The 70,803-nt window shown below is 53.0% G+C and overlaps 6 non-coding genes and 4 pseudogenes across 6 annotated transcripts; all 10 read left to right on the plus strand.

Moving 5' to 3' along the window:
• The first annotated feature begins 4,055 nt into the window (after positions 1 to 4,055).
• Positions 4,056 to 4,217, plus strand: LOC138288685 (U1 spliceosomal RNA). Its single transcript, XR_011202538.1, has one exon. It is a non-coding gene; the product is annotated as a U1 spliceosomal RNA (small nuclear RNA).
• An 833-nt stretch (positions 4,218 to 5,050) lies between these two features.
• On the plus strand, positions 5,051 to 5,214 carry LOC138288679 (U1 spliceosomal RNA). The gene has a single exon (XR_011202532.1). It is a non-coding gene; the product is annotated as a U1 spliceosomal RNA (small nuclear RNA).
• An 18,326-nt stretch (positions 5,215 to 23,540) lies between these two features.
• On the plus strand, positions 23,541 to 23,704 carry LOC138288681 (U1 spliceosomal RNA). Its single transcript, XR_011202534.1, has one exon. It is a non-coding gene; the product is annotated as a U1 spliceosomal RNA (small nuclear RNA).
• Positions 23,705 to 30,070: 6,366 nt separating this feature from the next.
• Positions 30,071 to 30,208, plus strand: LOC138288617 (U1 spliceosomal RNA; annotated as a pseudogene).
• An 818-nt stretch (positions 30,209 to 31,026) lies between these two features.
• Positions 31,027 to 31,190, plus strand: LOC138288674 (U1 spliceosomal RNA). Its single transcript, XR_011202528.1, has one exon. It is a non-coding gene; the product is annotated as a U1 spliceosomal RNA (small nuclear RNA).
• A 19,420-nt stretch (positions 31,191 to 50,610) lies between these two features.
• Positions 50,611 to 50,789, plus strand: LOC138288615 (U1 spliceosomal RNA; annotated as a pseudogene).
• Positions 50,790 to 51,310: 521 nt separating this feature from the next.
• LOC138288676 (U1 spliceosomal RNA) lies at positions 51,311 to 51,474 on the plus strand. The gene has a single exon (XR_011202530.1). It is a non-coding gene; the product is annotated as a U1 spliceosomal RNA (small nuclear RNA).
• Positions 51,475 to 56,366: 4,892 nt separating this feature from the next.
• LOC138288691 (U1 spliceosomal RNA) lies at positions 56,367 to 56,524 on the plus strand. Its single transcript, XR_011202541.1, has one exon. It is a non-coding gene; the product is annotated as a U1 spliceosomal RNA (small nuclear RNA).
• Positions 56,525 to 62,901: 6,377 nt separating this feature from the next.
• Positions 62,902 to 63,039, plus strand: LOC138288618 (U1 spliceosomal RNA; annotated as a pseudogene).
• Positions 63,040 to 69,104: 6,065 nt separating this feature from the next.
• LOC138288619 (U1 spliceosomal RNA) lies at positions 69,105 to 69,242 on the plus strand (annotated as a pseudogene).
• The last annotated feature ends 1,561 nt before the right edge of the window (positions 69,243 to 70,803 follow it).

Consider the following 70,803-nt stretch of genomic DNA (forward strand, 5'->3'; position numbering starts at 1 on the left):
AGAAGGACCCTGGACAAAACAGGAGCGCAGGAAAAGGAGGCACAGCCCCCCACAAGTAACAAAGAAGACCAGGAAGAAACACCTGAGCAATCACAACCCCAACTCCGATCCAGAGGAGTCAGAAGAAGAACAAGGGAATGAGGGTCCAGATGACCAACTGGACCAAGTCTCCAGAGTGCTGCAGGAGATGAGGGCGCTAGCCAGCGTCATGGAAGCGTCCCCACCACCATCGCCAGCAATAGCTGAGAAGGAATAGACCTCCAGGGAGGAGGAAGAGCCAGAGACCAGCCACGTGGGCGAGCCAGCCTCAGAGAAGCACCAAGCAACGGTGGCCAAGACAACAGCCCCGCGCCGGAGACCCGCCAGGAGCCTGACCAGCCCTGTAAGTAGCCTTGTCACTGTGTAAAAACAGCTAATTACTCTGACTTGATAGTGAGTATTTAAGCCTAAGTTAAACTCTTAAACACTAATTAAGATGGCTATTTCATTGTTTTCCATAAGTGTGAGAAATATCAGAGACAAGCGCAGATGTGCTAGCACCTTGAACTTTCTTGCCAGCCAGGAATGTGATGTGTACATGATTCAGGAATGCTCCATCCCCTTTTCAGCTTCATACACCCACCTAGAACAGCAGTGGGCATTTGGGCCTTCTTTTTGGTCTGGGGGGAACAGCAGTAGGTCTGTAGGTGTTGCTACCTTAGTCAGAGGGAGGTGCTTCACAGTGGACTCGGTCACCGAGCTGGAAGGTGGCAGGGCTCTTGTCGTTGACGGCTCATGGGCAGGAGAACCGGTTAGACTGATCAATGTGTATGCGCCTTCTGATGTAGGTGAGAGACGGGAGCTGTTCCAGCGCCTCAGACCACAGCTGGTCACCTCCAGAACAATCATGATGGGTGGGGATTTCAACTGTATACTAGAGAGTGGTGGTCGATGTGGGACCAGAGCTAAGGAAGGATGGATGGATGATGGGGCGAAACTCTTAGCGGAGATGGTGGGGGAGGCCTCCCTGACGGACGTCATCGGATCCATGGGGGCGGACGCCAGGAATTTCACCTGGAGCCGCCCGGATAGATCTGTGCGCTCCAGGATAGACTTTGTTTTCACCTCTAGATCAGTGAGGATCAGGCAGCACTCCATGGTGACAGTGCATTTCTCTGACCACAGGGCTATCAGGTTTCAGGGGGAACTAACAGGGAAGTTCCTGACAGGTCCGGGCACCTGGAAACTGAATAGCTCTCTGCTGGGGAGAGAGGATGTACAGGAGGAGCTGAGGAGGACTTACAGTGAGTGGCAAGACATGAAAGACACCTTCCAGTCCATAAGGGAATGGTGGGAATGGGTGAAAGGCAGGATTCAGGATTTCTTTAAGAACGTGGGCAGGAAAGCAGCAAGGGGGAGGAAGAAGGAGTTCAGTAGACTGCAGCAACAGCTGCAGGAACTGCACGACCTCCAACTCCGGGGATGGGACGTCATGAACCCTCTGGAGGAAGTCAAGAAAGAGCTGAGCGAGCACTTTCATGAGGAATCCAGGAGGATCATCTTCCGTTCTAAGGTGGAGAACCTGGAAAAGGAGGAGAAATGCAACTCCTTCTTCTTTAAGAAAGTCCACTCTGCGCACACCCCACTGGTTCAACTGCGCAACAGGGAGGGAATTTTGTGTGACACCAAGGAAGACATTAGGAAGGCTGTGACAGATTTCTATGGGGACCTCTACTCAGAGAAGAGGTCAGATGGGGATCAGGCAGAAAGGTTTTTGGCAGGTATCCCGAGAAAGGTTTCCACATCAGCAAGGGAAGTCCTCAACGCGCCCCTCACTCTGGAGGAGCTGCACATTGCAGTTAAATCCTTCAAGTCAGGAAAGACACCAGGCAGTGATGGTCTACCAATTGAATTCTACACTTCACTGTGGGACCTAGTGGGACCAGACCTTCTGGAGCTGTATGAGGAGATGGAGCAGGAGGGAGTCATGCCCCACACATTAAGGGAAGGAACGATCGCGCTCCTGTATAAACATAAGGGGGAGAGATGTGACCTCAAGAACTGGCGTCCCATCTCTCTCCTGAATGTGGACTACAAGATCCTGGCAAAGACAATGGTGAATAGACTCAAGAGCGCTATGGGAGAGTTAGTTCACCCAGACCAGACCTGTGGGGTTCCAGGACGCAGAGTGGCCGACAGCCTAGCACTGATCAGGGACACGATCCAATACATCACAGACCGGAATATCCACACTGCGCTGGTCTGTCTCGATCAGGAAAAGGCCTTCGACCGCGTCTCCCATGAGTTCATGGAGAGGGTACTGCAGGGTTTTGGGCTGGGGGAGCGCTTCTGCAATTATGTTAGAATAATGTATACAGACATTTTCAGTTCAGTCATGGTAAATGGTTGGAAAACAGACCCCTTTCCTATCAGGTCTGGGGTAAGACAAGGCTGCCCGCTCTCGCCCTCTTTGTTTGTTTTGGTTATAGAGCTACTCGCGGAGTACATCAGGAAGAACCCGAACATCAGAGGGATCCCGACACCAGGAGACGCAAAGAAAGAAGTCAAGTGTTCGCTGTACATGGACGACGTCACCCTCTTCTGCACGGATGGGAAATCGGCCCAGTCACTGCTGGAGGCATGCAAGGACTTTGGCAAAGCATCAGGAGCAAAGATCAACGTGGACAAATCACAGGCAAAGCTTTTTGGCCGCTGTGAACCTATGTAACGAGCCTCTCCCTTTCCCCGTTGAGGCAGGACTGGTAAAGATCCTCGGTATCTGGTTTGGGGGACCAGGAGCGGCGGCGAAAAGCTGGAACGAACGCCTGGCCAAAGTCAAGCAGAAACTGGGCTTTTGGAGCTTGAGACACCTGAGCATTGAAGGAAAGGCTCTGGTGCTCAGGAACGACGCACTGCCCGTGCTGCAGTATGTGACACAGGCCTGGCCACTCCTGGCCAACGTAGCACGGGCTGTGAACAGCATGGTTTTCCACTTTGTTTGGCACTCAAAGATGGACAGGGTGAAAAGGACAGTCATGCACAAGGAGCATCGCAAGGGAGGGAAAGCAGTCCCTGACATCCCGACAATCCTCAGAGCCTTCTTTGTGTGTGGCTGCGTCCGAATAACCCTGACGAACGAGAACAAGGATCACTCAGCTTACAAGGTCTTCCGCTTCTTCCTGCTCCCAGTATGGAGAAGACTGGGATGGGATAAGTGGGAGAATGCAACAATGTTCAACTGGGACCTCCCCTGGTACTACAAGGAGATTGAGAAGTTTGTGGTGGAATTTGGGCTGAACTGTGTCACACCAAGCCTATGGAAGCCCAGGACAATCCACAGACTAATCAAGTCCAGGGACACCACAGAACCAGTGAGCGACCTGCCACCTGCGACAGCAACAAGGGTGTGGGAAAATGTATCCTCCCCATCCCTAACCAACAGACACAAAGACATTGCATGGATGGCCGTGAAAGGGGGACTGCCAGTCCGGTCATTCATGCACAGCAGGGGCCTGTGCCCACACAGAGAATGCCCAAGGGGATGCCCTGCAGAGGAAACTACATACCATCTGTTCTGGGCCTGCCCCTTTGCCCAGAGACTGCGGGGAGCCTTAAAACAAGAAATGGAAGCCCACATCCCATACCCAAACATCACTCACCACTCTGTGCTGTATGGGCTGTTTCCAAAGACACACTCAGTGGAGGCTATCCAAGGATGCTGGAGAATTCTCTGCTGCATAAAGGACATCCTCTTGTATGCCAGGACCCGACTGGTGACCAACGGGGAGGTGGTGAGCAGGGAAGCGTGCCGCCGAATGGTACTCAACCTGCTGAGAGACTACACAGACAAGGACAACAAGGAGGGTGAGAAGGAGGAAGAACTGTAAACCCTAACCCCTCCTTCCCACTGAACTCCCCACACTGCCCCAAGAAACCAAACCCCCTTTACTACTTATTTCATATGTAAACTGACTGTGTTGTTAAAATGTGATTTGAAACAAAGTTGAAGTGGACTGCCCTTCCTAAGGGAAGAGGTACCACTCTTTAAAAACCTATGTATCGCCTACTTAAAGCACTTAATAAAGGTTTTTGAAACTTAAAAAAAAAAAAGGTGATTCTCCCAGGGTGAGGCTCATCCATTGCACTTCGGATGTGCTGACCCCTGCGATGTCCCCAAATGCGGGATACTCGACTGCAGAATTTCTGGTAGTGGGGGACTGCGTTCGCGCTTTCCCCTGATCTTTGGTGTCAAGAAAAGAAAAAGTTGGTCTGCAGCACACTTAGCCATTGTTCCAGCTTCCTTCTGGGGGCTGCAGGAAGCTGGAAATGGGGCTGGGCAAGGGGGAGTGGCATGCAAATTTAGGAGTCTGGGGAGTGCTGGGATAGCTGCCGCCTCCCACACAGGGGGCCTACCCAGAGAGAGGAAAGTAGGCCCGGGATAGGTGACAGGTCTGTCCCTTTCAGCTGCGCCCCGGGGCCTGTGGACTGGCTGCCAGCCTGTAGCCCTCACACTTGCCTTCCCAGGCTCAGCCTCTGGTTGAGGCCCCCAGGCCTGGGCCCGGCGAGGGTTCTGCCGCGTTTGGGAGCGTTCGGGGAAAGCGTGAGGGGCTCAGGGCGAGAAACCCTGGACCCACACAGGCCTTTTCCCTGGCCTTGGCCAACAAAAGCGCTGACTAGCCCAAGAGTAGGGCTTAGCAGCAGTTCTGTAGGCTCAGAAGCCTCCAACTCTGCTTCTGGTCCTGCTTTCCACCTGGTGAGCCCACCTGTCAGCTTGCTTGCTCTACTCTACGCTTGCCCCAATTCTCAGCAATGGACAGGATAGTGAAAGCAAAGCCCTGATTGGCTCTCCCGGAAGGCGTGGTCATGCAGATTTTGCTGGCCGGCCGAGGCTTGTGGGAAGCACCTTTGGCTAGGCAAGCCCATGCCCAAAGGGACTGAGGGGCCTTGGCTGGTCACTTTGCGCCCCCACGCCCATGTTCTGCCCCACCTCAGGCCATGCCTCTGTGGATGCCACCCTCGCTCTGCAGGGAGATGCCAAGCAGGCCCCCCTTGCCCTGTGCCCTTCCAGCTCATACTTACCTGGCAGGGGAGATAGCGTGATCACCTAGGTGATGTTCCCAGGGTGAGGCTCATCCATTGCACTTCGGATGTGCTGACCCCTACGATGTCCCCAAATGCGGGATACTCGACTGCAGAATTTCTGGTAGTGGGGGACTGCGTTCGCGCTTTCCCCTGATCTTTGGGCCCGTATTTATACTTTTTGACGCTAAACTGCGCTAACGCAAATTTTGCGCCGGCTAACGTCATTCTGAAGCGCCATGCGGGCGCCATATTTATTGAATGGCATTAGCCGGCGCAAGCAGACCGGTGCTGCCTGCAGGCAGCGCCGGCGTAGGGAAAAATGGCGAAATTGGGCAAGTCAGGTTGACGCTAAAAAATCGTCTTAACCCGATTTGCGCCATTTTAAACGACGCCCAGACGCCATTTACATGACTCCTGTCTTAGTAAAGACAGGAGTCATGCCCCCTTGCCCAATGGCCATGCCCAGGGGACTTCTGTCCCCTGGGCATGGTCATTGGGCATTGTGGCATGTAGGGGGGCACAAATCAGGCCCCCCTATGCCAAAAAAAAAAATATATATATTTTTTTTTTATACTTACCTGAACGTCCCTGGGGTGGGTCCCTCCATCCTTGGGTGTCCTCCTGGGGTGGGCAAGGGTGGCAGGGGGGGTCCCTGGGGGCATGGGAGGGCAGCTGTGGGCTCATTTTGAGCCCACAGGTCCCTTAACGCCTGCCCTGACCCAGGCGTTAAAAAGTGGCGCAAATGCGGGGTTTTCGGCCCCGCCAACTCCCGGGCGTGATTTTTGCCCGGGAGTATAAATACGACGCATTTGCGTCGCAGTCATTTTTTTGGACGGGAACGCCTACCTTGCATCTCATTAACGCAAGGAAGGCGTTCACGCTAAAAAATGACGCTCTTTACTCATACTTTGGCGCTAGACGCGTCTAGCGCCAAAGTATAAATATGGCGTTAGTTTTGCGCAGAATTTGCGTCGAAAAAAACGACGCTAATTCGGCGCAAACGGAGTATAAATATGCCCCTTGGTGTCAAGAAAAGAAAAAGTTGGGCCCATATTTATACTTTTTGACGCTAAACTGCGCTAACGCAGTTTAGCGTCAAAAAGTTTTGCGCCGGCTAACGCCATTCTGAAGCGCCATGCGGGCGCCGTATTTATTGAATGGCGTTAGCCGGCGCAAGCAGACCGGCGCTGCCTGGTGTGCGCGAGAAAAACCACGTACACCAGGCTGCGCCGGCGTAGGGGGAAAATGGCGCATGGGCGTCTTAAAATGGGGCAAGTCAGGTTACGTCGAAAAAATCATCGTAACCCGACTTGCGCCATTTATTTTCGACGCCCATCCCCCATCAACATGACTCCTATCATTGTAAAGATAGGAGTCATGCCCCCTTGCCCAATGGCCATGCCCAGGGGACTTCTGTCCCCTGGGCATGGTCATTGGGCATAGTGGCATGTAGGGGGGCACAAATCAGGCCCCCCTATGCCACAAAAAAAAAAAAAAAAAAATACTTACCTGAACTTACCTTAATGTCCATGGGATGGGTCCCTCCGTCCTTGGGTGTCCTCCTGGGGTGGGCAAGGGTGGCAGGGGGGGTCCCTGGGGGCAGGGGAGGGCACTCTGGGCTCATTTTGAGCCCACTTGTCCCTTAACGCCATCCCTGACCCAGGCGTTAAAAAGCGGCACAAAAGCGCCGTTTTTGGCCACGCCCACTCCCGGGCGTCATTTTTGCCCGGGAGTATAAATACCACGTAAAGGCCTGGGAGTCATTTTTTAAGACGGGAACGCCTCCCTTGCATATCATTAACGCAAGGAAGGGGTTCACGCTAAAAAATGACGCACACTCCGGGCACTTTGGCGCCCGAAGCGTCTAACGCCAGAGTATAAATATGGCGTTAGTTGGCGTTAGTTCTGCGTCGAATTTGCGTCGAAAAAAACGACGCAAATTCGGCGCAAACGGAGTATAAATACGGCCCTTGGTCTGTGTGGTGAATAGAAGTTTCGGTCCACAATAAAGATATTATAAACAGCTTTAATGGTAATGCGCGACCTAGCGTCCAGCAACTCGGAGAAACAGCAAACTGTCATCTCCCGAATCCACTGAACACAAACATTCTGAAGAGCGCGTACCGAACCCAAACACAACATATCCTCTTGCCTTCACATAGACTGTGTACAAAAGGAAATATCTAACATAAAACATAACATAAACAAAAACAAGTTGTTACTTAATAATACAGTTTTTTTTTTTAAATCAAAAACAAGTATAAAACCAAATCACTTCAAAATATAATCTTTAAGATAACCAGGACATCTTCGAGACCTCGTCAATTGCTCACGAACCACTCTTTCTGTTCGAGACTTCTCAATCTCTTGAGTTACACTTTGTGATTCACTCTCTCCAGCCTCAGAAACATAACCCCTACCAGGAATAGATTCTCTACCTTCATTTCTTACAGCATCAGAATTAGTACTGTGACTTATATCTGACTCACCATCAACACTCCAAAAGAAAGAGCTAGAACATTCATCCTCCACCTGAGTCGAAACACACTCCCCCCCCTTCTGATAAAGAGCCACATTTCTCACATTCCACTTCTCTCCTTCCTCAGTCTCAACTTGAAATCTTCCAACCTTCTTCACACGAAAGGGGCCTCTAAATTTTGAAACACCCGTTCTTACTCTACCTGACTTAACCTTGACCCAGTCACCCACACTCAATCCGTGATCATGCTGACAGGGAACACCCGTCTTGTTACTACCACCAGATGCAACCCACTCTTGAAGCCAAGAAGGAATCAATTTCGTCCCCATCGGTCTCCCCCGCATCACACTGAAAGGAGACACACCCATAGTACTATGAATCGTGGAGCGATATGCTCTTACCACATCAATTATCATCTTCTGCACACTACAGTGATTAGCCAAAGCTAGCTGTATAGTTCCCTTGATTAATCTGTTAACCCTCTCAACTATTCCATTACCCTGTGGGTAGTACAGAGAAGTCCTGGTGTGCCGCACTCCACAATTCTTCAAAAACAAACACATCTCATTCGAAGTTAACTGAGTGCCATTGTCCGTGATAAGAACCCTGGGAATACCTTCCTCCATGAAAATGTCTTCCAAAACTTTTATGGTCGTGGTCGTGGTAACATCATGTACAAATCTAACCACTAACCATCTAGAGTGAACATCCACAATAACAACAGCAAAGCGCATTTGAAAGGGAACTTCCATTAGTGGACCCATGAAATCCAAACAAATCGTGTGCCAAGGTTTTCCCGGATCTTCAATATGGCCTTCCACCCTACCCACTCCCACTTTCAACCTTTTCTCACTCTCTTTGCATAGTGCACACTGCTCCACCCAACACTTAACCTGCCCATCCAAACCAGGCCACCAAAATTTTCTTTCAATCTTCTGCTAGTCATCCCCTGGCCCAAATGACCCTCATGAGCTAAGGAAAATAACTTAAACCTCAGTCCCACAGGCGGAACAAAACGTTCCCCTCGCATCAATACACTGTCCCCACAACACGACAGCTCATCCAACACATCCAAGAAAGGCCTGACAGACAGTGGAAGCGTACTCTCCCTTCGAATTCCCAAGGAAACTAATCTAAAAACACTTTTAAGACAATCATCAACTGCCATCTCATTCTTCCATTCATCCAATGTAAATGTACCTAAACCCCATTCAACAACACTACCAATAGAGGCCACAGCATCATCTGTATCACAAGACTTTACCAACTGGGCATCCACCTTCTCCCAATCCAGAGACAACTTGGACAGACAATCAGCCTGAACATTTCTCCAACCCTGAACATACTCTACACGATACAGATACTCTTGCAATCTTGCAGAAAGTCTAGCTAACCTTGCTGACCCCTTACCAGCACCACCAGCCGATAATATTCTCAATAAGGGTTTGTGATCACTCCTTAAAGTAAACTCCAACCCCCACAAATACGTTCTGAAATGTTCTGTGCCCCAAACAGCCGCTAAAGCTTCCCGCTCAATAACAGAATAGTTCCGTTCCGTTTGTGTCAACGTACGAGACGCAAACGCGACTGTCTTCTCTTGCTTCCCATGAACTTGTGACAACACAGCTCCTAAACCAGTCCCACTGGCATCCACAGTCAGGATAGAACGTAAATTAATATCAAAAGCTGACAAAATACCTGCACTACAAATCTCACCTTTAATACGATTAAAACCATCCACTTGTTCCTCAAGCCAACAAAACTTACTCCCTTTCCTCAACAACTTCCTTAGACACTCAGGCCCGTATTTATACTCTGTTTGCGCCGAATTAGCGTCGTTTTTTTCGACGCAAATTCGGCGCAAAACTAACGCCATATTTATACTTTGGCGTTAGACGCGTCTAGCGCCAAAGTATGGGCAAATAGCGTCATTTTTTTGCGTGAACGCCTTCCTTGCGTTAATGAGATGCAAGGAAGGCGTTCCCGTCTAAAAAAATTACGGTGACGCAAATGCGTCGTATTTATACTCCCGGGCAAAAATCACGCCCGGGAGTTGGCGGGTCAAAAAACCCTGCATTTGCGCCACTATTTAACGCCTGGGTCAGGGTAGGCGTTATGGGGCCTGTGGGCTCAAAATGAGCCCACAGGTGCCCTCCCCTGCCCCCAGGGACCCCCCCTGCCACCCCTGCCCACCCCAGGAGGACACCCAAGGATGGAGGGACCCACCCCAGGGACATTCAGGTAAGTTCAGGTAAGTATAATTTTCTATATTTTTTAATTTTTTTTGGTGGCATAGGGGGGCCTTATTTGTGCCCCCCTACATGCCACTATGCCCAATGGCCATGCCCAGGGGACATAAGTCCCCTCGGCATGGCCATTGGGCAAGGGGGCATGACTCCTGTCTTTACTAAGACAGGAGTCATTTAAATGGCGTCTGGGCGTCGAAAAAAATGGCGCAAATCGGGTTGAGGCGATTTTTTTGCCTCAACCTGACTTGCCCCATTTTAAGACGCCCTAACGCCATTTTCCCCCTACGCCGGCGCTGCCTGGTCTACGTGGGTTTTTTCCACGCACACCAGGCAGCGCCGGTCTGCTAGCGCCGGCTATCGCCATTCCATAAATACGGCGCCCACATGGCGCTTCAGAATGGCGTTAGACGGCGCTAAATTTTTTGACGCTAAACTGCGTTAGCGCAGTTTAGCGTCAAAAAGTATAAATATGGGCCTCAGTCTTGCTCGCAAATTTATGTACAAACTTGGAGTAATACTCCACCAGTCCCAAAAAGGACCTCAACTGGTCTTTGTCAGCTGGTGCAGGTGCAAATTTGATGGCTTCCAACAGGCTTTTCTTCGGTTTAATACTACCTTTAGCAATAGAATACCCAAGATAGTCAATTTCCTCTACCAAGAAAATACACTTCTCCTTATTCAAGCTTAGACCAGAATCTCCAATGATCTTGAGTACTTTCCTCAGTGTGACATTGTGTTCATCAACGGTATCACCCATCACAAGTATATCATCTTGAAAAAATAATACATCCTTGAATTTTCCAAACATCTGACCCATCAATCGCTGAAACACACTCGCAGCGGAAGCCAAACCAAAAGGCATGCGAGTAAATTGGAAGGTACCTTCCGGAGTGACAAATGCTGTGACATGCTTGGAATCAGGATGAAGTCTAATCTGATGATAAGCACTCCTCAAATCTAATTTAGAGAAAAACTTACCATTTTTTACCGCAGATAACAACTCATTTATATTGGGTAAAGGGTAAGTATCTACGACAATGTTCTGATTTACTGACCTCAAGTCCACACATAACCGAACCTTCCCATCCGATTTCCGCGTAATAACAACCGGGGAAATCCATGGAGACACTTCAACCGGTTCAATGATACCCTCAATCAACATGTTGTTAATCACTTTCTTGACTTCCTCTCTTGCCACAAATGGTATCTTGCGGACTTTATGTTGGATAGGATGGGCATCTTCTCTCAATACTATTCTATGCACGTAGCCCTTTAGACATCCTAATTCTTTTTTAAAGACATCCCCAGCACCTTCCAAAATATCTTCCAAAAGTATATTCGCAACCACCAAAACCTGATTGGACGCTCTGGGACTGATGACAATGTTGAGATCATATTGATGCATCCAACCCAATATAGGTGGGCCCTCAACAGACACATAGGGGGTGATTCTAACCCTGGCGGTCGGTGTTAAAGCGGCGGCCAACCCGCCAACAGGCTGGCGGTAAAAAAAATGGGATTCTGAGCCTGGCGGGAACCGCCAACACAGACAGCCACCTTAACACTCCGACCGCCACGGCGGTACAAACAAACAGCGCGGCGGTCACCGCCAACAGACAGGCGGCAGACAATGTACCGCCCACACTATTCCAACTCACCAATACGCCACCTTTTCCGGGGCGGGAGCACCGCCGATAAAAACACGGCGGAAACAGACTACGGACGGGAAAACGCTCACCACTACGCACTCCAGGAGGAAGGAGGACAGCATGGAACCCGAATTAAACATCCTACCTGCTCTCGTCTACCCTCTCATCTACCACGAGTACGAAGTCCGGCGCAGACGACAACGGTGAGTACTGCACCTACGACACACGGGAGGGGGAGGACGAAAGGTTACGGGCACACACATATGCGACCCCCCCCCCAACTATGTACTCACCAATGCAGAGCACCAAGTCACAGTGACACCACCCAAACACCCCTGAAAAATGCTAGAACATAATCAAATTTGGAATAAATATTTATGTACCAAAAAGCTCCAGAAAATTATCGTACAACCATGAAAGATATTCACAACAAAACTACTGACATACACATCAGTGTATAACTGAAGTACCAAGTCCTGCACATCCTACGAATTCAGCATGTCCGTGGGCCAAAGTCTTGAGAAATAAGGGCAAAGCCCACACAGGAGACCTGAGTCCTTTGGAGAGAACACTGCAGGGGCATCAGATGTAAAAACTACAGGCACCTCAGGGGGAAGGGAAGGGGGGGGCACCACAGCCACATGAGTCTACGACGCCAGATCCACGAGGAGCCACCATGCCCACTGGACCATCCTGGGGAGTGCAAAGCCACAGTCTCTCAATGTCTCTACAGTGGGTGGGCTGCCCACTGGACCATCCTGGGGAGTGCAAAGCCACAGTCTCTCAATGTCTCTACAGTGGGTGGGCTGCCCACTGGACCATCCTGGGGAGTGCAAAGCCACAGTCTCTCAATGTCTCTACAGTGGGTGGGCTGCCCACTGGACCATCCTGGGGAGTGCAAAGCCACAGTCCATCAGGTGGATGACAGTCTCCACTGGTCAAGGAGGAGGCATGGTGGGCACAGTGAACCATAAACGGTGCTTGAGACGGCGGTGCCCAGCGGAGCGGTGCTTGAGATGGCGGTGCCCAGCGGAGCGGTGCTTGAGAGGAAGGGCCCAGCGTAGCGGTGCTTGAGAGGAAGGGCCCAGCGGAGCGGTGCTTGAGATGAAGGGCCCAGCGGAGCGGTGCTTGAGATGAAGGGCCCAGCGGAGCGGTGCTTGAGATGAAGGGCCCAGCGGAGCGGTGCTTGAGATGGCGGTGCCCAGCGTAGCGGTGCTTGAGATGAAGGGCCCAGCGGAGGGGTGCTTGAGACGGCGGTGCCCAGCGTAGCGGTGCTTGAGAGGAAGGGTCCAGCGGAGCGGTGCTTGAGATGAAGGACCCAGCGGAGCGGTGCTTGAGAGGAAGGGCCCAGCGGAGCGGTGCTTGAGATGAAGGGCCCAGCGGAGCGGTGCTTGAGAGGAAGGGCCCAGCGTAGCGGTGCTTGAGAGGAAGGGCCCAGCGGAGCGGTGCTTGAGACGGCGGTGCCCAGCGGAGCGGTGCTTGAGAGGAAGGGCCCAGCGGAGCGGTGCTTGAGATGGCGGGGCCCAGCGGAGCGGTGCTTGAGAGGAAGGGCCCAGCGGAGCGGTGTTTGAGATGAAGGGCCCAGCGGAGCGGTGCTTGAGACGGCGGTGCCCAGCGTAGCGGTGCTTGAGAGGAAGGGCCCAGCGGAGCGGTGCTTGAGACGGCGGTGCCCAGCGGAGCGGTGCTTGAGAGGAAGGGCCCAGCGGAGCGGTGCTTGAGATGAAGGGCCCAGCGGAGCGGTGCTTGAGAGGAAGGGCCCAGCGGAGCGGTGCTTGAGATGGCGGGGCCCTGTTCAGCGGGGCTCTTCTCCACGGCGGGGCCCTGTTCAGCGGTGCTCTTCTCCACGGCGGGCCCTGTTCAGCGGTGCTCTTCTGCACCGCGGGCCCTGTTCAGCGGTGCTCTTCTCCACGGCGGGGCCCTGTTCAGCGGTGCTCTTCTCCACGGCGGGGCCCTGTTCAGCGGTGCTCTTCTCCACGGCGGGGCCCTCTTCAGTGGTGCTCTTCTGCACCGCGGGCCCTGTTCAGCGGTGCTCTTCTCCGCGGCGGGCCCTGTTCAGCGGTGCTCTTCTTCACCGCGGGCCCTGTTCAGCGGTGCCTATCTCCACGGCGGGGCCCTGTTCAGCGGTGCTCTTCTGCACCGCGGGCCCAGTTCAGCGGTGCCTATCTCCACGGCGGGGCCCTGTTCAGCGGTGCTCTTCTGCACCGCGGGCCCAGTTCAGCGGTGCCTATCTCCACGGCGGGGCCCTGTTCAGCGGTGCTCTTCTGCACCGCGGGCCCTGTTCAGCGGTGCCTATCTCCACGGCGGGGCCCTGTTCAGCGGTGCTCTTCTCCACAGCGGGGCCCTGTTCAGCGGTGCTCTTCTCCACGGCGGGGCCCTGTTCAGCGGTGCTCTTCTGCACCGCGGGCCCTGTTCAGCGGTGCTCTTCTCCACGACGGGCCCTGTTCAGCGGTGCTCTTCTTCACGGCGGGCCCTGTTCAGCGGTGCTCTACTCCACGGCGGGCCCTGTTCTGCGCTGCTCTTCTGCACCGCGGGCCCTGTTCAGCGGTGCTCATCCAGCAGGTCAAGGGAGCCAGACCTGGCCTGGACTCCCTGCTCAGTCGCCCTCGGACCGTGACGTTTCTGGACCCTTCGGGGACGGACTCCTGGCCTCCTTAGTGTCCTCCTTCCCAGCTGGGATGTGGCATGTGGGGTCCACCTTCTCTGCGCTCCTGCTGCCCTTCCGCTCCTTTGATGGGGCTCTCGGGCCCTTGCCTCCCCTAGATGGTGTGGGTGGTGAAGTGGCCGCACATTGCTCCTTGGGGGCAGCCCTGTCGGTCCTCGCACGGCGGCCCTTGTTTTTGCGGGTCCTCTTGCCGGGGGGGGGCTGGACGTGTCCTTGCTGCTGATCGATGTGTCACTGCTGGCAAAGGGTGGGCTCCAGAACCCAGGCACAACAGTGACACCCGAAGCTGGGCTGGTGGTGGCTGCGGTGCTCTTGGGACTCTTTGAAGATGGATGGGGGAGCTCATTGGGGGGAAAGAGGTTAAGGTTAGCCAGGAAAAGTTTTTTAGGGCCAAGGTAAAGGGTAGGAGAAGTGGAGATGGAAGTGGAGGTAGAGGAGGTGGTTGTAGGAGAGTCAGGTGTGCTGTCATTGGGTGAAGGTGCTGGTACTGTAGGCTGTCGTGAGGTGGATGGCTGTTGGGTGGGTGTCTGCCTGCGTTTGTGTGTCTTGGAAGAGGGGGTGACAGACACAGTGGGAGAGGACACAGGGGACGTGTAAATGGCAGTGGGGGTGGTGACTGCACGAGTGTGGACTGTACTGGAGGGTGAGGTGGTGATGGAAGCACTGGCTGATGTTGGGGTGCATGCAGGTGTGAGTGTAGACGTCACAGGGAGGGAGGAGGGAGACGAGGAGGAGGGGGACACAGGGGTGGCAGTGGCTGTTGGCATGTCTGCATCTGGGTGTTGCTTGGGTGAGTGTTTGTGGGATCTGTGGTGCTTGTGTTTGGATGAGCTGCTCTTGGGTGTTGAGGTGTATGCAGGCTGGTCTGATGGTGTGGATGGGATAGGCTGAGGAACAGGAGACAGAGAAAGGCTGGAGGCAGTAAGACGAGGGAGGCTGGAAACAGGGACAATGGCTGCCGTCAGTGCTGAGGCCAGAGCAGTGAACGCTCGTTGATGGGCAGCCTGACCCGAATGAATGCCCTCCAGGTACGCATTGCTCTGTTGCACCTCCCTTTGCACACCCTGGATGGCATTCAAAAGGGTCGTCTGCCCAACAATGAGCGTCCTTACCAGGTCAATGAGCTCCGCACTGAGGGCAGCAGGGGCAACAGGGGCAGGGGCTGAGGTGCCTGGGGCGAAGGAGACGCGCGCCTTCCTAGGCGAACCGGCACGGAGCGAAGACTGAGGGGCTGCTGGGAGGGCGGGGCTGGTGCGCTGGGTGGCGGCTGTACCTGTAGAGGCGGGGGGCACGGATGTTGCCGCCACCCCTAGGGAGCTCCCATCCGAGGACGTGTCGCTTTCGCTGCTCTCACCAGCGGTCCCCATCGTGGTGCTCCCCTCGTCCTCCGGATCACTGGTGCCCTCGGTGTCTGTTCCTGGGCCCACCGGGGCCTTGTGTCCTGCAGCTCCCTCGTGCTCCGATGCCAAATCTCCTCCGCCTGATGATGCTAATGCACACATGCACAAGAAGATGAAGAGAAAGGGTGGGGGGAGAAAAAAGAAGACCAGGTTGAGTGCATGCAATGTCAACACCGTTGGCGGAGAGGACAGACACAGGTGCCTAATGCACTAAGCCGCGCATTCGGGGTACACTACTCAGTACTACTGACTAAGACAACAGGCCAAGAGACGTCAAACGCGCACATGGGAGATGCTGGACCTTCAATGGCTGTACTTGTCACCCTACCGAGGTGGGGGCTGGGGGCACAGGGCCATGCCTAAGGGAGAGGACTACACTACAGAAAGCGCCCTGGCCTAATGTCACCCACAGCCCTCCTCCCCCACCCAGATGCCTCCACTGCGCAGAAAGATAGGAGAATGTGCTGATACTCACCCCCTTGTGTCTGCTGTGATGTCTTAAAGCGCCCATCCAATTCAGGGTAGGCCACCGCCAAGATCCGGGACATCAGGGGGGTCATGGTGCGACTGGCACCCCTCCTAGGTTGGGAGGCCATCCCCAGCAGTGTTTCTGCGGTCTTCCTTGTTCCGCGGCGGATGTCCTCCCACCTCTTGCGGCAGTGGGTGCCCCGTCTGTTGTGGACCCCCAAGTTCCGGACTTCCTTGGCGATGGCACGCCAAATCTCGATCTTCTGATGGGCGCTGACCTATTTGACATGTACAGGGTGGAAAGGAGGAAATCATGAATGACCTGCATGTTAGATGTGATTGGCCCCCCCCCACCAACTTTGCCATATGGCACATGCTCTCATCTGTCGGGCGTTGCACTCCTCATTCGCCCCCCACCCCACCAACTTACATCCACCCCAATCCACACAGGCATAGCCCATTCCATGTGCACCCGGTGTACTCACTTGTTGGTCTGGAGGACCGTAGAGTAGCGCATACTGGGGGAGGACCCCATCCACGAGCTTCTCCAACTCTTCAGACGTGAAGGCAGGGGCCCTTTCCCCAGTCGCAGCAGCCATTGTATCTTCCAGACCGAGGTCACAGCAGCACTTGCAGTATAGGTCCTCTCCTGTGGATGATCAGGTCTCGAGTGATTAAGCAGATAGAAAATGGCGGTCACGCCCGCGGCTGTGCGTACCGCGGCGGTGCGTACCGCGACCGCCGGCGCACTTCGTCATTGGCTCCTGAAACCCATAGGCTTCAATGTTAACCAATGCGGCTTTGCGCCGCGGTCTTCGACCGCCTACCGCCACGTTGTGCCCCGCCAGCGCATTGACCTCACATCCCATTGTCCCACTTCACAGGTCAGGCAGCCGCCATTTCAAGGGCCTACATGGCTTAATTTTGACTGCGACACACAGGCCTAGGCCTTGCATTGCCACACATACACGCCTTTCAACCCATTGCCATTCTTTAACTGTGCAAGCTGTCTGTACGTACCTGTGGTTTGGCTGACTCTGTGCTCCATGTTTTCCTTCCTAGGCACCGTCCGCTGGGACTTGCGATGAGAAGGAGGAATCCTCGCGTGTACCGACCGCTGGTGGACCTGTCGACAATGGAAGAACGCCATATATTACTTCGATACAGACTTGACCGTGCCACTATCCATGAACTGTGTGCCCAGCTGGAGCCAGCCCTGATGTCCCCCATCCGCCAACCCACAGGGATTCCCCCTCTGGTGCAGGTTTTGTCAGTCCTCCATTTTTTGGCCAGTGGGTCATTCCAGACCACAGTGGCCATGTCATCTGGAATGTCTCAGCCTATGTTTTCTAAGATTTTGAGCAGAGTGTTGTCTGCCCTGATGAAACTCATGCGGAGCTACATCATTTTCCCAGAGGAGGGTGACTTGCCTACAGTGAAGGGTGATTTCTATGCCCTTGGACATATCCCCAACATCATTGGTGCCATTGATGGGACCCATGTGGCTTTGGTATCCCCAAAAGACGATGAGCAGGTGTACCGAAACAGAAAAAGTTATCATTCGATGAATGTCCAGGTGGTCTGTTTGGCTGACCAGTACATCTCCCATGTAAATGCCAAGTTCCCAGGGTCAGTGCATGACGCGTATGTGATGCGAAATAGCAGCATCCCCTATGTGATGGAGCAGCTACAGAGACAACGTGTGTGGCTAATAGGTGACTCTGGTTACCCCAACCTGCCGTGGCTACTGACCCCAGTGAGGAATCCCCGGTCAAGGGCAGAGGAACGGTACAATGAGGCCCATGGGCGTACTAGGAGGGTGATTGAGCGAACCTTTGGCCTCCTGAAGGCCAGGTTTAGGTGCCTGCATATGACAGGTGGATCCCTAATGTACTCACCAAAGAAGGTGTGCCATATCATCGTGGCGTGCTGTATGCTTCACAACCTGGCTTTGCGACGCCAGGTGCCTTTCCTGCAGGAGGATGGTCCAGATGGTGGTGTTGTAGAAGCTGTGGAGCCTGTGGAGAGTGAAGAGGAGGAAGACTCAGAGGACGACACAGACAATAGGGACAGAGTGATACAACAGTATTTCCAGTAACACCCAGGTAAGAATCACCCACGCCATTTCACAATTGCTTCTAGCCTCCTGCATCTGTACTTTCTGTAGTTCCCACCAGATCTTTTTGGGTAATTTTTGTTTTTCCCTTCCCTTCTCAGTGTGTATAACTCAGTGCCTGACTTCTGCTTGGTTTGCCCATGAACTACAGCGTATTGACATTGGTATGTTGTCATCACTAATTGACAGAACAGATATTGAACAGTAATATGTAATACATTTGCTAATAATACAGCATGACTCCAAACTGATTTGTGTGCAATATGTGATTTATTTACAGGGCTAGATATTGGTACATGTGATTATAAGGGTGATGGGTGGGGGTGGAGTAATGTCCATGGCAGAGTCCAGTTCTCAGTCTCACAGGTGCATTGTCCTTTTGCCTGTGGAAGGATGGAGCAGAGGCAGTTCATGGTTGGACAGGGTGGCAATGTGGGACAGTGGGAAGAGTTCAGGGGGTATGTCCTGCTGGCGGGGGTCTTGACATCCTACTCTGTCTTTTTTTTGGATCTCAGGCTCCTCTTACGGGGTGGTTGTTCTTCAGCAGGAGGTGGGGTTCTGGTGGCCTGCCGTGGTGTTGGGGCCTCCTGTCCACTAGCGCCGGCGGAGGTGGTAGGCTGTTCCTGGTCCGGGCTAGTGACAGGGGCCTTGTGTGGTGCCACATGGTCCCGCAACGCGTCTTCTATCCTGTTGAGGGCCAGGACGATGGTCCCCATTGCGGTCCCGATGATTCTCAGCTCCTCCCTGAACCCCATGTAGCGTTCCTCCTGCTGTGCCTGGATCTCCGTGAACCTGGCCAGTACCGTCGCCATCGTCTCTTGGGAGTGGTGGTAGGCCCCCATGATGGTGGTGAGGGCCTCTTGGAGAGTGGGTTCCCTGGGCCTCTCCTCCCCCCCCTGTCGCACAGAAGCCCTCCGAGCTGCCCGGTTTCCCCCGGCCTCTGTCTCCTGGACGGTGTGCCCGCTCCCACTGCCCCCAGGTCCCTGTTGTTGTTGGGGTGTTGGGTTAGCCTGGGTGCCCTGTAGTGGCAGACACACCGCTGATTGACGTGTCCTAGAGACAGAGGCATGGGCCCGCTGGGTGGGAGCTGTGCTGGTGTTGGCAGAGGGGGTCGGGTCTGGTGTGGCCTGTGTCTGGGTGAGGGGAACCGACTGCCCAGAGGTCCCCGATGGTCCGGGCTGGTCATCAGGTTCAGTGTCGACAGAGCTGCTGTCCTCACTGTGGGCCTGTTCCGGGGGTGGGATGGACATTTCTGGACCCTCCTGGCTGGTGTTTTGGCGTTCGGGTCCTGCATGGGGTAAGAGAGTTTGGTTATTGTTTCTGTGTGTGCAATAGCGTGCGTGTTATGGGTGCCCTCGTCCCCCAGTGCAGGCATTCCCTTGAGGGAGGTGTTGTGAGGGTAGTTAGTGGGGGGGGGTAAGTGCAGTGGTCATGCTTGGGTGATGGGTGTCCATGGATTGTGTTGGCATGCAGGAGTTGGTGTTGGGATGGGTGGGTTGTGCTGGTGAGACATTGTCAGGGAGGATGTGTGCTGGGGGGTTGGGGGTGAGGGTGGGGGTGTGGGTTGGCATGCTGGTGGGGTGGGGGGGATCTAGTAGTTGAGATTGGACTTACCAGAGTCCATTCCTCCGGCTACTCCTGCGAGGCCCTGAGGATGCAGGATGTTGAAGACCTCTTGCTCCCATGATGTAAATTCGGGAGGGGTGGGTGGGGGTCTGCCGCCAGTCTTCTGGACCGCGATGTTGTGCCTGGAGACCATCGATTGGACCTTCCCCGTAGGTCGTTCCATCGTTTGCGGATGTCCTCCCTATTCCTGGGATGCTGTCCCACCGCGTTGACCCTGTCCACGATCCGCTGCCATAGCTCCGCCTTCCTAGCTATACTGGTGTGCTGCACCTGTGAGCCGAAGAGCTGGGGTTCCACTCTTAGGATTTCCTCCACCATGACCCGGAGTTCTTGGTCCGAAAAGCCTGGGTGCCTTTGGGGTGCCATGGGTGGTGTGGGTGAGGTGTGGGGTGGTGTATGTGATGATGAGTATGTTGGTGTGTGGTGCTTTGTGCTACTATGTGGTGTGTGTGATGGTGTAGTGTGCCTCAGTGTGTATTGCTATGGATTGTCTGCTGTGTCTCTCTCTCCTTCTCTCAGTAATTGTGGTCGTAGGGGTTTGTGGGTGATGTGGGGGTGTGTTTTATAGTTGATTGATTGTGTGGGAGTGGGTTGTGTATGTGTATCAGGTGTGTGTATTTGTAATTGTCCAATGTGCCTGTGTTTTGGTGCTGTGTGTGTATTTTGACCGCGGCGGTGTGTACCGCCAATGGAATACCGCGTTGGAAAGCCCGCCGCGTTGATTCGTGGGTCGTAATGGCATGGGCGTTTTTCTGTTGGCGTGACGGTGGAGGTTTGGTCATCTCCAGTTTATCGCTGCCCGCTGATGTGGCGGGCTGCAGTGGAGGTCAGATTTTTGGAGGTTTGGCCGTTGTGGGTCAGAATGACCGTGGCGGCTTTCCGCGGCCGCGGCGGTGTTATGGCGGTCTTCTGACCGGCGGTAAGCGCCTTTTACCGCCGAGGTCAGAATGACCCCCATAAACTTTTCCAAGAACTTTCCTACCCCCAAAATGAATTTCCTTCAACATGTAACCCAGCAACCTAATTTCCACCCCTTGATATCCCCCGGGGATATATCCTTAGGTAATAACTCTTCATTACCCCAAAAACGTCTAAAAAGACTCTCAGGAATTATGGTGTACAACGAACCCGAGTCCACCATGAGGTTTAGTTGAACCTCCCCAATTAAAAACAAGGCTGTCGGTCTATAACATCGACGATCACTCACACTCACTTTCACGTTGGAGTCTTGTCCAACCACAAGTACTCTATCCTCACAAGGAGACTCACCACCTTCCTCAACCAAATTTATGCTCGATTTAAACTCCTTAGTACCCCGAGTATTTTCTCTACACACACGGGCATAATGTCCTCTGCGACCACACTTGCGACACTCCTTATTGATGGCAAAACATTTCTTGAAGTCACCCAAGTGCAAAGTACTACCACACCTAAAGCACTCCCTCCCCTTACTTCCACCAAGTATGTTTTTCTTTGCTGCAGTTCCCGTTTCTGGTCTCAAAATTTTAGAATCATTTGTTAAAGCCATAACTTCCACAGTTTTCTCTTTCCTTTCCAGTTCCTTAATACAGCGTTTCGATTCCTCCATCACTTTTGCCAAATCAATTGCTTCTTGTAGCGTGGGATTCTTAGCCGCCCATAGCCTCTCCTGAATTTTTTTATCGCGGCACTGCACAATGAGTTGATCACGTATCAGTTCTTCTGTCATAGTACCAAACTTGCATTTAACAGACAATTCCCTCAACCGCGACACCAAATCATCAATAGACTCATGATGATCTTGAGGTTGTGTGTAAAACTTATACCTAGCTAAAACTAAATTAGTTTCTTTTGAAAACCTGTTCTCCAACCTCTTAATTGCTTCTATATAAATATCGTCCATAGGCTGTCCATTAGGCCCCATACAAGGAGGAAGATATTTAAAAATCCTTTGACCCTCACACCCCAGAGTACTCAAAAGGATGGCTTTTTTCCTTTGAGGAGTATAACCCTGACCATCCAAGGCAACAATGTAATTCTCCAGCATTTCCACCCAATCCTCCCAAGGTAAGACTGGCACCCCTGGAACAGGTAGAAATAAAGGTGGTGGAGAAATATTGGAGTAGTTGGCCATCATAGCAATTGTCAAATACGTATTAACACAAAAGAAACGATACAATGCAGTAAACAGAAAAGCTATGTAGCCATTACTTGAACATCATAAAAGCAGGTAAAAAGTTCTCACAGTAGAGGCACTTAAATGCAGTCAGGAGTTTCACAGAGTCCCTCTAGGAACGAGCAGAACAACCAAAATAATGTTCTCCCACCTCCACCTGTTTTAACACTTAGACGAACCAAGGCAGTAACACTTCCGGGATATAGCCTCAGAATCTACTTCCTACACAAGAGGTTCCGGTTGCACAAGAGGTTCAGGATGTAAAAAAACGAAGACGTCACATCAGCGCCGGCTCCTGCGCATACTGAAAGCCCCAGCCGTTCCGCTCCTCCAGAAAACACTGCTCACACACAGGAACAGCAGTAGTGTAATAAGTAGTGACACTCCTTCCTCAGTGCCGGCTCTCCGCTCACACACCCGACCGAACACTAGGAAAACCGCTCTGGTGCTCCACCCAAAAACTTCAATGTCAATGGCAGTATCAGCGCTGGCTCTCCGCACGACAGTAACGACGTTGGCTCACAGCACGCTAACACAAAGCAGCACACTCAAAGCTGCCTCGCCACTCCAGTGAAAATCGAGGTGTGAACAATGGCGCAGGTGCACCCACTTCTCCCTCGGGAAACAGCAATGTAGATCGTATCCACCTCTCCAATAAAACACCCTGCCGCTGCTGACCTAGGTCGCGCCAAGTCCTCGTCGCCAAACTGTGGTGAATAGAAGTTTCGGTCCACAATAAAGGTATTATAAACATCTTTAATGGTAATGCGCGACCTAGCGTCCAGCAACTCGGAGAAACAGCAAACTGTCATCTCCCGAATCCACTGAACACAAACATTCTGAAGAGCGCGCACCGAACCCAAACACAACAGTCTGCAGCACACTTAGCCATTGTTCCAGCTTCCTTCTGGGGGCTGCAGGAAGCTGGAAATGGGGCTAGGCAAGGGGGAGTGGCATGCAAATTTAGGAGTCTGGGGAGTGCTGGGATAGCTGCCGCCTCCCACACAGGGGGCCTACCCAGGGAGAGGAAAGTAGGCCCGGGATAGGTGACAGGTCTGTCCCTTTCAGCTGCGCCCCGGGGCCTGTGGACTGGCTGCCAGCCTGTAGCCCTCACCCTTGCCTTCCCAGGCTCAGCCTCTGGTTGAGGCCCCCAGGCCTGGGCCCGGCGAGGGTTCTGCCGCGTTTGGGAGCGTTCGGGGAAAGCGTGAGGGGCTCAGGGCGAGAAACCCTGGACCCACACAGGCCTTTTCCCTGGCCTTGGCCAACAAAAGCGCTGACTAGCCCTAGAGTAGGGCTTAGCAGCAGTTCTGTAGGCTCAGAAGCCTCCAACTCTGCTTCTGGTCCTGCTTTCCACCTGGTGAGCCCACCTGTCAGCTTGCTTGCTCTACTCTACGCTTGCCCCAATTCTCAGCAATGGAAAGGATAGTGAAAGCAAAGCCCTGATTGGCTCTGCTGGAAGGCGTGGTCATGCAGATTTTGCTGGCCGGCCGAGGCTTGTGGGAAGCAGCTTTGGCTAGGCAACCCCATGCCCAAAGGGACTGAGGGGCCTTGGCTGGTCACTTTGCGCCCCCACGCCCATGATCTGCCCCACCTCAGGCCATGCCTCTGTGGATGCCACCCTCGCTCTGCAGGGAGATGCCAAGCAGGCCCCCCTTGCCCTGTGCCCTTCCAGCTTATACTTACCTGGCAGGAGAGATATCATGGTCACCTAGGTGATTCTCCCAGGGTGGGGCTCATCCATTGTACTTCGGATGTGCTGACCCCTGCGATGTCCCCAAATGCAGGATACTTGACTGCTGAATTTCTGGTAGTGGGGGACTGCGTTCGCGCTTTCCCCTGATCTTTGGTGTCAAGAAAAGAAAAAGTTGGTCTGCAGCACACTTAGCCATTGTTCCAGCTTCCTTCTGGGGGCTGCAGGAAGCTGGAAATGGGGCTGGGCAAGGGGGAGTGGCATGCAAATTTAGGAGTCTGGGGAGTGCTGGGATAGCTGCCGCCTCCCACACAGGGGGCCTACCCAGAGAGAGGAAAGTAGGCCCGGGATAGGTGACAGGTCTGTCCCTTTCAGCTGCGCCCCGGGGCCTGTGGACTGGCTGCCAGCCTGTAGCCCTCACCCTTGCCTTCCCAGGCTCAGCCTCTGGTTGAGGCCCCCAGGCCTGGGCCCGGCGAGGGTTCTGCCGCGTTTGGGAGCGTTTGGGGAAAGCGTGAGGGGCTCAGGGCGAGAAACCCTGGCCCCACACAGGCCTTTTCCCTGGCCTTGGCCAACAAAAGCGCTGACTAGCCCTAGAGTAGGGCTTAGCAGCAGTTCTGTAGGCTCAGAAGCCTCCAGCTCTGCTTCTGGTCCTGCTTTCCACCTGGTGAGCCCACCTGTCAGCTTGCTTGCTCTACTCTACGCTTGCCCCAATTCTCAGCAATGGACAGGATAGTGAAAGCAAAGCCCTGATTGGCTCTGCTGGAAGGCGTGGTCATGCAGATTTTGCTGGCCGGCCGAGGCTTGTGGGAAGCAGCTTTGGCTAGGCAACCCCATGCCCAAAGGGACTGAGGGGCCTTGGCTGGTCACTTTGCGCCCCCACGCCCATGTTCTGCCCCACCTCAGGCCATGCCTCTGTGGATGCCACCCTCGCTCTGCAGGGAGATGCCAAGCAGGCCCCCCTTGCCCTGTGCCCTTCCAGCTCATACTTATCTGGCAGGGGAGACACCACGATCACCCCGTGCCGCCAGTACCTTTAGTGTCCACTAGAGGTCACTGTTCTGCCAAAAAGCTACCTGGTGCTATATGCACACAAGGGCACTTTTAAGTGCTACTACTGGAGCTGCATCCTGCTGAAGATACCTGCCTGCTGAAACCTGCCTGCCTGCTGTGGATCTTCACCTGCCTGCTGGAACCGCCTGCTGTGGACTCTCACCTGCCTGCTGGAGACCCTTCCTTGCCTGCTGGAGACCCTTCCTTGCCTGCTGGATCTGCCTGGATACTGAGGCCTGCCTGCCTGCCTGCCTGCCTGCTGAGGGGAACCCCTGCCTGCCAAGCTTCCCTGCCTGCCTGAAGGGAACCACTGCCAGCCACCAGGAGCAGGCCTGAGGAGTACCTACCTGCTGCAGCTCCCTGAAGGACCCTTCCCAAGGCACGCCGCAACAGCAAGGACAGGATGAGCAGACCGCTGAACCTCTGGTTCCACAACACGGTGAAGATGCAGAGGAAGGTGGAATCGGATGGCTCCACACCAGAGCTGAGCAGAAAGACTTTCACAGAGTTGCTGGTGACCAAGATGGGGGTCACAGCAGCTGAGATTTGGTGCATAATGTCAGATGCACCCAAAGGCACTTACCTGCTGACGTTCATGTCGGAATCAATCTGCAGGAGATACTGGCAGATGTGCTGGTCAAGACGGGACGAGAAACCCTTCGCCGACTTCCACCTGGAGTGCCAACTCGTGTTGGAGGTGAAGAGGATGACCGTGCACGTCTACAACCCACATGTCAACATCAAGGACCTGACCACCTTCCTACGCCGACACTGCACAGTGACGAGAGAACCCTCCTGCAACCTGGACAGTGATGGCATATGGGATGGTAAATGGACAGTCATGGTGAAGCTGAAAGAGGACCCGGCCGCCCCGGATGGAATCCATCACCCTCCTTCAAGCTTCTCCCTAGGGCGCGACTCGGGCTACCTCTACTACCCCGGGCAGCCCAGACTGTGCAACAAGTGTAGTAAACCGGGCCACACCGCTAAAGATTGCACAGTGCAAGTGTGCAAGAACTGCAAAAGAGAAGGACACACAGCCAGGGCATGCAAAGAGGAAGCCCCCTGCAACCTCTGCGGTGCCGTGGGCCACCGTTTCAAAGACTGCCCGCAAAGAGCCAAGTCCTACGCCCAGGCGGCCAAACCTCCTGGGAGAGAGGCACAGGAGGAGGCTGCCGTGGCCAGCCTTCCAGTCCCAGCACCCAGAAAGACCAAGGAAACTGGGAGGAGGAAAGGCCCCAGGCAGGAGCAAGTCAAACCTGACCAAGGCTCCACCCCAGTCCTGGAGCCACAGAGCACAGAAGAAGGAATGCCTGCCATCCCTGAGAGTATGCCAACAGACAACGCTCCCCAACTCGCCTCTGAGAACCAGGAAGAAGAACCCTGGACAAAACAGGAGCGCAGGAAAAGGAGGCACAGTCCCCCACAAGTAACAAAGAAGACCAGGAAGAAACACCTGAGCAACCACAACCCCAACTCCGATCCAGAGGAGTCAGAAGAAGAAGAACAACCAGGGAATGAGGGTCCAGATGACCAACTGGAGCAAGTCACCAGAGTGCTGCAGGAGATGAGGGCGCTAGCCAGCGTCATGGAAGCGTCCCCACCACCATCGCCAGCAATAGCTGAGAAGGAAGAGGCCTCCATGGAGGAGGAAGAGCCAGAGACCAGCCACGTGGGCAAGCCAGCCTCAGAGAAGCACCAAGCAACGGTGGCCAAGACAACAGCCCCCGCGCCGGAGACCCGCCAGGAGCCTGACCAGCCCTGTAAGTAGACTTGTCACTGTGTGATAACAGCTAATTACTCTGACTTGATAGTTAGTATTTAAGCCTAAGTTAAACTCTTAAACACTAATTAAGATGGCTATTTCATTGTTTTCCATAAATGTGAGAAGTATCAGAGACAAGCGCAGATGTGCTAGCACCTTGAACTTTCTTGCCAGCCAGGAATGTGATGTGTACATGATTCAGGAATGCTCCATCCCTTTTTCAGCTTCATACACCCACCTAGAACAGCAGTGGGCATTTGGGCCTTCTTTTTGGTCTGGGGGGAACAGCAGTAGGTCTGTAGGAGTCGCTACCTTAGTCAGAGGGAGGTGCTTCACAGTGGACTCGGTCACCGAGCTGGAAGGCGGCAGGGCTCTTGTCGTTGACGGCTCATGGGCAGGAGAACCGGTTAGACTGATCAATGTGTATGCGCCTTCTGATATAGGTGAGAGACGGGAGCTGTTCCAGCGCCTCAGACCACAGCTGGTCACCTCCAGAACAATCATGATGGGTGGGGATTTCAACTGTATACTAGAGAGTGGTGGTCGATGTGGGACCAGAGCTAAGGAAGGATGGATGGATGATGGTGCGAAACTCCTAGCGGAGATGGTGGGTGAGGCCTCCCTGACGGACGTCATCGGATCAATGGGGGCGGACGCCAGGAATTTCACCTGGAGCCGCCCGGATGGATCTGTGCGCTCCAGGATAGACTTTGTTTTCACCTCTAGATCAGTGAGGATCAGTCAGCACTCCATGGTGACAGTGCATTTCTCTGACCACAGGGCTATCAGGTTTCAGGGGGAACTAACAGGGAAGTTCCTGACAGGTCCGGGCACCTGGAAACTGAATAGCTCTCTGCTGGGGAGAGAGGATGTACAGGAGGAGCTGAGGAGGACTTACAGTGAGTGGCAAGACATGAAAGACACCTTCCAGTCCATAGGGGAATGGTGGGAATGGGTGAAAGGCAGGATTCAGGATTTCTTTAAGAACGTGGGCAGGAAAGCAGCAAGGGGGAGGAAGAGGGAGTTCAGTAGACTGCAGCAATAGCTGCAGGAACTGCACGACCTCCAACTCCGGGGATGGGACGTCATGAACCCTCTGGAGGCAGTCAAGAAAGAGCTGAGCGAGCACTTTCATGAGGAATCCAGGAGGATCATCTTCCGTTCTAAGGCGGAGAACCTGGAAAAGGGGGAGAAATGCAACTCCTTCTTCTTTAAGAAAGTCCACTCTGCGCACACCCCACTGGTTCAACTGCGCAACAGGGAGGGAATTTTGTGTGACACCAAGGAAGACATTAGGAAGGCTGTGACAGATTTCTATGGGGACCTCTACTCAGAGAAGAGGTCAGATGGGGATCAGGCAGAAAGGTTTTTGGCAGGTATCCCGAGAAAGGTTTCCACACCAGCAAGGGAAGTCCTCAACGCACCCCTCACTCTGGAGGAGCTGCACTTTGCAGTTAAATCCTTCAAGTCAGGAAAGACACCAGGCAGTGATGGTCTACCAATTGAATTCTACACTTCACTGTGGGACCTAGTGGGACCAGACCTTCTGGAGCTGTATGAGGAGATGGAGCAGGAGGGAGTCATGCCCCACACATTAAGGGAAGGAACGATCGCGCTCCTGTATAAACATAAGGGGGAGAGATGTGACCTCAAGAACTGGCGTCCCATCTCTCTCCTGAATGTGGACTACAAGATCCTGGCAAAGACAATGGTGAATAGACTCAAGAGCGCTATGGGAGAGTTAGTTCACCCAGACCAGACCTGTGGGGTTCCAGGACGCAGAGTGGCGGACAGCCTAGCACTGATCAGGGACACGATCCAATACATCACAGACCGGAATATCCACGCTGCGCTGGTCTGTCTCGATCAGGAAAAGACCTTCGACAGCGTCTCCCATGAGTTCATGGAGAGGGTGCTGCAGGGTTTTGGACTGGGGGAGCGCTTCTGCAATTATGTTAGAATAATGTATACAGACATTTTCAGTTCAGTCATGGTAAATGGTTGGAAAACAGACCCCTTTCCTATCAGGTCTGGGGTAAGACAAGGCTGCCCGCTCTCGCCCTCTTTGTTTGTTTTGGTTATAGAGCTACTCGCGGAGTACATCAGGAAGAACCCGAACATCAGAGGGATCCCGACACCAGGAGACGCAAAGAAAGAAGTCAAGTGTTCGCTGTACATGGACGACGTCACCCTCTTCTGCACGGATGGGAAATCGGTCCAGTCCCTGCTGGAGGCATGCAAGGACTTTGGCAAAGCATCAGGAGCAAAGATCAACGTGGACAAATCACAGGCAAAGCTTTTCGGCCACTGGGACCTATGCAACGAGCCTCTCCCTTTCCCCGTTGAGGCAGGACTGGTAAAGATCCTCGGTTTCTGGTTTGGGGGACCAGGAGCGGCGGCGAAAAGCTGGAACGTACGCCTGGCCAAAGTCAAGCAGAAACTGGGTTTTTGGAGCTTGAGACACCTGAGCATTGAAGGAAAGGCTCTGGTGCTCAGGAACGACGCACTGCCCGTGCTGCAGTATGTGACACAGGCCTGGCCACTCCTGGCCAACGTAGCACGGGCTGTGAACAGCATGGTTTTCCACTTTGTTTGGCACTCAAAGATGGACAGGGTGAAAAGGACAGTCATGCACAAGGAGCATCGCAAGGGAGGGAAGGCAGTCCCTGACATCCTGACAATCCTCAGAGCCTTCTTTGTGTGTGGCTGCGTCCGAATAACCCTGACGAACGAGAACAAGGACCACTCAGCTTACACGGTCTTCCGCTTCTTCCTGCTCCCAGTATGGAGAAGACTGGGATGGGATAAGTGGGAGAATGCAACAATGTTCAACTGGGACCTCCCCTGGTACTACAAGGAGATTGAGAAGTTTGTGGTGGAATTTGGGCTGAACTGTGTCACACCAAGCCTATGGAAGCCCAGGACAATCCACAGACTAATCAGGTCCATGGACACCACAGAACCAGTGAGTGACCTGCCACCTGCTACAGCAACAAGGGTGTGGGAAAATGTATCCTCCCCATCCCTAACCAACAGACACAAAGACATTGCATGGATGGCCGTGAAAGGGGGACTGCCAGTCCGGTCATTCATGCACAGCAGGGGCCTGTGCCCACACAGAGAATGCCCAAGGGGATGCCCTGCAGAGGAAACTACATACAATCTGTTCTGGGCCTGCCCTTTTGCCCAGAGACTGCGGGGAGCCTTAAAACAAGAAATGGAAGCCCACATCCCATACCCAAACATCACTCACCACTCTGTGCTGTATGGGCTGTTTCCAAAGACACACTCAGTGGAGGCCATCCAAGGATGCTGGAGAATCCTCTGCTGCGTAAAGGACATCCTCCTGTATGCCAGGACCCGACTGGTGACCAACGGGGAGGTGGTGAGCAGGGAAGCGTGCCGCCGAATGGTACTCAACCTGCTGAGAGACTACACAGACAAGGACAACAAGGAGGGTGAGAAGGAGGAAGAACTGTAAACCCTAACCCCTCCTTCCCACTGAACTCCCCACACTGCCCCAAGAAACCAAACCCCCTTTACTACTTATTTCATATGTAAACTGACTGTGTTGTTAAAATGTGATTTGAAACAAAGTTGAAGTGGACTGCCCTTCCTAAGGGAAGAGGTACCACTCTTTAAAAACCTATGTATCGCCTACTTAAAGCACTTAATAAAGGTTTTTGAAACTTAAAAAAAAAAAAAAAAAAGGTGATTCTCCCAGGGTGAGGCTCATCCATTGCACTTCGGATGTGCTGACCCCTGCGATGTCCCCAAATGCGGGATACTCAACTGCAGAATTTCTGGTAGTGGGGGACTGCGTTCGCGCTTTCCCCTGATCTTTGGTGTCAAGAAAAGAAAAAGTTGGTCTGCAGCACACTTAGCCATTGTTCCAGCTTCCTTCTGGGGGCTGCAGGAAGCTGGAAATGGGGCTGGGCAAGGGGGAGTGGCATGCAAATTTAGGAGTCTGGGGAGTGCTGGGATAGCTGCCGCCTCCCACACAGGGGGCCTACCCAGAGAGAGGAAAGTAGGCCCGGGATAGGTGACAGGTCTGTCCCTTTCAGCTGCGCCCCGGGGCCTGTGGACTGGCTGCCAGCCTGTAGCCCTCACCCTTGCCTTCCCAGGCTCAGCCTCTGGTTCAGGCCCCCAGGCCTGGGCCCGGCGAGGGTTCTGCCGCGTTTGGGAGCGTTCGGGGAAAGCGTGAGGGGCTCAGGGTGAGAAACCCTGGCCCCACACAGGCCTTTTCCCTGGCCTTGGCCAACAAAAGCGCTGACTAGCCCTAGAGTAGGGCTTAGCAGCAGTTCTGTAGGCTCAGAAGCCTCCAACTCTGCTTCTGGTCCTGCTTTCCACCTACTCTTGCTTGCTCTACTCTACGCTTGCCCCAATTCTCAGCAATGGACAGGATAGTGAAAGCAAAGCCCTGATTGGCTCTGCTGGAAGGCGTGGTCATGCAGATTTTGCTGGCCGGCCGAGGCTTGTGGGAAGCAGCTTTGGCTAGGCAACCCCATGCCCAAAGGGACTGAGGGGCCTTGGCTGGTCACTTTGCGCCCCCACACCCATGTTCTGCCCCACCTCAGGCCATGCCTCTGTGGATGCCACCCTCGCTCTGCAGGGAGATGCCAAGCAGGCCCCCCTTGCCCTGTGCCCTTCCAGCTCATACTTACCTGGCAGGGGAGATATCATGATCACCTAGGTGATTCTCCCAGGGTGAGGCTCATCCATTGCACTTCGGATGTGCTGACCCCTGCGATGTCCCCAAATGCGGGATACTCAACTGCAGAATTTCTGGTAGTGGGGGACTGCGTTCGCGCTTTCCCCTGATCTTTGGTGTCAAGAAAAGAAAAAGTTGGTCTGTGTGGTGAATAGAAGTTTCGGTCCACAATAAAGGTATTATAAACAGCTTTAATGGTAATGCGCGACCTAGCGTCCAGCAACTCGGAGAAACAGCAAATTGTCATCTCCCGAATCCACTGAACACAAACATTCTGAAGAGCGCGCACCGAACCCAAACACAACATATCCTCTTGCCTTCACATAGACTGTGTTCAAAAGGAAATATCTAACATAAAACATAACATAAACAAAAACAAGTTGTTACTTAATAATACAGTTTTTTTTTTTAAATCAAAAACAATTATAAAACCAAATCACTTCAAAATATAATCTTTAAGATAACCAGGACATCTGCGAGACCTCGTCAATTGCTCACGAACCACTCCTTCTGTTCGAGACTTCTCAATCTCTTGAGTTACACTTTGTGATTCACTCTCTCCAGCCTCAGAAACATAACCCCTACCAGGAGTAGATTCTCTACCTTCATTTCTTACAGCATCAGAATTAGTACTGTGACTTATATCTGACTCACCATCAACACTCCAAAAGAAAGAGCTAGAACATTCATCCTCCACCTGAGTCGAAACACACTCCCCCCCCTTCTGATAAAGAGCCACATTTCTCACATTCCACTTCTCTCCTTCCTCAGTCTCAACTTGAAATCTTCCAACCTTCTTCACACGAAAGGGGCCTCTAAATTTTGAAACACCCGCTCTTACTCTACCTGACTTAACCTTGACCCAGTCACCCACACTCAATCCGTGATCATGCTGACAGGGAACACCCGTCTTGTTACTACCACCAGATGCAACCCACTCTTGAAGCCAAGAAGGAATCAATTTCGTCCCCATCGGTCTCCCCCGCATCACACTGAAAGGAGACACACCCATAGTACTATGAATCGTGGAGCGATATGCTCTTACCACATCAATTATCATCTTCTGCACACTACAGTGATTAGCCAAAGCTAGCTGTATAGTTCCCTTGATTAATCTGTTAACCCTCTCAACTATTCCATTACCCTGTGGGTAGTACAGAGAAGTCCTGGTGTGCCGCACTCCACAATTCTTCAAAAACAAACACATCTCATTTGAAGTTAACTGAGTGCCATTGTCCGTGATAAGAACCCTGGGAATACCTTCCTCCATGAAAATGTCTTCCAAAACTTTTAGGGTCGTGGTCGTGGTAACATCATGTACAAATCTAACCACTAACCATCTAGAGTGAACATCCACAATAACAACAGCAAAGCGCATTTGAAAGGGAACTTCCATTAGTGGACCCATGAAATCCAAACAAATCGTGTGCCAAGGTTTTCCCGGATCTTCAATATGGCCTTCCACCCTACCCACTCCCACTTTCAACCTTTTCTCACTCTCTTTGCATAGTGCACACTGCTCCACCCAACACTTAACCTGCCCATCCAAACCAGGCCACCAAAAATTTTCTTTCAATCTTCTGCTAGTCATCCCCTGGCCCAAATGACCCTCATGAGCTAAGGAAAATAACTTAAACCTCAGTCCCACAGGCGGAACAAAACGTTCCCCTCGCATCAATACACTGTCCCCACAACACAACAGCTCATCCAACACATCCAAGAAAGGCCTGACAGACAGTGGAAGCGTACTCTCCCTTCGAATTCCCAAGGAAACTAATCTAAAAACACTTTTAAGACAATCATCAACTGCCATCTCATTCTTCCATTCATCCAATGTAAATGTACCTAAACCCCATTCAACAACACTACCAATAGAGGCCACAGCATCATCTGTATCACAAGACTTTACCAACTGGGCATCCACCTTCTCCCAATCCAGAGACAACTTGGACAGACAATCAGCCTGAACATTTCTCCAACCCTGAACATACTCTACACGATACAGATACTCTTGCAATCTTGCAGAAAGTCTAGCTAACCTTGCTGACCCCTTACCAGCACCACCAGCCGATAATATTCTCAATAAGGGTTTGTGATCACTCCTTAAAGTAAACTCCAACCCCCACAAATACGTTCTGAAATGTTCTGTGCCCCAAACAGCCGCTAAAGCTTCCCGCTCAATAACAGAATAGTTCCGTTCCGTTTGTGTCAACGTACGAGACGCAAACGCGACTGTCTTCTCTTGCTTCCCATGAACTTGTGACAACACAGCTCCTAAACCAGTCCCACTGGCATCCACAGTCAGGATAGAACGTAAATTAATATCAAAAGCTGACAAAATACCTGCACTACAAATCTCACCTTTAATACGATTAAAACCATCCACTTGTTCCTCAAGCCAACAAAACTTACTCCCTTTCCTCAACAACTTCCTTAGACACTCAGGTGGTCATTCTGACCCTGGCGGTCTTTGACCGCCAGGGCGGAGGACCGCGGGAGCACCGCCGACAGGCCGGCGGTGCTCCAATGGGGATTCCGACCGCGGCGGTAAAGCCGCGGTCGGACCGGCACCACTGGCGGGGTCCCGCCAGTGTACCGCGGCCCCATTGAATCCTCCGCGGCGGCGCAGCTTGCTGCACCGCCGCGGGGATTCCGACCCCCCCTACCGCCATCCAGATCCCGGCGGTCGGACCGCCGAGATCCGGATGGCGGTAGGGGGGGTCGCGGGGCCCCTGGGGGCCCCTGCAGTGCCCATGCCACTGGCATGGGCATTGCAGGGGCCCCCGTAAGAGGGCCCCTACATGTATTTCACTGTCTGCTGCGCAGACAGTGAAATACGCGACGGGTGCAACTGCACCCGTCGCACAGCTTCCACTCCGCCGGCTCGATTCCGAGCCGGCTTCATCGTGGAAGCCTCTTTCCCGCTGGGCTGGCTGGCGGTCTGAAGGCGACCGCCCGCCAGCCCAGCGGGAAAGTCAGAATTACCGCCGCGGTCTTTCGACCGCGGAACGGTAACCTGACGGTGGGACTTTGGCGGGCGGCCTCCGCCGCCCGCCAAGGTCAGAATGAGGGCCTCAGTCTTGCTCGCAAATTTATGTACAAACTTGGAGTAATACTCCACCAGTCCCAAAAAGGACCTCAACTGGTCTTTGTCAGCTGGTGCAGGTGCAAATTTGATGGCTTCCAACAGGCTTTTCTTCGGTTTAATACTACCTTTAGCAATAGAATACCCAAGATAGTCAATTTCCTCCACCAAGAAAATACACTTCTCCTTATTCAAGCTTAGACCAGAATCTCCAATGATCTTGAGTTCTTTCCTCAGTGTGACATTGTGTTCATCAACGGTATCACCCATCACAAGTATATCATCTTGAAAAAATAATACATCCTTGAATTTTCCAAACATCTGACCCATCAATCGCTGAAACACACTCGCAGCGGAAGCCAAACCAAAAGGCATGCGAGTAAATTGGAAGGTACCTTCCGGAGTGACAAATGCTGTGACATGCTTGGAATCAGGATGAAGTCTAATCTGATGATAAGCACTCCTCAAATCTAATTTAGAGAAAAACTTACAATTTTTTACCGCAGATAACAACTCATTTATATTGGGTAAAGGGTAAGTATCTACGACAATGTTCTGATTTACTGACCTCAAGTCCACACATAACCGAACCTTCCCATCCGATTTCCGCGTAATAACAACCGGGGAAATCCATGGAGACACTTCAACCGGTTCAATGATACCCTCAATCAACATGTTGTTAATCACTTTCTTGACTTCCTCTCTTGCCACAAATGGTATCTTGCGGACTTTATGTTGGATATGATGGGCATCTTCTCTCAATACTATTCTATGCACGTAGCCCTTTAGACATCCTAATTCTTTTTTAAAGACATCCCCAGCACCTTCCAAAATATCTTCCAAAAGTATATTCGCAACCACCAAAACCTGATTGGACGCTCTGGGACTGATGACAATGTTGAGATCATATTGATGCATCCAACCCAATATAGGTGGGCCCTCAACAGACACATAAACTTTTCCAAGAACTTTCCTACCCCCAAAATGAATTTCCTTCAACATGTAACCCAGCAACCTAATTTCCACCCCTTGATATCCCCCGGGGATATATCCTTAGGTAATAACTCTTCATTACCCCAAAAACGTCTAAAAAGACTCTCAGGAATAATGGTGTACAACGAACCCGAGTCCACCATGAGGTTTAGTTGAACCTCCCCAATTAAAAACAAGGCTGTCGGTCTATAACATCGACGATCACTCACACTCACTTTCACGTTGGAGTCTTGTCCAACCACAAGTACTCTATCCTCACAAGGAGACTCACCACCTTCCTCAACCAAATTTATGCTCGATTTAAACTCCTTAGTACCCCGAGTATTTTCTCTACACACACGGGCATAATGTCCTCTGCGACCACACTTGCGACACTCCTTATTGATGGCAAAACATTTCTTGAAGTCACCCAAGTGCAAAGTACTACCACACCTAAAGCACTCCCTCCCCTTACTTCCACCAAGTATGTTTTTCTTTGCTGCAGTTCCCGTTTCTGGTCTCAAAATTTTAGAATCATTTGTTAAAGCCATAACTTCCACAGTTTTCTCTTTCCTTTCCAGTTCCTTAATACAGCGTTTCGATTCCTCCATCACTTTTGCCAAATCAATTGCTTCTTGTAGCGTGGGATTCTTAGCCGCCCATAGCCTCTCCTGAATTTTTTTATCGCGGCACTGCACAATGAGTTGATCACGTATCAGTTCTTCTGTCATAGTACCAAACTTGTATTTAACAGACAATTCCCTCAACCGCGACACCAAATCATCAATAGACTCATGATGATCTTGAGGTTGTGTGTAAAACTTATACCTAGCTAAAACTAAATTAGTTTCTTTTGAAAACCTGTTCTCCAACCTCTTAATTGCTTCTATATAAATATCGTCCATAGGCTGTCCATTGGGCCCCATACAAGGAGGAAGATATTTAAAAATCCTTTGACCCTCACACCCCAGAGTACTCAAAAGGATGGCTTTTTTCCTTTGAGGAGTATAACCCTGACTATCCAAGGCAACAATGTAATTCTCCAGCATTTCCACCCAATCCTCCCAAGGTAAGACTGGCACCCCTGGAACAGGTAGAAATAAAGGTGGTGGAGAAATATTGGAGTAGTTGGCCATCATAGCAATTGTCAAATACGTATTAACACAAAAGAAACGATACAATGCAGTAAACAGAAAAGCTATGTAGCCATTACTTGAACATCATAAAAGCAGGTAAAAAGTTCTCACAGTAGAGGCACTTAAATGCAGTCAGGAGTTTCACAGAGTCCCTCTAGGAACGAGCAGAACAACCAAAATAATGTTCTCCCACCTCCACCTGTTTTAACACTTAGACGAACCAAGGCAGTAACACTTCCGGGATATAGACTCAGAATCTACTTCCTACACAAGAGGTTCCGGTTGCACAAGAGGTTCAGGATGTAAAAAAACGAAGACGTCACATCAGCGCCGGCTCCTGCGCATACTGAAAGCCCCAGCCGTTCCGCTCCTCCAGAAAACACTGCTCACACACAGGAACAGCAGTAGTGTAATAAGTAGTGACACTCCTTCCTCAGTGCCGGCTCTCCGCTCACACACCCGACCGAACACTAGGAAAACCGCTCTGGTGCTCCACCCAAAAACTTCAATGTCAATGGCAGTATCAGCGCTGGCTCTCCGCACGACAGTAACGACGTTGGCTCACAGCACGCTAACACAAAGCAGCACACTCAAAGCTGCCTCGCCACTCCAGTGAAAATCGAGGTGTGAACAATGGCGCAGGTGCACCCACTTCTCCCTCGGGAAACAGCAATGTCGATCGTATCCACCTCTCCAATAAAACACCCTGCCGCTGCTGAACTAGGTCGCGCCAAGTCCTCGTCGCCAAACTGTGGTGAATAGAAGTTTCGGTCCACAATAAAGGTATTATAAACAGCTTTAATGGTAATGCGCGACCTAGCGTCCAGCAACTCGGAGAAACAGCAAACTGTCATCTCCCGAATCCACTGAACACAAACATTCTGAAGAGCGCGCACCGAACCCAAACACAACAGTCTGCAGCACACTTAGCCATTGTTCCAGCTTCCTTCTGGGGGCTGCAGGAAGCTGGAAATGGGGCTAGGCAAGGGGGAGTGGCATGCAAATTTAGGAGTCTGGGGAGTGCTGGGATAGCTGCCGCCTCCCACACAGGGGGCCTACCCAGAGAGAGGAAAGTAGGCCCGGGATAGGTGACAGGTCTGTCCCTTTCAGCTGCGCCCCGGGGCCTGTGGACTGGCTGCCAGCCTGTAGCCCTCACCCTTGCCTTCCCAGGCTCAGCCTCTGGTTGAGGCCCCCAGGCCTGGGCCCGGCGAGGGTTCTGCCGCGTTTGGGAGCGTTCGGGGAAAGCGTGAGGGGCTCAGGGCGAGAAACCCTGGACCCACACAGGCCTTTTCCCTGGCCTTGGCCAACAAAAGCGCTGACTAGCCCTAGAGTAGGGCTTAGCAGCAGTTCTGTAGGCTCAGAAGCCTCCAACTCTGCTTCTGGTCCTGCTTTCCACCTGGTGAGCCCACCTGTCAGCTTGCTTGCTCTACTCTACGCTTGCCCCAATTCTCAGCAATGGACAGGATAGTGAAAGCAAAGCCCTGATTGGCTCTGCTGGAAGGCGTGGTCATGCAGATTTTGCTGGCCGGCCGAGACTTGTGGGAAGCAGCTTTGGCTAGGCAACCCCATGCCCAAAGGGACTGAGGGGCCTTGGCTGGTCACTTTGCGCCCCCACGCCCATGATCTGCCCCACCTCAGGCCATGCCTCTGTGGATGCCACCCTCGCTCTGCAGGGAGATGCCAAGCAGGCCCCCCTTGCCCTGTGCCCTTCAGGCTCATACTTACCTGGCAGGGGAGACACCACGATCACCCGGTACCTCCAGTACCTTTAGTGTCCACTAGAGGTCACTGTTCTGCCAAAGAGCTACCTGGTGCTATATGCACACAAGGGCACTTTTAAGTGCTACTACTGGAGCTGCATCCTGCTGAAGATACCTGCCTGCTGAAACCTGCCTGCCTGCTGTGGATCTTCACCTGCCTGCTGGAACCGCCTGCTGTGGACTCTCACCTGCCTGCTGGAGCTGCTTGCCTGCTGGAGACCCTTCCTTGCCTGCTGGATCTGCCTGGATACTGAGGCCTGCCTGCCTGCCTGCCTGCCTGCTGAGGGGAACCCCTGCCTGCCAAGCTTCCCTGCCTGCCTGAAGGGAACCACTGCCAGCCACCAGGAGCAGGCCTGAGGAGTACCTACCTGCTGCAGCTCCCTGAAGGACCCTTCCCAAGGCACGCCGCAACAGCAAGGACAGGATGAGCAGACCGCTGAACCTCTGGTTCCACAACACGGTGAAGATGCAGAGGAAGGTGGAATCGGATGGCTCCACACCAGAGCTGAGCAGAAAGACTTTCACAGAGTTGCTGGTGACCAAGATGGGGTTCACAGCAGCTGAGATTTGGTGCATAATGTCAGATGCACCCAAAGGCACTTACCTGCTGACGTTCATGTCGGAATCAATCTGCAGGAGATACTGGCAGATGTGCTGGTCAAGACGGGACGAGAAACCCTTCGCCGACTTCCACCTGGAGTGCCAACTCGTGTTGGAGGTGAAGAGGATGACCGTGCACGTCTACAACCCACATGTCAACATCCAGGACCTGACCACCTTCCTACGCCGACACTGCACAGTGACGAGAGAACCCTCCCGCAACCTGGACAGTGATGGCATATGGGATGGTAAATGGACAGTCATGGTGAAGCTGAAAGAGGACCCGGCCGCCCCGGATGGAATCCATCACCCTCCTTCAAGCTTCTCCCTAGGGCGCGACTCGGGCTACCTCTACTACCCCGGGCAGCCCAGACTGTGCAACAAGTGTAGTAAACCGGGCCACACCGCTAAAGATTGCACAGTGCAAGTGTGCAAGAACTGCAAAAGAGAAGGACACACAGCCAGGGCATGCAAAGAGGAAGCCCCCTGCAACCTCTGCGGTGCCGTGGGCCACCGTTTCAAAGACTGCCCGCAAAGAGCCAAGTCCTACGCCCAGGCGGCCAAACCTCCTGGGAGAGAGGCACAGGAGGAGGCTGCCGTGGCCAGCCTTCCAGTCCCAGCACCCAGAAAGACCAAGGAAACTGGGAGGAGGAAAGGCCCCAGGCAGGAGCAAGTCAAACCTGACCAAGGCTCCACCCCAGTCCTGGAGCCACAGAGCACAGAAGAAGGAATGCCTGCCATCCCTGAGAGTATGCCAACAGACAACGCTCCCCAACTCGCCTCTGAGAACCAGGAAGAAGAACCCTGGACAAAACAGGAGCGCAGGAAAAGGAGGCACAGTCCCCCACAAGTAACAAAGAAGACCAGGAAGAAACACCTGAGCAACCACAACCCCAACTCCGATCCAGAGGAGTCAGAAGAAGAAGAACAACCAGGGAATGAGGGTCCAGATGACCAACTGGAGCAAGTCACCAGAGTGCTGCAGGAGATGAGGGCGCTAGCCAGCGTCATGGAAGCGTCCCCACCACCATCGCCAGCAATAGCTGAGAAGGAAGAGGCCTCCATGGAGGAGGAAGAGCCAGAGACCAGCCACGTGGGCAAGCCAGCCTCAGAGAAGCACCAAGCAACGGTGGCCAAGACAACAGCCCCCGCGCCGGAGACCCGCCAGGAGCCTGACCAGCCCTGTAAGTAGACTTGTCACTGTGTGATAACAGCTAATTACTCTGACTTGATAGTTAGTATTTAAGCCTAAGTTAAACTCTTAAACACTAATTAAGATGGCTATTTCATTGTTTTCCATAAATGTGAGAAGTATCAGAGACAAGCGCAGATGTGCTAGCACCTTGAACTTTCTTGCCAGCCAGGAATGTGATGTGTACATGATTCAGGAATGCTCCATCCCTTTTTCAGCTTCATACACCCACCTAGAACAGCAGTGGGCATTTGGGCCTTCTTTTTGGTCTGGGGGGAACAGCAGTAGGTCTGTAGGAGTCGCTACCTTAGTCAGAGGGAGGTGCTTCACAGTGGACTCGGTCACCGAGCTGGAAGGCGGCAGGGCTCTTGTCGTTGACGGCTCATGGGCAGGAGAACCGGTTAGACTGATCAATGTGTATGCGCCTTCTGATGTAGGTGAGAGACGGGAGCTGTTCCAGCCCCTCAGACCACAGCTGGTCACCTCCAGAACAATCATGATGGGTGGGGATTTCAACTGTATACTAGAGAGTGGTGGTCGATGTGGGACCAGAGCTAAGGAAAGATGGATGGATGATGGTGCGAAACTCCTAGCGGAGATGGTGGGTGAGGCCTCTCTGACGGACGTCATCGGATCCATGGGGGCGGACGCCAGGAATTTCACCTGGAGCCGCCCGGATGGATCTGTGCGCTCCAGGATAGACTTTGTTTTCACCTCTAGATCAGTGAGGATCAGTCAGCACTCCATGGTGACAGTGCATTTCTCTGACCACAGGGCTATCAGGTTTCAGGGGGAACTAACAGGGAAGTTCCTGACAGGTCCGGGCACCTGGAAACTGAATAGCTCTCTGCTGGGGAGAGAGGATGTACAGGAGGAGCTGAGGAGGACTTACAGTGAGTGGCAAGACATGAAAGACACCTTCCAGTCCATAGGGGAATGGTGGGAATGGGTGAAAGGCAGGATTCAGGATTTCTTTAAGAACGTGGGCAGGAAAACAGCAAGGGGGAGGACCTGGCCAGCCCACCTGTCACCTTGCTCTACTCTACGCTTGCCTAAATTCTCAGCAATGGACAGGATAGTGAAAGCAGAGCCCTGATTGGCTCTGCTGGAAGGCGTGGTCATGCAGATTTTGCTGGCCGGCCGGCCGAGGCTTGTGGGAAGCATCTTTGGCTAGGCAACCCCATGCCCAAAGGGACTGAGGGGCCTTGGCTGGTCACTTTGCGACTGTCTTCTCTTGCTTCCCATGAACTTGTGACAACACAGCTCCTAAACCAGTCCCACTGGCATCCACAGTCAGGATAGAACGTAAATTAATATCAAAAGCTGACAAAATACCTGCACTACAAATCTCACCTTTAATACGATTAAAACCATCCACTTGTTCCTCAAGCCAACAAAACTTACTCCCTTTCCTCAACAACTTCCTTAGACACTCAGTCTTGCTCGGAAATTTATGTACAAACTTGGAGTAATACTCCACCAGTCCCAAAAAGGACCTCAACTGGTCTTTGTCAGCTGGTGCAGGTGCAAATTTGATGGCTTCCAACAGTCTTTTCTTCGGTTTAATACTACCTTTAGCAATAGAATACCCAAGATAGTCAATTTCCTCTACCAAGAAAATACACTTCTCCTTATTCAAGCTTAGACCAGAATCTCCAATGATCTTGAGTTCTTTCCTCAGTGTGACATTGTGTTCATCAACGGTATCACCCATCACAAGTATATCATCTTGAAAAAATAATACATCCTTGAATTTTCCAAACATCTGACCCATCAATCGCTGAAACACACTCGCAGCGGAAGCCAAACCAAAAGGCATGTGAGTAAATTGGAAGGTACCTTCCGGAGTGACAAATGCTGTGACATGCTTGGAATCAGGATGAAGTCTAATCTGATGATAAGCACTCCTCAAATCTAATTTAGAGAAAAACTTACATTTTTTTACCGCAGATAACAACTCATTTATATTGGGTAAAGGGTAAGTATCTACGACAATGTTCTGATTTACTGACCTCAAGTCCACACATAACCGAACCTTCCCATCCGATTTCCGCGTAATAACAACCGGGGAAATCCATGGAGACACTTCAACCGGTTCAATGATACCCTCAATCAACATGTTGTTAATCACTTTCTTGACTTCCTCTCTTGCCACAAATGGTATCTTGCGGACTTTATGTTGGATAGGATGGGCATCTTCTCTCAATACTATTCTATGCACGTAGCCCTTTAGACATCCTAATTCTTTTTTAAAGACATCCCCAGCACCTTCCAAAATATCTTCCAAAAGTATATTCGCAACCACCAAAACCTGATTGGACGCTCTGGGACTGATGACAATGTTGAGATCATATTGATGCATCCAACCCAATATAGGTGGGCCCTCAACAGACACATAAACTTTTCCAAGAACTTTCCTACCCCCAAAATGAATTTCCTTCAACATGTAACCCAGCAACCTAATTTCCACCCCTTGATATCCCCCGGGGATATATCCTTAGGTAATAACTCTTCATTACCCCAAAAACGTCTAAAAAGACTCTCAGGAATAATGGTGTACAACGAACCCGAGTCCACCATGAGGTTTAGTTGAACCTCCCCAATTAAAAACAAGGCTGTCGGTCTATAACATCGACGATCACTCACACTCACTTTCACGTTGGAGTCTTGTCCAACCACAAGTACTCTATCCTCACAAGGAGACTCACCACCTTCCTCAACCAAATTTATGCTCGATTTAAACTCCTTAGTACCCCGAGTATTTTCTCTACACACACGGGCATAATGTCCTCTGCGACCACACTTGCGACACTCCTTATTGATGGCAAAACATTTCTTGAAGTCACCCAAGTGCAAAGTACTACCACACCTAAAGCACTCCCTCCCCTTACTTCCACCAAGTATGTTTTTCTTTGCTGCAGTTCCCGTTTCTGGTCTCAAAATTTTAGAATCATTTGTTAAAGCCATAACTTCCACAGTTTTCTCTTTCCTTTCCAGTTCCTTAATACAGCGTTTCGATTCCTCCATCACTTTTGCCAAATCAATTGCTTCTTGTAGCGTGGGATTCTTAGCCGCCCATAGCCTCTCCTGAATTTTTTTATCGCGGCACTGCACAATGAGTTGATCACGTATCAGTTCTTCTGTCATAGTACCAAACTTGCATTTAACAGACAATTCCCTCAACCGCGACACCAAATCATCAATAGACTCATGATGATCTTGAGGTTGTGTGTAAAACTTATACCTAGCTAAAACTAAATTAGTTTCTTTTGAAAACCTGTTCTCCAACCTCTTAATTGCTTCTATATAAATATCGTCCATAGGCTGTCCATTGGGCCCCATACAAGGAGGAAGATATTTAAAAATCCTTTGACCCTCATACCCCAGAGTACTCAAAAGGATGGCTTTTTTCCTTTGAGGAGTATAACCCTGACCATCCAAGGCAACAATGTAATTCTCCAGCATTTCCACCCAATCCTCCCAAGGTAAGACTGGCACCCCTGGAACAGGTAGAAATAAAGGTGGTGGAGAAATATTGGAGTAGTTGGCCATCATAGCAATTGTCAAATACGTATTAACACAAAAGAAACGATACAATGCAGTAAACAGAAAAGCTATGTAGCCATTACTTGAACATCATAAAAGCAGGTAAAAAGTTCTCACAGTAGAGGCACTTAAATGCACTTAATGCAGTCAGGAGTTTCACAGAGTCCCTCTAGGAACGAGCAGAACAACCAAAATAATGTTCTCCCACCTCCACCTGTTTTAACACTTAGACGAACCAAGGCAGTAACACTTCCGGGATATAGCCTCAGAATCTACTTCCTACACAAGAGGTTCCGGTTGCACAAGAGGTTCAGGATGTAAAAAAACGAAGACGTCACATCAGCGCCGGCTCCTGCGCATACTGAAAGCCCCAGCCGTTCCGCTCCTCCAGAAAACACTTCTCACACACAGGAACAGCAGTAGTGTAATAAGTAGTGACACTCCTTCCTCAGTGCCGGCTCTCCGCTCACACACCCGACCGAACACTAGGAAAACCGCTCTGGTGCTCCACCCAAAAACTTCAATGTCAATGGCAGTATCAGCGGTGGCTCTCCGCACGACAGTAACGACGTTGGCTCACAGCACGCTAACACGAAGCAGCACACTCAAAGCTGCCTCGCCACTCCAGTGAAAATCGAGGTGTGAACAATGGCGCAGGTGCACCCACTTCTCCCTCGGGAAACAGCAATGTCGATCGTATCCACCTCTCCAATAAAACACCCTGCCGCTGCTGACCTAGGTCGCGCCAAGTCATCGTCGCCAAACTGTGGTGAATAGAAGTTTCGGTCCACAATAAAGGTATTATAAACAGCTTTAATGGTAATGCGCGACCTAGCGTCCAGCAACTCGGAGAAACAGCAAACTGTCATCTCCCGAATCCACTGAACACAAACATTCTGAAGAGCGCGCACCGAACCCAAACACAACAGTCTGCAGCACACTTAGCCATTGTTCCAGCTTCCTTCTGGGGGCTGCAGGAAGCTGGAAATGGGGCTGGGCAAGGGGGAGTGGCATGCAAATTTAGGAGTCTGGGGAGTGCTGGGATAGCTGCCGCCTCCCACACAGGGGGCCTACCCAGAGAGAGGAAAGTAGGCCCGGGATAGGTGACAGGTCTGTCCCTTTCAGCTGCGCCCCGGGGCCTGTGGACTGGCTGCCAGCCTGTAGCCCTCACCCTTGCCTTCCCAGGCTCAGCCTCTGGTTGAGGCAACCAGGCCTGGGCCCGGCGAGGGTTCTGCCGCGTTTGGGAGCGTTCGGGGAAAGCGTGAGGGGCTCAGGGCGAGAAACCCTGGCCCCACACAGGCCTTTTCCCTGGCCTTGGCCAACAAAAGCTCTGACTAGCCCTAGAGTAGGGCTTAGCAGCAGTTCTGTAGGCTCAGAAGCCTCCAACTCTGCTTCTGGTCCTGCTTTCCACCTGGTGAGCCCACCTGTCAGCTTGCTTGCTCTACTCTACGCTTGCCTAAATTCTCAGCAATGAACAGGATAGTGAAAGCAGAGCCCTGATTGGCTCTGCTGGAAGGTGTGGTCATGCAGATTTTGCTGGCCGGCCGGCCGAGGCTTGTGGGAAGCAGCTTTGGCTAGGCAACCCCATGCCCAAAGGGACTGAGGGGCCTTGGCTGGTCACTTTGCGCCCCCACGCCCATGCTCTGCCCCACCTCAGGCCATGCCTCTGTGGATGCCCCCCTCGCTCTGCAGGGAGATGCCAAGCAGGCCCCCCTTGCCTTGTGCCCTTCCAGCTCATACTTACCTGGCAGGGGAGACACCACGATCACCCCGTGCCTGCAGTACCTTTAGTGTCCACTAGAGGTCACTGTTCTGCCAAAGAGCTACCTGGTGCTATATGCACACAAGGGCACTTTTAAGTGCTACTACTGGAGCTGCATCCTGCTGAAGATACCTGCCTGCTGAAACCTGCCTGCCCGCTGTGGACCTTCACCTGCCTGCTGTGGACTTCGCCTGCCTGCTGGAACTGCCTGCGGTGGACTCTCACCTGCCTGCTGGAGCTGCTTGCCTGCTGGAGACCCTTCCTTGCCTGCTGGAGCTGCCTGGATACTGAGGCCTGCCTGCCTGCCTGCCTGCTGAGGGGAACCCCTGCCTGCCAAGCTTCCCTGCCTGCCTGAAGGGAACCACTGCCAGCTACCAGGAGCAGGCCTGAGGAGTACCTACCTGCTGCAGCTCCCTGAAGGACCCTTCCCAAGGCACGCCGCAACAGCAAGGACAGGATGAGCAGACCGCTGAACCCCTGGTTCCACAACACGGTGAAGATGCAGAGGAAGGTGGAATCGGATGGCTCCACACCAGAGCTGAGCAGAAAGACTTTCACAGAGTTGCTGGTGACCAAGATGGGGTTCACAGCAGCTGAGATTTGGTGCATAATGTCAGATGCACCCAAAGGCACTTACCTGCTGACGTTCATGTCGGAATCAATCTGCAGGAGATACTGGCAGATGTGCTGGTCAAGACGGGACGAGAAACCCTTCGCCGACTTCCACCTGGAGTGCCAACTCGTGTTGGAGGTGAAGAGGATGACCGTGCACGTCTACAACCCGCATGTCAACATCCAGGACCTGACCACCTTCCTACGCCGACACTGCACAGTGACGAGAGAACCCTCCCGCAACCTGGACAGTGATGGCATATGGGATGGTAAATGGACAGTCATGGTGAAGCTGAAAGAGGACCCGGCCGCCCCGGATGGAATCCATCACCCTCCTTCAAGCTTCTCCCTAGGGCGCGACTCGGGCTACCTCTACTACCCCGGGCAGCCCAGACTGTGCAACAAGTGTAGTAAACCGGGCCACACCGCTAAAGATTGCACAGTGCAAGTGTGCAAGAACTGCAAAAGAGAAGGACACACAGCCAGGGCATGCAAAGAGGAAGCCCCCTGCAACCTCTGCGGTGCCGTGGGCCACCGTTTCAAAGACTGCCCGCAAAGAGCCAAGTCCTACGCCCAGGCGGCCAAACCTCCTGGGAGAGAGGCACAGGAGGAGGCTGCCGTGGCCAGCCTTCCAGTCCCAGCACCCAGAAAGACCAAGGAAACTGGGAGGAGGAAAGTCCCCAGGCAGGAGCAAGTCAAACCTGACCAAGGCTCCACCCCAGTCCTGGAGCCACAGAGCACAGAAGAAGGAATGCCTGCCATCCCTGAGAGTATGCCAACAGACAACGCTCCCCAACTCGCCTCTGAGAACCAGGAAGAAGAACACTGGAAAAAACAGGAGCGCAGGAAAAGGAGGCACAGTCCCCCACAAGTAACAAAGAAGACCAGGAAGAAACACCTGAGCAACCACAACCCCAACTCCGATCCAGAGGAGTCAGAAGAAGAAGAACAACCAGGGAATGAGGGTCCAGATGACCAACTGGAGCAAGTCACCAGAGTGCTGCAGGAGATGAGGGCGCTAGCCAGCGTCATGGAAGCGTCCCCACCACCATCGCCAGCAATAGCTGAGAAGGAAGAGGCCTCCATGGAGGAGGAAGAGCCAGAGACCAGCCACGTGGGCAAGCCAGCCTCAGAGATGCACCAAGCAACGGTGGCCAAGACAACAGCCCCCGCGCCGGAGACCCGCCAGGAGCCTGACCAGCCCTGTAAGTAGACTTGTCACTGTGTGATAACAGCTAATTACTCTGACTTGATAGTTAGTATTTAAGCCTAAGTTAAACTCTTAAACACTAATTAAGATGGCTATTTCATTGTTTTCCATAAATGTGAGAAGTATCAGAGACAAGCGCAGATGTGCTAGCCCCTTGAACTTTCTTGCCAGCCAGGAATGTGATGTGTACATGATTCAGGAATGCTCCATCCCTTTTTCAGCTTCATACACCCACCTAGAACTGCAGTGGGCATTTGGGCCTTCTTTTTGGTCTGGGGGGAACAGCAGTAGGTCTGTAGGAGTCGCTACCTTAGTCAGAGGGAGGTGCTTCACAGTGGACTCGGTCACCGAGCTGGAAGGCGGCAGGGCTCTTGTCGTTGACGGCTCATGGGCAGGAGAACCGGTTAGACTGATCAATGTGTATGCGCCTTCTGATGTAGGTGAGAGACGGGAGCTGTTCCAGCGCCTCAGACCACAGCTGGTCACCTCCAGAACAATCATGATGGGTGGGGATTTCAACTGTATACTAGAGAGTGGTGGTCGATGTGGGACCAGAGCTAAGGAAGGATGGATGGATGATGGTGCGAAACTCCTAGCGGAGATGGTGGGTGAGGCCTCCCTGACGGACGTCATCGGATCCATGGGGGCGGACGCCAGGAATTTCACCTGGAGCCGCCCGGATGGATCTGTGCGCTCCAGGATAGACTTTGTTTTCACCTCTAGATCAGTGAGGATCAGGCAGCACTCCATGGTGACAGTGCATTTCTCTGACCACAGGGCTATCAGGTTTCAGGGGGAACTAACAAGGAAGTTCCTGACAGGTCCGGGCACCTGGAAACTGAATAGCTCTCTGCTGGGGAGAGAGGATGTACAGGAGGAGCTGAGGAGGACTTACAGTGAGTGGCAAGACATGAAAGACACCTTCCAGTCCATAGGGGAATGGTGGGAATGGGTGAAAGGCAGGATTCAGGATTTCTTTAAGAACGTGGGCAGGAAAGCAGCAAGGGGGAGGAAGAGGGAGTTCAGTAGACTGCAGCAACAGCTGCAAGAACTGCACGACCTCCAACTCCGGGGATGGGACGTCATGAACCCTCTGGAGGCAGTCAAGAAAGAGCTGAACGAGCACTTTCATGAGGAATCCAGGAGGATCATCTTCCGTTCTAAGGTGGAGAACCTGGAAAAGGGGGAGAAATGCAACTCCTTCTTCTTTAAGAAAGTCCACTCTGCGCACACCCCACTGGTTCAACTGCGCAACAGGGAGGGAATTTTGTGTGACACCAAGGAAGACATTAGGAAGGCTGTGACAGATTTCTATGGGGACCTCTACTCAGAGAAGAGGTCAGATGGGGATCAGGCAGAAAGGTTTTTGGCAGGTATCCCGAGAAAGGTTTCCACACCAGCAAGGGAAGTCCTCAACGCACCCCTCACCCTGGAGGAGCTGCACATTGCAGTTAAATCCTTCAAGTCAGGAAAGACAGGCAGTGATGGTCTACCAATTGAATTCTACACTTCACTGTGGGACCTAGTGGGACCAGACCTTCTGGAGCTGTATGAGGAGATGGAGCAGGAGGGAGTCATGCCCCACACATTAAGGGAAGGAACGATCGCGCTCCTGTATAAACATAAGGGGGAGAGATGTGACCTCAAGAACTGGCGTCCCATCTCTCTCCTGAATGTGGACTACAAGATCCTGGCAAAGACAATGGTGAATAGACTCAAGAGCGCTATGGGAGAGTTAGTTCACCCAGACCAGACCTGTGGGGTTCCAGGACGCAGAGTGGCGGACAGCCTAGCACTGATCAGGGACACGATCCAATACATCACAGACCGGAATATCCACGCTGCGCTGGTCTGTCTCGATCAGGAAAAGACCTTCGACAGCGTCTCCCATGAGTTCATGGAGAGGGTACTGCAGGGTTTTGGACTGGGGGAGCGCTTCTGCAATTATGTTAGAATAATGTATACAGACATTTTCAGTTCAGTCATGGTAAATGGTTGGAAAACAGACCCCTTTCCTATCAGGTCTGGGGTAAGACAAGGCTGCCCGCTCTCGCCCTCTTTGTTTGTTTTGGTTATAGAGCTACTCGCGGAGTACATCAGGAAGAACCCGAACATCAGAGGGATCCCGACACCAGGAGACGCAAAGAAAGAAGTCAAGTGTTCGCTGTACATAGACGACGTCACCCTCTTCTGCACGGATGGGAAATCGGTCCAGTCCCTGCTGGAGGCATGCAAGGACTTTGGCAAAGCATCAGGAGCAAAGATCAACGTGGACAAATCACAGGCAAAGCTTTTCGGCCACTGGGACCTATGCAACGATCCTCTCCCTTTCCCCGTTGAGGCAGGACTGGTAAAGATCCTCGGTTTCTGGTTTGGGGGACCAGGAGCGGCGGCGAAAAGCTGGAACGTACGCCTGGCCAAAGTCAAGCAGAAACTGGGTTTTTGGAGCTTGAGACACCTGAGCATTGAAGGAAAGGCTCTGGTGCTCAGGAACGACGCACTGCCCGTGCTGCAGTATGTGACACAGGCCTGGCCACTCCTGGCCAACGTAGCATGGGCTGTGAACAGCATGGTTTTCCACTTTGTTTGGCACTCAAAGATGGACAGGGTGAAAAGGACAGTCATGCACAAGGAGCATCGCAAGGGAAGGAAGGCAGTCCCTGACATCCCGACAATCCTCAGAGCCTTCTTTGTGTGTGGCTGCGTCCGAATAACCCTGACGAACGAGAACAAGGACCACTCAGCTTACAAGGTCTTCCGCTTCTTCCTGCTCCCAGTATGGAGAAGACTGGGATGGGATAAGTGGGAGAATGCAACAATGTTCAACTGGGACCTCCCCTGGTACTACAAGGAGATTGAGAAGTTTGTGGTGGAATTTGGGCTGAACTGTGTCACACCAAGCCTATGGAAGCCCAGGACAATCCACAGACTAATCAGGTCCAGGGACACCACAGAACAAGTGAGCGACCTGCCACCTGCTACAGCAACAAGGGTGTGGGAAAATGTATCCTCCCCATCCCTAACCAACAGACACAAAGACATTGCATGGATGGCCGTGAAAGGGGGACTGCCAGTCCGGTCATTCATGCACAGCAGGGGCCTGTGCCCACACAGAGAATGCCCAAGGGGATGCCCTGCAGAGGAAACTACATACCATCTTTTCTGGGCCTGTCCTTTTGCCCAGAGTCTGCGGGGAGCCTTAAAACAAGAAATGGAAGCCCACATCCCATACCCAAACATCACTCACCACTCGGTGCTGTATGGGCTGTTTCCAAAGACACACTCAGTGGAGGCCATCCAAGGATGCTGGAGAATCCTCTGCTGCGTAAAGGACATCCTTTTGTATGCCAGGACCCGACTGGTGACCAACGGGGAGGTGGTGAGCAGGGAAGCGTGCCGCCGAATGGTACTCAACCTGCTGAGAGACTACACAGACAAGGACAACAAGGAGGGTGAGAAGGAGGAAGAACTGTAAACCCTAACCCCTCCTTCCCACTGAACCCTCCACACTGCCCCAAGAAACCAAACCCCCCCCTTTACTACTTATTTCATATGTAAACTGACTGTGTTGTTAAAATGTGATTTGAAACAAAGTTGAAGTGGACTGCCCTTCCTAAGGGAAGAGGTACCACTCTTTAAAAACCTATGTATCGCCTACTTAAAGCACTTAATAAAGGTTTTCGCAACTTTAAAAAAAAAAAAAAAGGTGATTCTCCCAGGGTGAGGCTCATCCATTGCACTTCGGATGTGCTGACCCTTGCGATGTCCCCAAATGCGGGATACTCGACTGCAGAATTTCTGGTAGTGGGGGACTGCGTTCGCGCTTTCCCCTGATGTTTGGTGACAAGAAAAGAAAAAAATAAGTTAAAACGGATCAGGAACATCCTTAACCGTTTCTGGAGTTTTTTTTCTGGGTCGGTTGCTGCAGCACGTTGAAAAGAGGCCTGGGCAAGGGAGAGCGGCATGCAAACTCAGGAGCTCGGGTTGAGTTGGGAAAGGGCATTAAAATCAGTTTCTGGGCCTGCTTTCGAACCTGGCCAGCCCACCTGTCACCTTGCTCTACTCTACGTTTGCCTAAATTCTCAGCAATGGACAGGATAGTGAAAGCAGAGCCCTGATTGGCTCTGCTGGAAGGCGTGGTCATGCAGATTTTGCTGGCCGGCCGGCCGAGGCTTGTGGGAAGCAGCTTTGGCTAGGCAACCCCATGCCCAAAGGGACTGAGGGGCCTTGGCTGTTCACTTTGCGCCCCCACGCCCATGCTCTGCCCCACCTCAGGCCATGCCTCTGTGGATGCCTCCCTCGCTCTGCAGGGAGATGCCAAGCAGGCCCCCCTTGCCCTGTGCCCTTCCAGCTCATACTTACCTGGCAGGGGAGATATCATGGTCACCTAGGTGATGCTCCCAGGGTGAGGCTCATCCATTGCACTTCGGATGTGCTGACCCTTGCGATGTCCCCAAATGCGGGATACTCGACTGCAGAATTTCTGGTAGTGGGGGACTGCGTTCGCGCTTTCCCCTGATCTTTGGTGTCAAGAAAAGAAAAAGTTGGTCTGCAGCACACTTAGCCATTGTTCCAGCTTCCTTCTGGGGGCTGCAGGAAGCTGGAAATGGGGCTTGGCAAGGGGGAGTGGCATGCAAATTTAGGAGTCTGGGGAGTGCTGGGATAGCTGTCGCCTCCCACACAGGGGGCCTACCCAGAGAGAGGAAAGTAGGCCCGGGATAGGTGACAGGTCTGTCCCTTTCAGCTGCGCCCCGGGGCCTGTGGACTGGCTGCCAGCCTGTAGCCCTCACCCTTGCCTTCCCAGGCTCAGCCTCTGGTTGAGGCCCCCAGGCCTGGGCCCGGCGAGGGTTCTGCCGCGTTTGGGAGCGTTCGGGGAAAGCGTGAGGGGCTCAGGGCGAGAAACCCTGGCCCCACACAGGCCTTTTCCCTGGCCTTGGCCAACAAAAGCGCTGACTAGCCCTAGAGTAGGGCTTAGCAGCAGTTCTGTAGGCTCAGAAGCCTCCAACTCTGCTTCTGGTCCTGCTTTCCACCTGGTGAGCCCACCTGTCAGCTTGCTTGCTCTACTCTACGCTTGCCACAATTCTCAGCAATGGACAGGATAGTGAAAGCAAAGCCCTGATTGGCTCTGCTGGAAGGCGTGGTCATGCAGATTTTGCTGGCCGGCCGAGGCTTGTGGGAAGCAGCTTTGGCTAGGCAACCCCATGCCCAAAGGGACTGAGGGGCCTTGGCTGGTCACTTTGCGCCCCCACGCCCATGTTCTGCCCCACCTCAGGCCATGCCTCTGTGGATGCCACCCTCGCTCTGCAGGGAGATGCCAAGCAGGCCCCCCTTGCCCTGTGCCCTTCCAGCTCATACTTACCTGGCAGGGGAGATATCATGATCACCTAGGTGATTAAAGAAGACCAGGAAGAAACACCTGAGCAACCACAACCCCAACTCCGATCCAGAGGAGTCAGAAGAAGAAGAACAACCAGGGAATGAGGGTCCAGATGACCAACTGGAGCAAGTCACCAGAGTGCTGCAGGAGATGAGGGCGCTAGCCAGCGTCATGGAAGCGTCCCCACCACCATCGCCAGCAATAGCTGAGAAGGAAGAGGCCTCCATGGAGGAGGAAGAGCCAGAGACCATCCACGTGGGCAAGCCAGCCTCAGAGAAGCACCAAGCAACGGTGGCCAAGACAACAGCCCCCGCGCCGGAGACCCGCCAGGAGCCTGACCAGCCCTGTAAGTAGACTTGTCACTGTGTGATAACAGCTAATTACTCTGACTTGATAGTATTTAAGCCTAAGTTAAACTCTTAAACACTAATTAAGATGGCTATTTCATTGTTTTCCATAAATGTGAGAAGTATCAGAGACAAGCGCAGATGTGCTAGCACCTTGAACTTTCTTGCCAGCCAGGAATGTGATGTGTACATGATTCAGGAATGCTCCATCCCTTTTTCAGCTTCATACACCCACCTAGAACAGCAGTGGGCATTTGGGCCTTCTTTTTGGTCTGGGGGGAACAGCAGTAGGTCTGAAGGAGTCGCTACCTTAGTCAGAGGGAGGTGCTTCACAGTGGACTCGGTCACCGAGCTGGAAGGCGGCAGGGCTCTTGTCGTTGACGGCTCATGGGCAGGAGAACAGGTTAGACTGATCAATGTGTATGCGCCTTCTGATGTAGGTGAGAGACGGGAGCTGTTCCAGCGCCTCAGACCACAGCTGGTCACCTCCAGAACAATCATGATGGGTGGGGATTTCAACTGTATACTAGAGAGTGGTGGTCGATGTGGGACCAGAGCTAAGGAAGGATGGATGGATGATGGTGCGAAACTCCTAGCGGAGATGGTGGGTGAGGCCTCCCTGACGGACGTCATTGGATCCATGGGGGCGGACGCCAGGAATTTCACCTGGAGCCGCCCTGATGGATCTGTGCGATCCAGGATAGACTTTGTTTTCACCTCTAGATCAGTGAGGATCAGGCAGCACTCCATGGTGACAGTGCATTTCTCTGACCACAGGGCTATCAGGTTTCAGGGGGAACTAACAGGGAAGTTCCTGACAGGTCCGGGCACCTGGAAACTGAATAGCTCTCTGCTGGGGAGAGAGGATGTACAGGAGGAGCTGAGGAGGACTTACAGTGAGTGGCAAGACATGAAAGACACCTTCCAGTCCATAGGGGAATGGTGGGAATGGGTGAAAGGCAGGATTCAGGATTTCTTTAAGAACGTGGGCAGGAAAGCAGCAAGGGGGAGGAAGAGGGAGTTCAGTAGACTGCAGCAATAGCTGCAAGAACTGCACGACCTCCAACTCCGGGGATGGGACGTCATGAACCCTCTGGAGGCAGTCAAGAAAGAGCTGAGCGAGCACTTTCATGAGGAATCCAGGAGGATCATCTTCCGTTCTAAGGTGGAGAACCTGGAAAAGGGGGAGAAATGCAACTCCTTCTTCTTTAAGAAAGTCCACTCTGCGCACACCCCACTGGTTCAACTGCGCAACAGGGAGGGAATTTTGTGTGACACCAAGGAAGACATTAGGAAGGCTGTGACAGATTTCTATGGGGACCTCTACTCAGAGAAGAGGTCAGATGGGGATCAGGCAGAAAGGTTTTTGGCAGGTATCCCGAGAAAGGTTTCCACACCAGCAAGGGAAGTCCTCAACGCACCCCTCACTCTGGAGGAGCTGCACATTGCAGTTAAATCCTTCAAGTCAGGAAAGACACCAGGCAGTGATGGTCTACCAATTGAATTCTACACTTCACTGTGGGACCTAGTGGGACCAGACCTTCTGGAGCTGTATGAGGAGATGGAGCAGGAGGGAGTCATGCCCCACACATTAAGGGAAGGAACGATCGCGCTCCTGTATAAACATAAGGGGGAGAGATGTGACCTCAAGAACTGGCGTCCCATCTCTCTCCTGAATGTGGACTACAAGATCCTGGCAAAGACAATGGTGAATAGACTCAAGAGCGCTATGGGAGAGTTAGTTCACCCAGACCAGACCTGTGGGGTTCCAGGACGCAGAGTGGCGGACAGCCTAGCACTGATCAGGGACACGATCCAATACATCACAGACCGGAATATCCACGCTGCGCTGGTCTGTCTCGATCAGGAAAAGGCCTTCGACCGCGTCTCCCATGAGTTCATGGAGAGGGTACTGCAGGGTTTTGGGCTGGGGGAGCGCTTCTGCAATTATGTTAGAATAATGTATACAGACATTTTCAGTTCAGTCATGGTAAATGGTTGGAAAACAGACCCCTTTCCTATCAGGTCTGGGGTAAGACAAGGCTGCCTGCTCTCGCCCTCTTTGTTTGTTTTGGTTATAGAGCTACTCGCGGAGTACATCAGGAAGAACCCGAACATCAGAGGGATCCCGACACCAGGAGACGCAAAGAAAGAAGTCAAGTGTTCGCTGTACATGGACGACGTCACCCTCTTCTGCACGGACGGGAAATCGGTCCAGTCCCTGCTGGAGGCATGCAAGGACTTTGGCAAAGCATCAGGAGCAAAGATCAACGTGGACAAATCACAGGCAAAGCTTTTCGGCCGCTGGGACCTATGTAACGAGCTTCTCCCTTTCCCCGTGGAGGCAGGACTGGTAAAGATCCTCGGTATCTGGTTTGGGGGACCAGGAGCGGCAGCGAAAAGCTGGAACGAACGCCTGGCCAAAATCAAGCAGAAACTGGGCTTTTGGAGCTTGAGACACCTGAGCATTGAAGGAAAGGCTCTGGTGCTCAGGAACGACGCACTGCCCATGCTGCAGTATGTGACACAGGCCTGGCCACTCCTGGCCAACGTAGCACGGGCTGTGAACAGCATGGTTTTCCACTTTGTTTGGCACTCAAAGATGGACAGGGTGAAAAGGACAGTCATGCACAAGGAGCATCGCAAGGGAGGGAAGGCAGTCCCTGACATCCCGACAATCCTCAGAGCCTTCTTTGTGTGTGGCTGCGTCCGAATAACCCTGACGAACGAGAACAATGACCACTCAGCTTACAAGGTCTTCCGCTTCTTCCTGCTCCCAGTATGGAGAAGACTGGGATGGGATAAGTGGGAGAATGCAACAATGTTCAACTGGGACCTCCCCTGGTACTACAAGGAGATTGAGAAGTTTGTGGTGGAATTTGGGCTGAACTGTGTCACACCAAGCCTATGGAAGCCCAGGACAATCCACAGACTAATCAGGTCCAGGGACACCACAGAACCAGTGAGCGACCTGCCACCTGCTACAGCAACAAGGGTGTGGGAAAATGTATCCTCCCCATCCCTAACCAACAGACACAAAGACATTGCATGGATGGCCGTGAAAGGGGGACTGCCAGTCCGGTCATTCATGCACAGCAGGGGCCTGTGCCCACACAGAGAATGCCCAAGGGGATGCCCTGCAGAGGAAACTACATACCATCTTTTCTGGGCCTGCCCTTTTGCCCAGAGACTGCGGGGAGCCTTAAAACAAGAAATGGAAGCCCACATCTCATACCCAAACATCACTCACCACTCGGTGCTGTATGGGCTGTTTCCAAAGACACACTCAGTGGAGGCCATCCAAGGATGCTGGAGAATCCTCTGCTGCGTAAAGGACATCCTTTTGTATGCCAGGACCCGACTGGTGACCAACGGGGAGGTGGTGAGCAGGGAAGCGTGCCGCCGAATGGTACTCAACCTGCTGAGATACTACACAGACAAGGGCAACAAGGAGGGTGAGAAGGAGGAAGAACTGTAAACCCTAACCCCTCCTTCCCACTGAACCCTCCACACTGCCCCAAGAAACCAAACCCCCCCCTTTACTACTTATTTCATATGTAAACTGACTGTGTTGTTAAAATGTGATTTGAAACAAAGTTGAAGTGGACTGCCCTTCCTAAGGGAAGAGGTACCACTCTTTAAAAACCTATGTATCGCCTACTTAAAGCACTTAATAAAGGTTTTTGAAACTTAAAAAAAAAAAAAAAAAAAAAAAAGGTGATTCTCCCAGGGTGAGGCTCATCCATTGCACTTCGGATGTGCTGACCCCTGCGATGTCCCCAAATGCGGGATACTCGACTGCAGAATTTCTGGTAGTGGGGGACTGCGTTCGCGCTTTCCCCTGATCTTTGGTGTCAAGAAAAGAAAAAGTTGGTCTGCAGCACACTTAGCCATTGTTCCAGCTTCCTTCTGGGGACTGCTGGAAGCTGGAAATGGGGCTGGGCAAGGGGGAGTGGCATGCAAATGTAGGAGTCTGGGGAGTGCTGAGATAGCCGCCGCCTCCCACACAGGGGCCTACCCAGAGAGAGGAAAGTAGGCCCGGGATAGGTGACAGGTCTGTCCCTTTCAGCTGCACCCCGGGGCCTGTGGACTGGCTGCCAGCCTGTAGCCCTCACCCTTGCCTTCCCAGGCTCAGCCTCTGGTTGAGGCCCCCAGGCCTGGGCGGCGAGGGTTCTGCCGCGTTTGGGAGCGTTCGGGGAAAGCGTGAGGGGCTCAGGGCGAGAAACCCTGGCCCCCACACAGGCCTTTTCCCTGGCCTTGGCCAACAAAAGCGCTGACTAGCCCTAGAGTAGGGCTTAGCAGCAGTTCTGTAGGCTCAGAAGCCTCCAACTCTGCTTCTGGTCCTGCTTTCCACCTGGTGAGCCCACCTGTCAGCTTGCTTGCTCTACTACACGCTTGCCCCAATTCTCAGCAATGGACAGGATAGTGAAAGCAAAGCCCTGATTGGCTCTGCTGGAAGGCGTGGTCATGCAGATTTTGCTGGCCGGCCGAGGCTTGTGGGAAGCAGCTTTGGCTAGGCAACCCCATGCCCAAAGGGACTGAGGGGCCTTGGCTGGTCACTTTGCGCCCCCACGCCCATGTTCTGCCCCACCTCAGGCCATGCCTCTGTGGATGCCACCCTCGCTCTGCAGGGAGATGCCAAGCAGGCCCCCCTTGCCCTGTGCCCTTCCAGCTCATACTTACCTGGCAGGGGAGACACCACGATCACCCCGTGCCTGCAGTACCTTTAGTGTCCACTAGAGATGACTGTTCTGCCAAAGAGCTACCTGGTGCTATATGCACACAAGGGCACTTTTAAGTGCTACTACTGGAGCTGCATCCTGCTGAAGATACCTGCCTGCTGAAACCTGCCTGCCTGCTGTGGACCTTCACCTGCCTGCTGTGGACTTCGCCTGCCTGCTGGAACCGCCTGCGGTGGACTCTTACCTGCCTGCTGGAGCTGCTTGCCTGCTGGAGACCCTTCCTTGCCCGCTGGAGCTGCCTGGATACTGAGGCCTGCCTGCCTGCCTGCCTGCTGAGGGAAACCCCTGCCTGCCAAGCTTCCCTGCCTGCCTGAAGGGAACCACTGCCAGCCACCAGGAGCAGGCCTGAGGAGTACCTACCTGCTGCAGCTCCCTGAAGGACCCTTCCCAAGGCACGCCGCAACCGCAAGGACAGGATGAACAGACCGCTGAACCCCTGGTTCCACAACACGGTGAAGATGCAGAGGAAGGTGGAATCGGATGGCTCCACACCAGAGCTGAGCAGAAAGACTTTCACAGAGTTGCTGGTGACCAAGATGGGGTTCACAGCAGCTGAGATTTGGTGCATAATGTCAGATGCACCCAAAGGCACTTACCTGCTGACGTTCATGTCGGAATCAATCTGCAGGAGATACTGGCAGATGTGCTGGTCAAGACGGGACGAGAAACCCTTCGCCGACTTCCACCTGGAGTGCCAACTCGTGTTGGAGGTGAAGAGGATGACCGTGCACGTCTACAACCCGCATGTCAACATCCAGGACCTGACCACCTTCCTACGCCGACACTGCACAGTGACGAGAGAACCCTCCCGCAACCTGGACAGTGATGGCATATGGGATGGTAAATGGACAGTCATGGTGAAGCTGAAAGAGGACCCGGCCGCCCCGGATGGAATCCATCACCCTCCTTCAAGCTTCTCCCTAGGGCGCGACTCGTGCTACCTCTACTACCCCGGGCAGCCCAGACTGTGCAACAAGTGTAGTAAACCGGGCCACACCGCTAAAGATTGCACAGTGCAAGTGTGCAAGAACTGCTAAAGAGAAGGACACACAGCCAGGGCATGCAAAGAGGAAGCCCCCTGCAACCTCTGCGGTGCCGTGGGCCACCGTTTCAAAGACTGCCCGCAAAGAGCCAAGTCCTACGCCCAGGCGGCCAAACCTCCTGGGAGAGAGGCACAGGAGGAGGCTGCCGTGGCCAGCCTTCCAGTCCCAGCACCCAGAAAGACCAAGGAAACTGGGAGGAGGAAAGGCCCCAGGCAGGAGCAAGTCAAACCTGACCAAGGCTCCACCCCAGTCCTGGAGCCACAGAGCACAGAAGAAGGAATGCCTGCCATCCCTGAGAGTATGCCAACAGACAACGCTCCCCAACTCGCCTCTGAGAATCAGGAAGAAGAACCCTGGACAAAACAGGAGCGCAGGAAAAGGAGGCACAGTCCCCCACAAGTAACAAAGAAGACCAGGAAGAAACACCTGAGCAACCACAACCCCAACTCCGATCCAGAGGAGTCAGAAGAAGAACAACAACCAGGGAATGAGGGTCCAGATGACCAACTGGAGCAAGTCACCAGAGTGCTGCAGGAGATGAGGGCGCTAGCCAGCGTCATGGAAGCGTCCCCACCACCATCGCCAGCAATAGCTGAGAAGGAAGAGGCCTCCATGGAGGAGGAAGAGCCAGAGACCAGCCACGTGGGCAAGCCAGCCTCAGAGAAGCACCAAGCAACGGTGGCCAAGACAACAGCCCCCGCGCCGGAGACCCGCCAGGAGCCTGACCAGCCCTGTAAGTAGACTTGTCACTGTGTGATAACAGCTAATTACTCTGACTTGATAGTTAGTATTTAAGCCTAAGTTAAACTCTTAAACACTAATTAAGATGGCTATTTCATTGTTTTCCATAAATGTGAGAAGTATCAGAGACAAGCGCAGATGTGCTAGCACCTTGAACTTTCTTGCCAGCCAGGAATGTGATGTGTACATGATTCAGGAATGCTCCATCCCTTTTTTAGCTTCATACACCCACCTAGAACAGCAGTGGGCATTTGGGCCTTCTTTTTGGTCTGGGGGGAACAGCAGTAGGTCTGTAGGAGTCGCTACCTTAGTCAGAGGGAGGTGCTTCACAGTGGACTCGGTCACCGAGCTGGAAGGCGGCAGGGCTCTTGTCGTTGACGGCTCATGGGCAGGAGAACCGGTTAGACTGATCAATGTGTATGCGCCTTCTGATGTAGGCGAGAGACGGGAGCTGTTCCAGCGCCTCAGACCACAGCTGGTCACCTCCAGAACAATCATGATGGGTGGGGATTTCAACTGTATACTAGAGAGTGGTGGTCGATGTGGGACCAGAGCTAAGGAAGGATGGATGGAGGATGGTGCGAAACTCCTAGCGGAGATGGTGGGTGAGGCCTCCCTGACGGACGTCATTGGATCCATGGGGGCGGACGCCAGGAATTTCACCTGGAGCCGCCCTGATGGATCTGTGCGATCCAGGATAGACTTTGTTTTCACCTCTAGATCAGTGAGGATCAGGCAGCACTCCATGGTGACAGTGCATTTCTCTGACCACAGGGCTATCAGGTTTCAGGGGGAACTAACAGGGAAGTTCCTGACAGGTCCGGGCACCTGGAAACTGAATAGCTCTCTGCTGGGGAGAGAGGATGTACAGGAGGAGCTGAGGAGGACTTACAGTGAGTGGCAAGACATGAAAGACACCTTCCAGTCCATAGGGGAATGGTGGGAATGGGTGAAAGGCAGGATTCAGGATTTCTTTAAGAACGTGGGCAGGAAAGCAGCAAGGGGGAGGAAGAGGGAGTTCAGTAGACTGCAGCAACAGCTGCAAGAACTGCACGACCTCCAACTCCGGGGATGGGACGTCATGAACCCTCTGGAGGCAGTCAAGAAAGAGCTGAGCGAGCACTTTCATGAGGAATCCAGGAGGATCATCTTCCGTTCTAAGGTGGAGAACCTGGAAAAGGGGGAGAAATGCAACTCCTTCTTCTTTAAGAAAGTCCACGCTGCGCACACCCCACTGGTTCAACTGCGCAACAGGGAGGGAATTTTGTGTGACACAAAGGAAGACATTAGGAAGGCTGTGACAGATTTCTATGGGGACCTCTACTCAGAGAAGAGGTCAGATGGGGATCAGGCAGAAAGGTTTTTGGCAGGTATCCCGAGAAAGGTTTCCACACCAGCAAGGGAAGTCCTCAACGCACCCCTCACCCTGGAGGAGCTGCACATTGCAGTTAAATCCTTCAAGTCAGGAAAGACACCAGGCAGTGATGGTCTACCAATTGAATTCTACACTTCACTGTGGGACCTAGTGGGACCAGACCTTCTGGAGCTGTATGAGGAGATGGAGCAGGAGGGAGTCATGCCCCACACATTAAGGGAAGGAACAATCGCGCTCCTGTATAAACATAAGGGGGAGAGATGTGACCTCAAGAACTGGCGTCCCATCTCTCTCCTGAATGTGGACTACAAGATCCTGGCAAAGACAATGGTGAATAGACTCAAGAGCGCTATGGGAGAGTTGGTTCACCCAGACCAGACCTGTGGGGTTCCAGGACGCAGAGTGGCGGACAGCCTAGCACTGATCAGGGACACGATCCAATACATCACAGACCGGAATATCCACGCTGCGCTGGTCTGTCTCGATCAGGAAAAGGCCTTCGACCGCGTCTCCCATGAGTTCATGGAGAGGGTACTGCAGGGTTTTGGGCTGGGGGAGCGCTTCTGCAATTATGTTAGAATAATGTATACAGACATTTTCAGTTCAGTCATGGTAAATGGTTGGAAAACAGACCCCTTTCCTATCAGGTCTGGGGTAAGACAAGGCAGCCCGCTCTCGCCCTCTTTGTTTGTTTTGGTTATAGAGCTTCTCACGGAGTACATCAGGAAGAACCCGAACATCAGAGCGATCCCGACACCAGGAGACGCAAAGAAAGAAGTCAAGTGTTCGCTGTACATGGACGACGTCACCCTCTTCTGCACGGACGGGAAATCGGTCCAGTCCCTGCTGGAGGCATGCAAGGACTTTGGCAAAGCATCAGGAGCAAAGATCAACGTGGACAAATCACAGGCAAAGCTTTTCGGCCGCTGGGACCTATGTAAAGAGCCTCTCCCTTTCCCCGTTGAGGCAGGACTGGTAAAGATCCTCGGTATCTGGTTTGGGGGACCAGGAGCGGCAGCGAAAAGCTGGAACGAACGCCTGGCCAAAGTCAAGCAGAAACTGGGCTTTTGGAGTTCGAGACACCTGAGCATTGAAGGAAAGGCTCTGGTGCTCAGGAACGACGCACTGCCCGTGCTGCAGTATGTGACACAGGCCTGGCCACTCCTGGCCAACGTAGCACGGGCTGTGAACAGCATGGTTTTCCACTTTGTTTGGCACTCAAAGATGGACAGGGTGAAAAGGACAGTCATGCACAAGGAGCATCGCAAGGGAAGGAAGGCAGTCCCTGACATCCCGCCAATCCTCAGAGCCTTCTTTGTGTGTGGCTGCGTCCGAATAACCCTGACGAACGAGAACAAGGACCACTCAGCTTACAAGGTCTTCCGCTTCTTCCTGCTCCCAGTGTGGAGAAGACTGGGATGGGATAAGTGGGAGAATGCAACAATGTTCAACTGGGACCTCCCCTGGTACTACAAGGAGATTGAGAAGTTTGTGGTGGAATTTGGGCTGAACTGTGTCACACCAAGCCTATGGAAGCCCAGGACAATCCACAGACTAATCAGGTCCAGGGACACCACAGAACCAGTGAGCGACCTGCCACCTGCTACAGCAACAAGGGTGTGGGAAAATGTATCCTCCCCATCCCTAACCAACAGACACAAAGACATTGCATGGATGGCCGTGAAAGGGGGACTGCCAGTCCGGTCATTCATGCACAGCAGGGGCCTGTGCCCACACAGAGAATGCCCAAGGGGATGCCCTGCAGAGGAAACTACATACCATCTTTTCTGGGCCTGCCCTTTTGCCCAGAGACTGGGGGGAGCCTTAAAACAAGAAATGGAAGCCCTCATCCCATACCCAAACATCACTCACCACTCGGTGCTGTATGGGCTGTTTCCAAAGACACACTCAGTGGAGGCCATCCAAGGATGCTGGAGAATCCTCTGCTGCGTAAAGGACATCCTTTTGTATGCCAGGACCCGACTGGTGACCAACGGGGAGGTGGTGAGCAGGGAAGCATGCCGCCGAATGGTACTCAACCTGCTGAGAGACTACACAGACAAGGACAACAAGGAGGGTGAGAAGGAGGAAGAACTGTAAACCCTAACCCCTCCTTCCCACTGAACTCCCCACACTGCCCCAAGAAACCAAACCCCCTTTACTACTTATTTCATATGTAAACTGACTGTGTTGTTAAAATGTGATTTGAAACAAAGTTGAAGTGGACTGCCCTTCCTAAGGGAAGAGGTACCACTCTTTAAAAACCTATGTATCGCCTACTTAAAGCACTTAATAAAGGTTTTTGAAACTTAAAAAAAAAAAAAAAAAAAGGTGATTCTCCCAGGGTGAGGCTCATCCATTGCACTTCGGATGTGCTGACCCCTGCGATGTCCCCAAATGCGGGATACTCGACTGCAGAATTTCTGGTAGTGGGGGACTGCGTTCGCGCTTTGCCCTGATCTCGGGTGTCAAGAAAAGAAAAAAATAAATTAAAACGCATCAGGAACATCTTTAACCGGTCTGGAGCTTGTTGAAAAGAGGTCTGGGCAAGGGAGAGCGGCATGCAAACTCAGGAGCCTGGGTTGAGTTGGGAAAGGGCATTAAAATCTGTTTCTGGGCCTGCTTTCGAACCTGGCCAGCCCACCTGTCACCTTGTTCTACTCTACGCTTGCCCCAATTCTCAGCAATGGACAGGATAGGGAAAGCAAAGCCCTGATTGGCTCTGCTGGAAGGCGTGGTCATGCAGATTTTGCTGGCCGGCCGAGGCTTGTGGGAAGCAGCTTTGGCTAGGCAACCCCATGCCCAAAGGGACTGAGGGGCCTTGGCTGGTCACTTTGCGCCCCCACGCCCATGCTCTGCCCCACCTCAGGCCATGCCTCTGTGGATGCCACCCTCGCTCTGCAGGGAGATGCCAAGCAAGCCCCCCTTGCCCTGTGCCCTTGCAGCTCATACTTACCTGGCAGGGGAGACACCACGATCACCCCGTGCCTGCAGTACCTTTAGTGTCCACTAGAGGTCACTGTTCTGCCAAAGAACTACCTGGTGCTATATGCACACAAGGGCACTTTTAAGTGCTATTACTGGAGCTGCATCCTGCTGAAGATACCTGCCTGCTGAAACCTGCCTGCCTGCTGTGGACCTTCACCTGCCTGCTGTGGACCTTCACCTGCCTGCTGTGGACTTCGCCTGCCTGCTGGAACCGCCTGCTGTGGACTCTCACCTGCCTGCTGGAGCTGCTTGCCTGCTGGAGACCCTTCCTTGCCTGCTGGAGCTGCCTGGATACTGAGGCCTGCCTGCCTGCCTGCCTGCCTGCCTGCTGAGGGGAACCCCTGCCTGCCAAGCTTCCCTGCCTGCCTGAAGGGAACCACTGCCAGCCACCAGGAGCAGGCCTGAGGAGTACCTACCTGCTGCAGCTCCCTGAAGGACCCTTCCCAAGGCACGCCGCAACAGCAAGGACAGGATGAGCAGACCGCTGAACCCCTGGTTCCACAACACGGTGAAGATGCAGAGGAAGGTGGAATCGGATGGCTCCACACCAGAGCTGAGCAGAAAGACTTTCACAGAGTTGCTGGTGACCAAGATGGGGTTCACAGCAGCTGAGATTTGGTGCATAATGTCAGATGCACCCAAAGGCACTTACCTGCTGACGTTCATGTCGGAATCAATCTGCAGGAGATACTGGCAGATGTGCTGGTCAAGACGGGACGAGAAACCCTTCGCCGACTTCCACCTGGAGTGCCAACTCGTGTTGGAGGTGAAGAGGATGACCGTGCACGTCTACAACCCGCATGTCAACATCCAGGACCTGACCACCTTCCTACGCCGACACTGCACCGTGACGAGAGAACCCTCCCGCAACCTGGACAGTGATGGAATATGGGATGGTAAATGGACAGTCATGGTGAAGCTGAAAGAGGACCCGGCCGCCCCGGATGGAATCCATCACCCTCCTTCAAGCTTCTCCCTAGGGCGCGACTCGGGCTACCTCTTCTACCCCGGGCAGCCCAGACTGTGCAACAAGTGTAGTAAACCGGGCCACACCGCTAAAGATTGCACAGTGCAAGTGTGCAAGAACTGCAAAAGAGAAGGACACACAGCCAGGGCATGCAAAGAGGAAGCCCCCTGCAACCTCTGCGGTGCCGTGGGCCACCGTTTCAAAGACTGCCCGCAAAGAGCCAAGTCCTATGCCCAGGCGGCCAAACCTCCTGGGAGAGAGGCACAGGAGGAGGCTGCCGTGGCCAGCCTTCCAGTCCCAGCACCCAGAAAGACCAAGGAAACTGGGAGGAGGAAAGGCCCCAGGCAGGAGCAAGTCAAACCTGACCAAGGCTCCACGCCAGTCCTGGAGCCACAGAGCACAGAAGAAGGAATGCCTGCCATCCCTGAGAGTATGCCAACAGACAACGCTCCCCAACTCGCCTCTGAGAACCAGGAAGAAGAACCCTGGACAAAACAGGAGTGCAGGAAAAGGAGGCACAGTCCCCCACAAGTAACAAAGAAGACCAGGAAGAAACACCTGAGCAACCACAACCCCAACTCCGATCCAGAGGAGTCAGAAGAAGAAGAACAACCAGGGAATGAGGGTCCAGATGACCAACTGGAGCAAGTCACCAGAGTGCTGCAGGAGATGAGGGCGCTAGCCAGCGTCATGGAAGCGTCCCCACCACCATCGCCAGCAATAGCTGAGAAGGAAGAGGCCTCCATGGAGGAGGAAGAGCCAGAGACCAGCCACGTGGGCAAGCCAGCCTCAGAGAAGCACCAAGCAATGGTGGCCAAGACAACAGCCCCCGCGCCAGAGACCCGCCAGGAGCCTGACCAGCCCTGTAAGTAGACTTGTCACTGTGTGATAACAGCTAATTACTCTGACTTGATAGTTAGTATTTGAGCCTAAGTTAAACTCTTAAACACTAATTAAGATGGCTATTTCATTGTTTTCCATAAATGTGAGAAGTATCAGAGACAAGCGCAGATGTGCTAGCACCTTGAACTTTCTTGCCAGCCAGGAATGTGATGTGTACATGATTCAGGAATGCTCCATCCCTTTTTCAGCTTCATACACCCACCTAGAACAGCAGTGGGCATTTGGGCCTTCTTTTTGGTCTGGGGGGAACAGCAGTAGGTCTGTAGGAGTCGCTACCTTAGTCAGAGGGAGGTGCTTCACAGTGGACTCAGTCACCGAGATGGAAGGCGGCAGGGCTCTTGTCGTTGACGGCTCATGGGCAGGAGAACCGGTTAGACTGATCAATGTGTATGCGCCTTCTGATGTAGGTGAGAGACGGGAGCTGTTCCAGCGCCTCAGACCACAGCTGGTCACCTCCAGAACAATCATGATGGGTGGGGATTTCAACTGTATACTAGAGAGTGGTGGTCGATGTGGGACCAGAGCTAAGGAAGGATGGATGGATGATGGTGCGAAACTCCTAGCGGAGATGGTGGGTGAGGCCTCCCTGACGGACGTCATTGGATCCATGGGGGCGGACGCCAGGAATTTCACCTGGAGCCGCCCTGATGGATCTGTGCGATCCAGGATAGACTTTGTTTTCACCTCTAGATCAGTGAGGATCAGGCAGCACTCCATGGTGACAGTGCATTTCTCTGACCACAGGGCTATCAGGTTTCAGGGGGAACTAACAGGGAAGTTCCTGACAGGTCCGGGCACCTGGAAACTGAATAGCTCTCTGCTGGGGAGAGAGGATGTACAGGAGGAGCTGAGGAGGACTTACAGTGAGTGGCAAGACATGAAAGACACCTTCCAGTCCATAGGGGAATGGTGGGAATGGGTGAAAGGCAGGATTCAGGATTTCTTTAAGAACGTGGGCAGGAAAGCAGCAAGGGGGAGGAAGAGGGAGTTCAGTAGACTGCAGCAACAGCTGCAAGAACTGCACGACCTCCAACTCCGGGGATGGGACGTCATGAACCCTCTGGAGGCAGTCAAGAAAGAGCTGAGCGAGCACTTTCATGAGGAATCCAGGAGGATCATCTTCCGTTCTAAGGTGGAGAACCTGGAAAAGGGGGAGAAATGCAACTCCTTCTTCTTTAAGAAAGTCCACGCTGCGCACACCCCACTGGTTCAACTGCGCAACAGGGAGGGAATTTTGTGTGACACAAAGGAAGACATTAGGAAGGCTGTGACAGATTTCTATGGGGACCTCTACTCAGAGAAGAGGTCAGATGGGGATCAGGCAGAAAGGTTTTTGGCAGGTATCCCGAGAAAGGTTTCCACACCAGCAAGGGAAGTCCTCAACGCACCCCTCACCCTGGAGGAGCTGCACATTGCAGTTAAATCCTTCAAGTCAGGAAAGACACCAGGCAGTGATGGTCTACCAATTGAATTCTACACTTCACTGTGGGACCTAGTGGGACCAGACCTTCTGGAGCTGTATGAGGAGATGGAGCAGGAGGGAGTCATGCCCCACACATTAAGGGAAGGAACAATCGCGCTCCTGTATAAACATAAGGGGGAGAGATGTGACCTCAAGAACTGGCGTCCCATCTCTCTCCTGAATGTGGACTACAAGATCCTGGCAAAGACAATGGTGAATAGACTCAAGAGCGCTATGGGAGAGTTAGTTCACCCAGACCAGACCTGTGGGGTTCCAGGACGCAGAGTGGCGGACAGCCTAGCACTGATCAGGGACACGATCCAATACATCACAGACCGGAATATCCACGCTGCGCTGGTCTGTCTCGATCAGGAAAAGGCCTTCGACCGCGTCTCCCATGAGTTCATGGAGAGGGTACTGCAGGGTTTTGGGCTGGGGGAGCGCTTCTGCAATTATGTTAGAATAATGTATACAGACATTTTCAGTTCAGTCATGGTAAATGGTTGGAAAACAGACCCCTTTCCTATCAGCTCTGGGGTAAGACAAGGCAGCCCGCTCTCGCCCTCTTTGTTTGTTTTGGTTATAGAGCTTCTCGCGGAGTACATCAGGAAGAACCCGAACATCAGAGCGATCCCGACACCAGGAGACGCAAAGAAAGAAGTCAAGTGTTCGCTGTACATGGACGACGTCACCCTCTTCTGCACGGACGGGAAATCGGTCCAGTCCCTGCTGGAGGCATGCAAGGACTTTGGCAAAGCATCAGGAGCAAAGATCAACGTGGACAAATCACAGGCAAAGCTTTTCGGCCGCTGGGACCTATGTAAAGAGCCTCTCCCTTTCCCCGTTGAGGCAGGACTGGTAAAGATCCTCGGTATCTGGTTTGGGGGACCAGGAGCGGCAGCGAAAAGCTGGAACGAACGCCTGGCCAAAGTCAAGCAGAAACTGGGCTTTTGGAGCTTGAGACACCTGAGCATTGAAGGAAAGGCTCTGGTGCTCAGGAACGACGCACTGCCCGTGCTGCAGTATGTGACACAGGCCTGGCCACTCCTGGCCAACGTAGCACGGGCTGTGAACAGCATGGTTTTCCACTTTGTTTGGCACTCAAAGATGGACAGGGTGAAAAGGACAGTCATGCACAAGGAGCATCGCAAGGGAAGGAAGGCAGTCCCTGACATCCCGCCAATCCTCAGAGCCTTCTTTGTGTGTGGCTGCGTCCGAATAACCCTGACGAACGAGAACAAGGACCACTCAGCTTACAAGGTCTTCCGCTTCTTCCTGCTCCCAGTATGGAGAAGACTGGGATGGGATAAGTGGGAGAATGCAACAATGTTCAACTGGGACCTCCCCTGGTACTACAAGGAGATTGAGAAGTTTGTGGTGGAATTTGGGCTGAACTGTGTCACACCAAGCCTATGGAAGCCCAGGACAATCCACAGACTAATCAGGTCCAGGGACACCACAGAACCAGTGAGCGACCTGCCACCTGCTACAGCAACAAGGGTGTGGGAAAATGTATCCTCCCCATCCCTAACCAACAGACACAAAGACATTGCATGGATGGCCGTGAAAGGGGGACTGCCAGTCCGGTCATTCATGCACAGCAGGGGCCTGTGCCCACACAGAGAATGCCCAAGGGGATGCCCTGCAGAGGAAACTACATACCATCTTTTCTGGGCCTGCCCTTTTGCCCAGAGACTGGGGGGAGCCTTAAAACAAGAAATGGAAGCCCTCATCCCATACCCAAACATCACTCACCACTCGGTGCTGTATGGGCTGTTTCCAAAGACACACTCAGTGGAGGCCATCCAAGGATGCTGGAGAATCCTCTGCTGCGTAAAGGACATCCTTTTGTATGCCAGGACCCGACTGGTGACCAACGGGGAGGTGGTGAGCAGGGAAGCATGCCGCCGAATGGTACTCAACCTGCTGAGAGACTACACAGACAAGGACAACAAGGAGGGTGAGAAGGAGGAAGAACTGTAAACCCTAACCCCTCCTTCCCACTGAACTCCCCACACTGCCCCAAGAAACCAAACCCCCTTTACTACTTATTTCATATGTAAACTGACTGTGTTGTTAAAATGTGATTTGAAACAAAGTTGAAGTGGACTGCCCTTCCTAAGGGAAGAGGTACCACTCTTTAAAAACCTATGTATCGCCTACTTAAAGCACTTAATAAAGGTTTTTGAAACTTAAAAAAAAAAAAAAAAAAAGGTGATTCTCCCAGGGTGAGGCTCATCCATTGCACTTCGGATGTGCTGACCCCTGCGATGTCCCCAAATGCGGGATACTCGACTGCAGAATTTCTGGTAGTGGGGGACTGCGTTCGCGCTTTGCCCTGATCTCGGGTGTCAAGAAAAGAAAAAAATAAATTAAAACGCATCAGGAACATCTTTAACCGGTCTGGAGCTTGTTGAAAAGAGGTCTGGGCAAGGGAGAGCGGCATGCAAACTCAGGAGCCTGGGTTGAGTTGGGAAAGGGCATTAAAATCTGTTTCTGGGCCTGCTTTCGAACCTGGCCAGCCCACCTGTCACCTTGTTCTACTCTACGCTTGCCCCAATTCTCAGCAATGGACAGGATAGGGAAAGCAAAGCCCTGATTGGCTCTGCTGGAAGGCGTGGTCATGCAGATTTTGCTGGCCGGCCGAGGCTTGTGGGAAGCAGCTTTGGCTAGGCAACCCCATGCCCAAAGGGACTGAGGGGCCTTGGCTGGTCACTTTGCGCCCCCACGCCCATGCTCTGCCCCACCTCAGGCCATGCCTCTGTGGATGCCACCCTCGCTCTGCAGGGAGATGCCAAGCAAGCCCCCCTTGCCCTGTGCCCTTCCACCTCATACTTACCTGGCAGGAGAGATATCATGATCACCCCGTGCCTGCAGTACCTTTAGTGTCCACTAGAGGTCACTGTTCTGCCAAAGAACTACCTGGTGCTATATGCACACAAGGGCACTTTTAAGTGCTATTACTGGAGCTGCATCCTGCTGAAGATACCTGCCTGCTGAAACCTGCCTGCCTGCTGTGGACCTTCACCTGCCTGCTGTGGACTTCGCCTGCCTGCTGGAACCGCCTGCTGTGGACTCTCACCTGCCTGCTGGAGCTGCTTGCCTGCTGGAGACCCTTCCTTGCCTGCTGGAGCTGCCTGGATACTGAGGCCTGCCTGCCTGCCTGCCTGCCTGCTGAGGGGAACCCCTGCCTGCCAAGCTTCCCTGCCTGCCTGAAGGGAACCACTGCCAGCCACCAGGAGCAGGCCTGAGGAGTACCTACCTGCTGCAGCTCCCTGAAGGACCCTTCCCAGGGCACGCCGCAACAGCAAGGACAGGATGAGCAGACCGCTGAACCCCTGGTTCCACAACACGGTGAAGATGCAGAGGAAGGTGGAATCGGATGGCTCCACACCAGAGCTGAGCAGAAAGACTTTCACAGAGTTGCTGGTGACCAAGATGGGGTTCACAGCAGCAGAGATTTGGTGCATAATGTCAGATGCACCCAAAGGCACTTACCTGCTGACGTTCATGTCGGAATCAAACTGCAGGAGATACTGGCAGATGTGCTGGTCAAGACGGGACGAGAAACCCTTCGCCGACTTCCACCTGGAGTGCCAACTCGTGTTGGAGGTGAAGAGGATGACTGTGCACGTCTACAACCCGCATGTCAACATCCAGGACCTGACCACCTTCCTACGCCGACACTGCACAGTGACGAGAGAAGCCTCCCGCAACCTGGACAGTTATGGCATATGGGATGGGAAATGGACAGTCATGGTGAAGCTGAAAGAGGACCCGGCCGCCCCGGATGGAATCCATCACCCTCCTTCAAGCTTCTCCCTAGGGCGCGACTCGGGCTACCTCTACTACCCCGGGCAGCCCAGACTGTGCAACAAGTGTAGTAAACCGGGCCACACCGC

Source organism: Pleurodeles waltl, chromosome 4_1 (assembly GCF_031143425.1).
Source record: "Pleurodeles waltl isolate 20211129_DDA chromosome 4_1, aPleWal1.hap1.20221129, whole genome shotgun sequence".
NCBI lineage: Eukaryota > Metazoa > Chordata > Amphibia > Caudata > Salamandridae > Pleurodeles > Pleurodeles waltl.